Below are 72,089 nucleotides of genomic sequence, written 5' to 3' on the forward strand. Positions count from 1 at the left end.
AGAAAGGAGCAAACATTCAAGATGGTCATATAGTGGAGGTGGGGATTCTTGAAGAAACCCATAGCATAACTAATTATAAAACTCAAGAAGAGATTCAAGTACCTGGAAGAGAAAATGAAAATGATGAAAATAAAGAGATCTTGATAAGTTATGTCAATACAAGAAAAAGATGGAACCTAAAAAATATAGTTGTTAACAAAAAAATTGCTTATAATATTGCTATTGAAATAACAAAAGAAAATGACGGTCCTGAGCCTAAATTTATTGAGGAATGTAGAAAGGGAAAAAATGATCAAAATGGAAAGATGCAATTCAAGTAGAATTGAATTCACTTTCTAAACATGAGGTTTTTGAACTTATAGCCCAAACACCTAAAGATGTAAAGCTGGTAGGCCGTAAATGAGAATTTATGCGAAAACGAAACGAGAAAAACGAAGTTGTAAGATATAAATGACTTGTAGCACAAGGATTTTTTGAAATGCTCGACATTGATTACGAAGAGACATATTCTCTTGTGGTCAATGCAATCACGTTTAGATGTTTTTTTTTCTTTGACAGTACGTGAAAAACTTGACATGTATCTAATGGATGTTGTTACAACCTATTTTTATAACTCACTTAATAGTGACATTTATATAAAAAAAATCCTAAAAGGATATATTTCCTAGGAAAATTGCTCGATAAAAAATGATTCAATTTTCCCATATAAAGGCTTGGATCAGATTTTTGTGATAATTTTTTTTTATGTTGATGATCTAAATATTATTAAAACTTCTAAAGAGCTTCAAAAAATAGTAAATTGTTTAAACAAAAAATTTGAGATGAAATGTCTTGGAAAAGTAATTTTTTTGTCTTGGCCTGCAAATCGAGCATTTAAAAGATGGAACTAATGTCCATCAATCAACTTAAATGGAAAAGATCTTGAAGAAATTTTACATGGATAAAGTAAATCCATTGAGTATCTCGATGGTTGTACAATCGCTAGATGTGAAAAAAGATTAATTTCGTTCTTACGAGAATGATAAAGAGTTTTTTGATCCTAAAGTACCATATCTAAGTGCCATAGATGCATTGATGTATCTTGCAAACAACACAAGACTTGATATAGTTTTCGTTGTAAAGTTATTAGCAAGATTCAGTTCTTCTCCAACACATAGACATTGGAATGAAATTAAACATGTATTCAGATATCTTAGAAAGACTATTAATATGGGGTTATTTTATTCAAATGATTCAAAACCTCTATTATTCGGCTATGCTTATGCTGGATATTTATTGGATCGACATAAAGGTCGATCTCAAACAGGTTATTTATTTACATGTAGAGGTATTGTCATTAATTATGACATTCAACAAAGCAGACATTAGCTACCGCCTCTTCAAATCATGCAGAAATAATTGTAATGATAAGCCAAGCTGTAAGTGTGTTTGACTAAGGTTATTGACCTAACATATCTAAAAAATATATAATTTTGCCTTTACAGGAAGAAATGTCAACTATCATATACGAAGATAATGCATCATGTATAGCTCAATTGAAAGGTGATTACATCAAAGGTAATAGAAAGAAACATATTTCACCAGAATTATTCTTCACTCATAATCTTAAGAAGAAATGTAATATAGAAGTTCAAAAAATTCATTCTGGTTTGAAAGACTAGTATACAAATTTGTTCTAAAACGTGTTGTACTCTTTTCTTTTAACCAAGGTTTTGTCCCACTGGGTTTTCTTGGTAAATGTTTTTAATAAGGCAACTTATAATAGAAGGATGTGTACTTTTTTTCTTTCATTAGGTTTTTATCCCATAGGGTTTTTCCTAATAAGGTTTTAACGAGAAACATTTTCATTAATGGACATCCAAGGGAGAGTGTTATAAATCTATTGATAAATGGATGCCCATATAACTCCCAAGACCTCCAAATTCATTCTTTTTGTAACTCTTGTAACCCCTAAAGAATTTATAGGGCACCTTAATTATCTTTATTATATATTTGTAACTAGGGACAAAGCCAAGAGGGTTGGTAGGGACCCCGACCCCTCTAAAATGAAAATTTTTTCATTTAGGCCCTTTGAAATTTTTAAAATTTTAAATTAGTAAAAGTAAAATTAAACTTTGGCCCTCCCTTAAAAATGATAAAAAATTGATTTAATCTCTTAAAAACTATAAAGATAGATGCTATTAAAATGGTGAAATAGTATTTTTACTCTTGTAAAAATTACAATTTAATTTCAGCTCCCCTCTTAAAAAAATTTTCTAGCTTCGCCCCTGTTTGTAACCTATAGTGATTGGGGCCATATAAATAGAGGGCATGTACAAACTTATTGTATCTAAGAAAAAGTAGAGTTATCTTTTCACTTTTGTGTCTACTCTTTGTTTGATTAATACTATAATTCTCTTAGTTTTATAATATTTATACTAATTTAAGCTCATGTCTTTTAATTATTACAATTGCAATAGAACAAATCAATAAAACTAAAATGATAATTTTTAAAAATGCTTAAAATATATATATCATATTACCAACATTTTCTATAAAAATATAAAAAAATTGCATGGACCAATTATCAAATAATTTGTAGATAAATAAAATGAAAGATAGGGAGAGATGACTGTATATGGGTTTTGAATGGAGATATTGCTTGCAAGATTTTCATTTTCTATTTATTGATAGCAGTCCAAAATTAAGCTATGATGTTAAATCCACCTCAGTTTACGTAATATACAAACTATACATCATAATAATTACTAAAATAAAAGATAGCTTTGGGAAAATAGGATCAAAATTTAATCATTCATTGTTTTTAATTTTATACCCTTTTGGTTTTCACCAATAATTATGAATTATGTAAGATTCCTAAACAAATTCACAAACATGGGAAAAAGAAGAAGCTGTAAATAGATCTATCAAATATAGAAAATAAAATGAAGGATGAAATAAAATGAAGGCCGCCAATTAGGGTTTACCATCGAATTTGCTGAGACCCTATTTCCCCAAATCCCCATTTGGGGGTCTAAATCCACTTTTAGAGCAGGTAAGAGTTAGGCCTTCCCTTTCTTCTTTCCTCTTCCTCCTAAGAAACATTTATTAAAATAAAAAATAAAAAAAATCCAAATAGATATATATTTTAAATAAATTAAGATATAATTTAGATATTAGAAAACAAATTATATTCGAATTTTAAATTTATCGCGAGGTAAATTTTTTAAAACACCAATCACTACAATTCAATTTCATTTTTAATAAGAAAGCCTTCTTTTTTTTTTCTTTTTCTTCCATCATTTCTTTTCACCATTTCTCAACCAAAAAAAAACCTACCTTCAAAGTTACATAGTTAAATATTTTATTTTCTCCTTTGTTTTCCCTTCTCCTCTTCCTTTTTGTGAAGAAAAGAGAAGGGGAAAGAAAGGAACCAAAAAAAAAAAAAACCCTCCATTAAACCCTATAAGGGGTTAAAAAAAAAGAGTTCTGTTTTTTTTTTTTCAATTACAAAGACGACAAAACCAAAGGCTAAAACAATAACTATCATCAAGCAAGGCATATATAGAAGGAAAAAAAAAGAAGAAAAGAAGAAGCCAAGATTATATTACGTGTAGGTTAATTTAGTATATTATTTGTATAATAAGGTTTGAAAGAATAAGAAGAGACAAATTCAAGGAAGAAGACGATGATGGGAAACAACAACAACAACAACCACCACCAAGTAAGTATGCAGAAAGAGGAAGGTGTGATGCTGAAAAAGGGACCGTGGACGGCCGCAGAGGATGCGGTGTTGGCGGAGTACGTGAGGACTCATGGAGAAGGGAACTGGAATGCAGTGCAAAGGAACACAGGGTTGGCTCGTTGTGGGAAAAGTTGTAGGCTAAGATGGGCTAACCATTTAAGGCCTAACTTGAAGAAAGGAGCTTTTTCTCCTGAAGAAGAAAGGATTATTGTGGAGTTGCATGCTATCATGGGAAATAAATGGGCTCGTATGGCTGCTCGGGTAAACCATTTCCATTGTATCTGTTCGAATTTATCGTTGCATTTTGTTCATATATTTGTGTGGTGATTTTTTCTGAGAGTTTCATAAATTTTACAACTTTGTTCATAGTTTTACTTTATTGGAATATGATATGATGGGTGGTTGGTTCTTGGAATCGATGCATTGTTTTTAGCTATTTTCTTAGAATCTGACATTAGACATATATATATATAGCATCGCTTTGGAAACCCTGAATTTAAAGAAATTGATTCTAAATTCCTTTTTTTTTATCCGCCATTGATGATAGCTTCCAGGAAGAACGGACAATGAAATCAAGAACTATTGGAATACAAGGGTAAAAAGAAGGCAACGGCAAGGTCTCCCACTTTACCCTCCTGAAATCCAATCCTTGTATTCTCAGACTCAGCCTGTACTAACACCATCTTCAACCTCCTCTTTCTCCTTCCAACATTCCACCACCATGCTAACATCATCATCACCATCTACGCCGCCACGACTTCTTGCCTACGATCCACATTCAGCCGCAACGCCACCGCCTGTCCAAAGTCCAAGTCCAGCCTCAACGCCGCCCCCTCTTCCAAGCCCTTCCCATGTCTCTCCACTTCAATCTCCCCATAAGCCTTCATTTTCATCTATCCCTCTAGCCGATTCTTTCACATCCAACACTCCATCTTCCTCCCTCGACTTTTACTTCCCTAGACCTTTGCCTTCCTTGCAACAGCCCCTTCGTAACAAGCGACCAAGACACGACGAAAACAACACCAACAATGGGGGTTCGAGCTTTATGTTACCCTTTTCATCGTTGATGAAAACGGATCCTTTCAATCCCCACACCGTGACTAATAACTCGTTGAACCCTCAACATTACTCCAACTCATATTGTTTGGATCAAACCACATTTGACATGGCTTCATCTTCAAGGTTCCCCCAACCCCATTTCGATCCGGGACAGTTTATATCGACTCCCAGATTCGGTTATAATCAGTTGAAAACCGAGCTCCCTTCAAACCAAATTTTCACCCAAGTTGGTAATTCACAAGTTAGACTTGATCCTAAAGGGAATAACAATTACAGCAGTCATAATCAGATTCAGAATAGCAACCACCATAGCTCGAGCTTGAATATCAGTGGGAATGGCTTGATAGAGGATATGTTACAGGAGGTTCAGACGTTGAATGAGAAGAATGAAATTATGGCGAGTCAGAGTTGTTTAGTTAGATCAAGTTCAAGCTCCGAGGGTTTAGCTTCAGGTCAGTACCTCGTCTCAAATTTTGCTTTCAATACTTAATTTAAATCAATATCTGTAATGGTCATATCATATCAGTTGTATGCTTGAAGCACATATCCACCCATTTTTGTCCTCAAATCTCAATCATTATAGAATTAGATGTATATTTCCTTTTTCCTGGATTCCTACTAATGCCTGAAATTCCAGTGTAATGACAGTTTTATTTTTATTTACTTGTTTTGTTTTTCTATAAAAATGATTAGATATCAATTGGTACAAGTTAAAAACACATCTAGAAATGAAAACCAATTGTATACTCGGAGCATTTTCCTTAAGCCATCTCTGTATCATCATCATCATCAGTTTAACCTTTAATGCGATACACACTCTTTATAAATTCACTATGTTTTCATATTATTAAATCTTACGCGAAAGTACTGCAAATATTTGGGTCGAACTTAATTATCATCTATTGTATCTGGACTTTCCCTTTTTAAATCAATACTTACATATTTTTCAATATATGAAAAAAAAAAATATACCCATTAAAAATTTACATATATTTGACATTATATAGTGAAGATTTGCATTTTGGAACATTCTTTTCCTTTTTCAGTAAGCTGGAACCTGTAAATGGTGATGTTTCTCAATTATTGCACTTCCTAGAAAAACTCAAGTACATGTCTTCACTGCATTTTCCCCCCTGAATCCCTGATTGCTTATTTACTTTTTGAAGTTCAAATATGGTAAAAACTATGAGGAATTGAGTGCTATGCTGCTTTGAATTTTGTCATAGAAACTGAATCGAGACTAAATTCATTGATTTCTCTATTCATATTATTTGTTTCCTCTTGAAACGATTTTAGGGTTGGAAGCAAAAGAAGAATCAAAAGAACAAATTATGAACACAGCAAAACATGTAGATTACTCCAACGTAAATCCATCGTCCATGGCGATGGCTATCCCCGAATGGTACATCAACAACGGCGAAACTTCCATCGGCCAATCATCGACTGTAACATATGATAATTTAGCGCTTGAATTCGAATTGCATGATCAAATAGCTTCGTTATTGCCCATCGACACTGCACCCGACCACCACGGTCGATCTTCCAGCTCCTATACTTGGGATCATAGCTTTCCTGGAATTTGTTAAAAACTTCTAATGTTGGATTCAACATTTTTTTGGGGTTTTGCTTGTGATATTTGTTTGCCTAAAATAACTCAAAAATAATCATAAACTTAATTTATCAATTTACCAACTTTTATATTTTATTGTAGTTAAATAAGTGGCCATTCCATAAGATTAATTATTATGGTAGTAAAACCTATTCTAAAACTTTAATTTTGACTCCAAATTATTCTAAAATTTAAGACTTAATCTACATATTTTATTTTTGACATAATTTAGTACCTCTACTTTTACATTTGTTAGTCTCAATAGTTAATATTGTTAACTATTTCAATCAAAATGTTAGTGACAATTTAGAAAAATAATATTTCATCATGATGATTTGAATGGCGCTTTTAAGAAAATAAATCATAATCAATATTTTCAATATTATTTTTTGTTACATAATTACCCAATAAATAAATTTTTAATTTCAAAATGCCATACCAAATATCTTAATAAAAGAATTTTAATGGTAGTATCAATTGGACCTAAATTTTAAATCCAAAAAGTAAAAAGACTATATTCCTTAAAATAAAAGTAAGTGATTAAATTCTAAATATACAAAGTGTATAAAACTTAGAGCATATTTTCACTCTATAATTTAGTATAAATAAATAAATAATCTAACGTGAAGCGTAAGCCGAAAATCATACTAATTAATGATAAAAAAAGGATATGCTATTTGAATTAAAAGAGAACTATGAGGTAAAATGAAAATGGAAATCACTTTAAAAATCAGTGTTGTATTGCTATATGATTTTTTTTTTTTTTTGAATAATATGACTGGGCTTTTTTATTATTGAAAAACCAATACCCAAATTACCTTATGGGCTCAAGTCCGTATATCTATACAAAATAACAATAAACTAAATTGGGCATCCCTATTATTAAGCCCGTTCTTGGAAACAAATAATAAAATAAGCATTAAAAATAAACTAAGAAATAAAAAATAAAAAAGGAAATCCAAAAGATATACCCCTGTCAAATCTAACAGCCTGGCCATTTATTGCTTCCATCGTCTGTTCATGTCCATCAACCACACCTTTTCAGATAGCCTTTCCCAAAAAATTACAATGTATTTGCTATCCTTGACCACTCCCTTCTCTTTCCCCAGACAACTTCACTCCGGATTTCTTCTCCATCTTTCCTCTGGATCTGCTACTCTATGGACCGTCATTTCCCCCACCAGGTATGATTCTTCCTTTCTCTCTAAAGCTTCTTTTGCTAAGTTATGGGCTTGAGTATTCTTCATTCTGTGGATGAACTGGAAAGTGACATCTTGAACACTGGATTTTCTGATCTATATATCATGAATAATCGCTCTGAGAACCGACCTGTCCATTTCTGTCGATTGGCATTTTTTAATGACTGTTTTCGAATCCCCCTTTATTGTTGTTGTTGTTAACCCCATTTCTATTACTAATTTGATGGCATCTAAACCTGCGAGGGCTTCTGCTCGAATGGGGAAAGGATGTTATCATGTAAAACTGACTTTAAGGCTTTTAAATCACCCATCTGGTCTCGAACAACTATACCTGAGGTCAATCTAGCATTTCTTCTGTCAAAGGCTACGTCAAGCTGAACTGTAATACCCTCCGTCGCCTCTGTTTGACCATTGACTCTTTCGATGGTAAATGTGAGTTTTTTTCTCTTGGATCCCATTCAGTTCTGCTATGTAACTATTAACTTTCTGCGCCATATCCCTAACTGAGATGATCTTCCTTTCACGGGTGAATTGGTTTCGGGAGCTCCATATACACCATAACGCACAACAAAAGGACCGATATTGATCTTTTGTACTCCTTTCAAAAACCCAGGTTAGCCATTCCCAGAGACTTTGATTCATATGAACTATAGCCAAAGAGAGGTTGATGTGTTGCCATATTTCACTGGTTGCAGGACATAGTCTAAAGATATGGCTACTATCTTCTTATTCGAGTCTGCACCGAGGACACCGGATGTTGTCTGTCACTTTCTTGTATCTTAGATTTCCTAATGAAGGGATGTAGTTCTAGGAGATTCGCCATACTATTATTTTAAATTTTGCTGGTAGTTGTAAATCACATAGTTTTCTAAAGAAGTTTTTTGTTTCGAGCTGTATTAAATAACTATTAGGATCCAAGCTAGAATATTGTAATAGTTTATAGGCGCTTCTTACTGAAAACTCCCCTGAGGGTTCTTCTTTCCACACCTGGAAGTCTATATGTTCTGTCTCTGCTAAAGGGCTCTGTAAAATCTTTTGTGCTATATCCAGCTGAAAGGTATTGCTGATCAGATCTCATTTCCAAGTTCTGTTTGTGCTATTAATTAATTTCGAGACTAATATTACTTCACCGTTTACCTCTCTGTCTAGCCTACCAATTGCTTCACTCCCTAGAATCCAACAATCAGTCCATACGTCTATCTCAGTCCCTCATCCAACTCTCCAGCAAAGCCCGTTATGAATTAGCCCTCTTGCTGCCCAGATGCTCTTCCAGGTATATAAAGGTAACAAACCTAACTGTGCATTTAGAAAGTTTGATTATGGAAGATATTTGGCTCTAAGAAATCTGGCTAATAATGAATTTGGATTTTTAATAAGGCGCTATCCCTGCTTGGTTAATAAGGCAACATTAAATTGGAAAAAGTTTCAAAAACCTATACCTCCATCTTCTTTCAAGAAACACATGTTTTTCCAAGAACACCAATAAATTCCTTTCTTCTCGCGCCCCTTTTGCAACCTTCCATTTCATCACATAATGGTTTTGGTAATAAAAAAAGGCCATTGGGTATGTCGGTATCGCTTGTAAAACGGTTTTGATAAATACCTCCTTTCCACCTTGAGGCAATAATCTCATACTTTAATTGTCGATACGATGTTTTAGTCTGTCTTTCAAATCTTGAAAAGATTCTTTTTCCTTCTACCAACTAAGCTTGCAGCCCTAAATACCTTTTTAAATCATTTGAACTCTGGATTCCCAACTGAGTGACCACTATCTGTCTATCTTCCTCAGTTGTATTTCTGCTAAAAAAGACTACTGATTTATCAAAATTTACGCACTGACCTGAACTGTTTTTATACTCCCATAAAATCTGCTTGATTGCACAGACTCTCTTTCTTGTTGCTTCTTCAAACAATATGCAGCCATTAACAAATAATAAATGGAACACCCTAGGGCCACTTCTACTAGCTTTGATGCCTTTTAGAACTCCTTCTCTAGCTGCTATTCTAATTAGGCCTGATAGACTTTCCCCACATATCAGGAATAAAAGCGGGCTTAATGGGTCCCCTTACCTAAGTCCCTTGTTGGATAGAAAATTTCTCCTTTATTACCATTAACCATTGCTAAATAAGAAACAGTAGACATGCATTTCATAATAGACTCAATCCATTTTTGAGAAAATCCCATTCTACTCATGATTTCTTGAATAAAATTTCCTTCTACTCTATCATAAGCCTTACTCATATCTAACTTGACTGCCATATATCCCTTCTTCCCCACTTTTTTCTGTTTCAACGAGTATAGAGTTCCATAAGCCACTAGTACATTATCTGTTATGAGTCTTCCTAGCACAAATGCACTCCGTGCTTCATCAATACATTTATCAATAACTCCTCTAAATTTGTTTGCTATCGCTTTTGTTACTATTTTATAAATAACATTACATTGACTAATTGGCCGAAAGTGAGTCAAATTAGAAGGATTGGTAATCTTTGGGATAAGCACAATCTGAGTTGAGTTTATTGGACTAACCTCCATTTCTCCATTCAAAAGATGCAGAGAAAAGGAAACATCATTCCCAATGATATCCCAGCATCTTGGATAAAAAAGGGCTGGAAATTCATCTTCCCCTAATGCTTTTGTGGACCCCATTCGAACAAAGACCCCCAACTTTCCTCTCCATTATAAGGCGCTAGAAGCTTTCTGTTATCTTCATCGAAGATACAACGTTCAATACTCAAAAATAAATGCTCATTAAATGCAGTCCTCTCTGCTTTGAATAAATTCTCAAAATACACCCGTGCAATACCCTCTATTTCCCGAACATCTTCCGTTTCCTCTCCACTATCATTCTACAGCTTGCTAATCTAATTTTTCCTCCTCCTTTGTATTGCATGACTGTGAAAAAAAGTTGTGTTCCTATCGCCATATTGTAACCAGTTTAACCGAGCCCTTTGTTCCCAATAATATTCTTCTTTTTCGATCTCGAAGTCTAGCTGAATTTTTGTGTCAATCATCTTAGCCAAATTCCTATCATCCCTTTCAGCTTCTACTACTTCTGATAGTTTCGTTGTTAACACCTCCTTTTTCTAATTTCTATTCATTAGTCCCACCCATTTTTTTAGTCATTTTCTCAAGAAATTCAACTTTTGCAATAAATCTCCTACTGCCAGTCCTCATAGGTACTTGACTTTTTCATTAAAAGAATCTTCTAGAGTCCATGCTTCAAATTTAAAATTACCTCATTTTCTCTTATCCTCTTTTTTCTCTGTCACAACAAAGAGATGACAGTGATCTGAAAAAGAATTAATCAGATGTTGAACTTTTGCTTCAAAAAACAAAAGCATCCAACTTGCATTAGCATATCAAGTTGTTCTTGTATATTTGTCTCAGGTAGATTCCCTCACTCCCAAGTAAACCACCTGCCCGAAAACCCCACATCGTTTAATTGGCATTCCTCTAACATTTTTCAAAACAATTCCATCATTCTTTCATCTCTGGGTAAACCTCCCTTTTTTTCGAACCCATACATGATTTCATTAAAGTGTCTACATACAAACCAATGGGTATCCTCTTCTTGATTAAGATTTTTCAAAACAGCCCAAGAGTTTTCTCTATCTCGAGCATATGGGGTGCCATAAAAACCCATAAATCGCCATTTACCGTTAATTTCTGCATCTTCCACAAACACATCGATATGCCTTTTGGAAAAAATTTTGAGAGTAATCTCAATATCATTTTTCCATGCCATATACAATCCTCCTCTAGTTCTTTCCGAATCAACTTCAATACCCTTTGCAAAGCCACAACTCCTTCGAACTCTCTCCATCTGTATACTGCAAAGTTTAGTCTCTATAAAGAAAACTATTTAGGGATTAAAGATCTTCAGCGAGTGTTGAAGTCTCCTTATTGTTCGTGATCTCCCCAAACCACAGAACATTCCAGCTTAAGATTTTTATTACTCTCGGTTGGCTTGCCTCTTGTTAGCCGCCGATAATATAAGATTGTGTTCCTCCATTCTCCTATTTCTGGACGGTACCTTACTGATGTTATCATTTTCTGCAAAATCATCAATTTCAACTCTAGATTTTTTCTTCCCCTCCTCACTTATAAATGTTGTGTCCTCCAAATAATGGTCCATAGAATTATGAATTTAATCTGACAATACATCTGTCATCTTTTGATTAGAACCTGATGGTCCACTTTTTAAGTTGAAACCAAGAACTGGGTCCATTAATTTTACGCATATTCTTTTATTTTCCACCCTCCAATGCCCACTCCCTCTTCCTCTATTACTTTCCCCAACTCTTCCCACTTTCCCCTCTACATCCTCTCTTAGCTATTTACTGTTCATTGCAAACGGTCTTCGAGTCTGAGCTCGTAAAGACAAATCCCATCCTATTTCAGCTACGTCCACACCAAGTGTCATCTTTGCTTTGCAAAAGAAGTCGCTATGGCCCAATCTTCTATAGAAAAAAAAAATAACGATAATCGCTCATATTTAAAATTGACATATGACCTTTTCCCATAGAACGAAACCTGCTTCTTTTTTTTTAAAGGATGCCTTACATCAATATGGACTCTAATTCTCATGAAACTTCTATTCTCCTTACTTAGTTTAGATCCATCATATTTCAAAAAGTCCCCTAAAAAGTTCCTCGTTTGGACCGCCAAACTCTCAGAAAATAATCCAATAGGGACATCATGTATCTGTACCCAAAACGGAGTCTTAACTAAGGGTACTTGTAGTGGATCCTCTCCCCAATTCAATTTATAAAGAAGCAACAAGTGGTTATTAAAGGTCCAATGAGAGCCCTCAATAACCCTTTCCAGATCCATAATATAAAAAATTGAAACAAATACCTTTTCTCTCCCAGATCTCGAATCTGAACTCCTCAAATTGGATGCCACAGATTTGCCAAATACTCTTCATTGCTAAAAAGTGAATGATACTAGCAATTAAAAAACAACCTACAAGTTGAAAAAACTCCCCCATTCCTTCTCTGTTAAGATCTGGTTGTATTTGAATAACTTCATCTTCTTCATCATTAATTGAAAAGTTGAGCTAGTTCGTTTTCTATCTTTGCAAGTGTATATCTCAAACTATGCTTGCTGACTACAGTATGCAAAAGACCGGCACACAAGATGCTCCGACTACACAAATCAAATAAACCAAAATGAAACCAATAGAAACCCTAAAACTTCTTGCCAAAGGTAGCAGACAAAAGTGTGCCAGAGACGGCAGACTTTAATTTTTTTATTATTGCTATATGAATTTTAAATATATTAATAATATCTCAAATCTTAATACAATATATTTTATATATCTAATTAATTAATTAATCAGTTATTTTATAATTAAAGTTGAAGAAAGCTTTTTCCTTGTCAAATTTAGGTCGATGATATGGGCTCATGCTTACACTAAAGAGATACTTACTTCAAAAACAATTTGGTGGGATAACCCCTAAGCAATGTGTTGTTTCTTCATCTACCATCGACATTAGAGGTGTTCTTCTTTGGGCTCCTCCAAGGCCTGGCTTCGTTAAATTCAATGTTGATGGGATAGCTAAAGGTTGCCCGAGACTTACTAGGTGTGGCGGAGTGCTTCAAAATGAGATGGGTGAAACCTCAGCTCTTTTCTCGGGTCCTTGCCTGCCTCGAAGGCTATTACAATTAAAATTCTAGCTATTAAGACAACTTTGGACATCTTTGTCTTAACAAGATGGTAGCAAAAGGTAAATTTAATAGTTGAATCAGACTCAGAGACTGCTATCTCATGGATCCTCAATGAAAACAAAAGACTATGACATTTATGGGATATTTAAGGAGATTGATAAAATCAAATTGGAAATAGGCGATGTTGACTTTGTCCATGTTCAAAGAGAAGCCAATGGTATGATGTATGGTTTAGCGAAAGCAGGTTCATTGTTCTTGTTTGTTCAAGGCTTGGTGGTAATTCTATTGGTTCTCCGTCTTTTGCCTTTGTTTCATCTCTTTTGTTTTGCTTCTAGTTTATTGGCTTTCTGCTCAATGCCCTTGTTCTTACGAGGTGCCTTTTGTTTTCAAGTTGTTTGGCCTTTTTTCTTTAATAAATTTGATAATCGAGAAAAAAAATGATATTAGAACTTATGGGCGTCAAGTTCCATGTATTTTTTTTCTATTGTGCTTATAAATACCCTCTCTTTTGTTTTTTTAAAATAGCCAAAGATCGCAATCTATCATTATTAAGTTTTCAAGCCAAAAATCTTTCAAAATTCTTACTTTTTACCTTACAATTTTGACTTTTTTTAAACCTTATTATAGCTCTATTGAGGGAAGACAATCATAGTGTTAGAAGTTGTAGATATGGTAATTTTTAATTTATAATTTTAGTATTTATTTCTTCTTAATATTTAATTTTAGTGTTAATTTTTATATTGTTCAACATAAAATATTTATTTTGTTTTCATTTTATTTACTAGGCTGAGAATGCACTCTTCAAATTTGATGGAAGATATATATATATATATATATATATATATATATATATTATATCGAACGAGAAGCAACATCAATTGAGAGCATTGCTAGATGTAATTGGTTTTCTTAAGGTGATGGAAATAGCTCACTTTCATGTAGCTACCGCTGCACCATAGTGAAAAGGTTGGAGACTGGAAACCATTACTTTCCACTTTTCATGCGGTAAAGCCACAAACACCTTGGAATATATAGCCTTAATCATATACCTTCCCATTAAAGGAGCTGTTGAAACTGAGGGGTCTCAAATTGACCTTGAAGTGGAAGTGCCGAGGTTGATTGAGCATCATCTAGTTGATAAGAATGATATCAATAGGCCAAGTGAAGTTCATGTTGTTCCAATAGGGTCGGAAGCGTGTAAATTATTGTACTAAAAAATCACACAAAGTTCAATTCCCAGGGAAGAGAGGTGGATCACAAGGATCTCTTAAATACCAAGTCTTTCCTTAGTCAGAATATCCCTTTTATAGTAATTTAATAGCACAATAAATACTACTATTATACCCTCAAATATTGAAAGAAAAATAGGACAAGAAAGAACACAAGAGTTTTAACGAGGTTCGGTAAATTATACCTACGTTCTCGGGCACTAATACCAGATGATAACTTTACTATCTCCAAAATATTACAAACAAATAGAATTCCTTAAGAATTCTCAAATGGGAGAAGAGAGAAAACTAAGAGAGAAAGATTGGTTGGGATGAATTGAAATGAGAAATGAGAAGGCCTATTTATAGTTGAGGTTCAAGGACCAAACAATAAATAGCCCATTATCTCAAGGACCAAAAAAAAATTATCCCATGCCACTTTTTCAAAGTCAACTTTAGGGTGCTAAACTTGCACCACTTTGGATTGTTTGCCATTAAAATTGTCTACCATTAATCATAATGTTAACAGTTCATTTGGCTAAAAACATTGATCCAACATCCTCTGGTAAAAGATGTGATTGATGAAGTGTTTGAGCAATATATTAGAACGTACGTATCATATATCATGGTGGAATGCAGATATCAAAAGTAGTTTTTGTTATCGTCTGTATTTACCTTTGCTTAGATGGGGTCCTCGACTAACCCTCCTTTTGTTATAAATACTCCTCTAAGGTCAAGAAGAGTTCTAGAAAAAGGAACGAGATACTAGACTTCACTTTGCTCAAATCTCTCTTTACTATCTCCCTATCTCTCCAAAATAACAACTCTTCTCACCTCCCACAATATGGACCATCCCTACCTTACTAACTCTCTGCGCTCCCTACAATGTAAACCATCAATGTAAGTCACCTTCTATTTTTATGTTATAACAATATTTAATATTTTATTTTGTTATATTCAAGATCTCTAGTCGGATTTGATTCACTTACATGTACAATGAAAAACTCCCTTTCAATTTAAACTTGACTTCAGCGCCAATGATGACACAAATTTAATTTTTAATAAAAATGTGTTTCATTCAATTTCAACTACAACTCATCTATAAATCCATGTATAAGTCCTAAAGTATATATAAAGTAATGTCCTTTGCTAACTTTTTGACACATATCAAGGTGTGACAAGGTTTTATTCTATTTATTTTTATATTTTATTTTTTATTTTTTTTGTAGTTGCATTTTAAAGAGAACTAAGATGAATACCCCACTTCCTTAGATTTACTCTCTTTTTCCAATATTTTAGTAGTTAATATTTAATAATTTTAATTAAATTTTATTATAAAAGATAAAAATTAAATTTATTGTAATGATTTATTCATGTTTTATACATTATAAATTTATATTAGAATTTATCGTATCAATGATATGGGTGAAAAAATTATATTAAAATTATTTTTTATAAAAATTTTTCAGTAATAGAAATAATTTTATATATATTTTTATAAATCAAAAGTGTTCTCATTCTTTTTACGATTTGAGTAGAGTCTTATTCAAAATAATAAATTTATATTTTAATATTATTGAACACTGATTGATCATTATATTTGTAATTTGTAATTATTTTATTTAAAATGATATAAAAGTAAAAAAATAAACATATCATGATAATTTTTTTTGAAAGATAGAGTGACTCGTTAAAAATTCCCTCTTAACCCAGACCAACAGAGATGGCGAAAAAAAGAAAAAAGTGAATGGAAAAAATAAGAGACCCTTGCATCCAGCAACACGACAGCCGCACAAACCATAAATCATCTAGAGTCTAGCGCAAGACAAAACTAAGACAAATAGACAAATACAAACAAGCACCAGCTTTAGCTAGCGCGACACTAAAAGATAACTGATTTGAGCTTAAAGCTACTGCCAAAACACTAACTAAGTACACTGTTCCTGGAAAGAATCAATAAACCTCAAAGTTGCTATGATCAATCTGCAACCTATGCCAAATTGTTCAGCCACCCGAATTCACCATTTACTAACCCAACGGCATGTGATAGCACAAATTTGCTCTATAGAAGAACCTCTCCATAAAACACTACTCAAAGAGTAGCCATCGCAATAAGATTGACGATGCGATTAATGCCTACTTTGGCCAGCCGATCTGCAGCCGAGTTTGTTTTTTTGTTATATGCAGCCCTTCTTTAATTCACTTGTTCGCAACCATATTGACTTCTCTCATTACATAAGTCAGAGCCACAAACAGGGCTGTTGACACTAAATTTAGCATGCCCATTCAGTGGAGGTTTCCATCACTCTTGGTAGGCATTAACACAACCCTACAGCAGCAAACTAAACACATACATACAGTAAATGATTAAATCTGTTAACCCATGATTTTTCCAATTTATCTGCTTCAGTACTCGCCTCCCAAGGAATGCGATAGATCCTCCAATTCAGCCCTTTAGCTAAGGCTTGAACGTTAGAAATAATACTTGTCAGTCTGCGGGCATTGTAAAAATTCTTGAACTGACTATCGCATTCAACCATTAGAGCATGAGAGCCTTACCATTTTGAAAAATAGAACAAAACGCAAGCCTCCTTCACAGCCAACATGTCAGTTAAATGAGGGCTCGCCATACCAATGGATTTTGAGAAGGTAATAAAGGCTCGACCACCTTTATTTCGAAGAATACCCTCAATTCCTGCCTTATTAGAGACTCCAAACATGAGCATCCACATTGAATTTAACATGACCCAGTCGAGGGGAAATCTAACAAACGCCAGCTCTAGAAGCCTTCAATTTTCTTCCAACTCCACACTCATTAAGATTCCAGAAAATATCCTCAATAGTATAGTAAGAATCGAGCCATTTTGTGGGGAACCACCATGCCAATCTTAGCTTGATCACATCAATAAGTTGAACGAAATCAAGAGTTTTTTGTTGAAGTTGGCCTCCATGCAGCTCATGCAAATTCATGCACATAAGTCTTCCGGATGAAATACATGCAACTGAAGATATTAATGCTACTGTTTCCATCTTAGTTTCATTTAGTTACTTTTTAACAATGTCTTGTAATTTAATTCTTTTTGAATTATGTTTTGGATGACAATTGATGTAACTTGATGGTAATAGAGCTGGTTACCAACTTTGTTCAAGTGTACAAGTTAGTATCACCTAGTTCTAATGTATTAAGTGGAGTTAGGTAGTATTTAGGTGATGAATTTATTGATTTTGACCAGCCAATGTCTGGTACATGTAATGGCTTTAAGCCAAAGTTTCTTTTTGAATAAAATCATCAGATTTTCCTTCCGTATGCTCCATTTTTTCTTTGCTTTCTAAATTATGTTTCTATTCCTGCTTAAAGCTCAAAGCTTCAAAACAAGTATTTTTTTTTCTTTATTTTTCATCCAGATACATTACATTGCTGTTAAAGTCTAGATTGAAGTTCATACTTCATCCAGACAAAGTGTGTCTAACACCAACAATTGGTATCAAGAGCTCATTTCTTACTGGACCTATCCTTGCATACTTTCAAAACAATGGCTTCATCAGGCTTCTCACCAGCTGCACCTCCAGTCTTTAGTGGAGAAGGATACCACATTTGGGTGGTTAAGATGAGGACCTATCTCCAAGCATTTGATCTATGGGTGGTCAACTCAGATATTGAACCAGCACCATTGAGAGCAAATCCAATAGTTGCACAGGTCAGGCAACATGTTGATGAAAGGACTAAGAGACACAAAGCTATGTCTTGTATTCAGAACTGTGTCTCAGATATGATCTTCACAAGGATCATGGCATGTGAGACACCAAAGTAAGCCTGGGATAAATTGAAGGAGGAGTTCCAAGGTACTGAAAGAACAAGGCAACAACAGCTTCTAAACTTGAGAAATGACTTTGAGAACTTGAAGATGAAGGAAGAAAAAACTGTCAAGCAGTATTCAGACAGAATAATGGCTGTGGTTAGCAGCATAAGGCTTCTTGGAGAGTAGTTTAATGAAGCAAGAATAGTGGAGAAGGTGCTCTCTACCTTACCTGAAAGGTATGACAAAAAAATATCCTCTTTAGAGGACTCAAGAGACTTGACCAGCATTACTTTAACTGAGCTAATCAATGCTCTCTATGCACAAGAACAAAGAAGGGCCAGCAGACAGGAGGAGCACCAGGAGGTTGCCTTCTAAGCTAAAACAAATACTAGCTCAAGCACCACTGCCTATAAAGGAAAGAAGACTTGGAAGGATAAACCTAAGTCAGATGCTCCAAAAAAATGGGAAACACCTTGCAAGCATTGCAAGAGACCTGGTCATCCGGAAGCCAAATGCTGGTTTAGGCCAGATGTGCAGTGCCAACACTGCAAAAAGATTGGCCATGTTGAAAAAGTTTTCAAAGAGAAAATAAGACCAAGGCAAAATCAACAGCAGCCAAGGGCTGAAGCTCGAGTAGCTGAAGAAGGCAGTAATAATGAAGAGCAGGTCTTTGCAGTCTTCTGCTCAGCTGCTCTGAAGAAAGTCTCAAATGATTGGCTCCTAGACAGTGGCTGCACTAACCATATGTCATCAGATGCAGCAATTTTCAAGTCTTTAGACAGAAACTGTAAATCTAAAGTTAAAGTTGGCAATAACCACTTTATTAAGGCAGAAGGAAAGGGAGATGTGGTTATTTGCACTCCAACAGGTAACAAGATCATTTCAAATGTTTTGTTAGTTCTTGAAATTGACAGAAACCTGTTAAGTATAGCTCAGTTAATTGAAAAAGGCTATATTATGGTGTTCAAAGAAAATGAACGTTAGATCAGTGATTCAACTGGATCTATGCTCATGTCAGTAGCCATGACAGACAAGAGTTTTGTTGTAGACTGGAATAAAGGCCTTGATAGTGCCTATGTTGTTTCTTCAGAAGAATCCAAACTTTGGCATCAAATACTTGGTCATGCCAATTTCAGGTCCATGGCTCAGATGATCAAAGAAGGTTTGGCTGAAAATTTCACTGGTTTAGTGGAAAATGATGATGTGTGTGAAGTGTGTCAATTTGAAAAACAAGCTAGACATCCATTTCCTGCAAAATTAAGCTGGAGAGCTTCAGATAAGCTGCAGCTAGTACACACTAATGTCTGTGGCCCCATGAAGACTCAGTCATTGAATGGCAGCAGGTATTTCATTCTTTTTATTGATGATTTTTCAAGATACTGTTGGAGTTACTTCTTGAAGAACAAGTCAAAGGTAGCTTCTGTATTTTTAAAGTTTAAAGCTGCTGTAGAGACTGAAACAGGCTATAAGCTGAAGAGTTTGAGGTCAGAATATAGGACTGAGTATACTTCATCCGGGTTTAATACCTTTTTTGATGAAGCAGGCATTAAACACCAACTCACCAACACTTATACACCTCAACAAAATGGTGTAAGTGAAAGGAAGAATAGGAGTTTGATAGATATGGCCAGATGCTTACTGTTTGAGAAGAATTTGCCCAAGACCATGTGGGCTGAAGCAGTCAATACTGCTCTCTATATTCAAAATAGGCTACCAACTAAAGCAGTGGAGCACAAGATTCCATTTGAGGCCTGGTTTGGGTTCAAGCCTTCACTAGTTCACCTGAGAGTATTTGGTTGTTTGTGTTATGCTCAAGTACCAGCTGTTAAAAGAAGCAAGCTGGATAAAAAAGCTCAAGCAGGCATTCTGGTTGACTATAGCTCAGTCAAAAGGGGCTACAAGATCCTTGATCCTTCAACAAACAAAGTAATGGTGAGCAGAGATGTTGTGTTCAATGAGAAAGCATGCTAGAATTGGAACAAAAATGAGCCAGAAGCTATTTCTGAAGAATTTATGGCTGATCAGACTAAACCTGATCAAAATAGTCCAGGAATGGACATTGATGATGAACCAGTCAGGGGTACTAGACCTTTGGCTGAAATTTATGAAAGAACACTTGTGGCTATAGTTGAACCAAGTATTTTTGAAGAGGCTGAGGGACACCAAGGCTGGAAACAGGCTATGGCTAATGAAATTGCTATGATTGAGAAGAACCAGACTTGGGAGTTAGTTGCAAGACCAGCCAACAGAAAAGTCATTGGGGTAAAATGGGTCTATAGAGCCAAGCATATTACTGATAGGAGCCTAAACAAACTCAAATCAAGGTTGGTTGTAAAGGGATTTAGCCAGAAATATGGCCTGGACCATCTGAAAACCTTTGCACTAGTGGCCAGGCTAGACACCATCAGGCTGTTGGTTGCCTTGGTAGCTCAGATGAAGTAGAAAATCTACCAACTTGATGTAAAGTCAGCATTCCTCAATGGTTTTCTTGAAGAAGAAATCTATGTGGAGCTACTTCAAAGCTCAAAGTGACAGACAAGGAAGACATGGTCTACAGGCTCAAGAAAGTCTTGTATGGCTTAAAACAGGCACCAAGGACGTGGTATAGCAGAATTGACAACTACCTGCTCAGTTTGGGATTTCAAAGAAGCCTAAGTGAGCCAACATTGTATGTTAAGAAGAAAGGAGCTGAAACACAGCTCATTGTGTCTCTGTATGTTGATGATCTTTTGGTCACAGGAGGAGACCAAGCAATGTTGGCTGACTTCAATGCCAAGATGGAGCAAGAGTTTGAAATGTCTGATTTAGGAAGGATGACTTATTTCTTTGGCATGGAAATGACTCAAACTCAAGGAGGAATCTTTCTAAGTCAGAGAACGTTTGCCATGAAGATACTGAACAAGTTCTCAATGCAAAATTGTAAGGCTACAAGTACTCCAATTGCAATAGGAGAGAAACTATCGAGCTAAGGCAGTTCTAAGCAAGTAAGTGAATCTGCTTATAGAAGATTGGTTGGTTGTTTGTTATATTTAACTGCCACTAGGCCAGACATTATGTTTGCTGTCAGTTTGCTCTCAAGATTCATGCATTGTTGCAATGAGAAGCACTTTCAAGCTGCCAAACGAGTGGTTAGATACATCAAGGTACTTTAAGCCATGGAATGCTATTTAACAAGGCTGAAAGTCTGAAACTTGTTGGATACACAGACAGTGACTGGGGAGGTTCAATAGATGACATGAAGAGTACATCAGGGTATGTTTTCACCCTTGGCTCAGCTATCTTTTGCTGGAGTGCAAAGAAACAAAGTGTGGTTGTTCAGTCCTTGCTGAAGCTGAATATGTAGCAGCTGCTGGGGCTGTGAATCAAGCCATATGGCTAAGGGAGATCTTAGATAATCTCAACTTGCATCAAGAGGAAGCAACAGGGATTATGTGTGACAATCAATCCGTTGTTGCAATTGCAAAGAATCCTATCTTCCATGGAAGAACAAAACACTTCAACATAAAGTTTCATTTTGTTAGGGAGATGGAACAAGCTCAAGAAGTTGAGTTGATTCATTACAATTCTGAGGATCAAGTTGCTGACATTTTAACAAAACCTCTTAGTACATCAAGATTCATTAAACTGAGAGAGTTAATGGGAGTTTGCAGCATGGAAACCAAGGAGGAGTATTGAAGTTGGCCTCCATGTAGCTCATGCAAATTCATGCACATAAGTCTTCCGGATGAAATACGTGCCACTGAAGATGCTAATGCTATTGTTTCCATCTTAGTTTCATTTAGTTACTTTTTAACAATGTCTTGTAATTTAGTTCTTTTTGAATTATGTTTTGGATGATAATTGATGTAACTTGATGGTAATAGAGCTGGTTACCAGCTTTGTTCAAGTGTACAAGTTAGTATCACCTAGTTCCAATGTATTAAGTGGAGTTAGGTAGTGTTTAGGTGATGAATTTATTGATTTTGACCAGCCAATGTCTGGTATATGTAATGGCTTTAAGCCAAAGTTTCTTTTTGAATGAAATCATTAGATTTTCCTTCCATATGCTCCATTTTTTCTTTACTTTCTAAATTCTGCTTCTATTACTGCTTAAAGCTCAAAGCTTCAAAACAAGTATTTTTCTCTTCATTCTTCATCCGGATACATTACATTGCTGTTAAAGTCCAGATTGAAGTTCATACTTCATCCGGATAAAGTGTGTCTAATACCAAATTTTTCATTGAAAATGATATAATTACGATGCAGCCAAATTGACCAAAGGATGGCAAAAAATGTCATCTTCCATAGCTTATCACAACATGTTGAAGGGAGAGCCTACTACCATATCAAGAACGCAGCTAAAGGCTCCATTGAACAAACCCAACCAATGCTCCCTAGCTTGCAGAAAACTTGCCAAACTCGCCATGTAACCTCATAGCCAAAGAAAAAATGAATAGACTCGTAATTTTTAGTAAAAAAAAGTACACAATGTCAATTCCCACAATATGATGTTCCTCTTAGCCAATTCAACCATAGTCAGAATCTTGCATTTAATAGGTTACCAAGTGAAGATTTTGATTTTAGGTGGAGCCAAACTAACACACAAGAACTTGCTAGCATCCGATCTCTGAAAGGTGTTGCCATAAAGATTCGAACAAAAACACTACGGTGTGTAAATTCCAGTATTGGAACCTTTCTAAAGAATACAATATGAAAAGCCACTATTGATGTTGTGACTCTCAATAATTCCATTGATATAGTTCCTAGTCAAAGGGATTTCTTCTAAGTGCAACATTCCAACACTAGCAATTATTGTTGTAACAACCGAACTCGCTGATTTTCTCACACTTTTTAACTATAAGGGAAAAGATTCGAAGAAATTAGTCTCTAACTGAAAGGCCTTTTTTGAAGGTCATTTTTTAAAAGTCGATTTTTCAACACCATTGATTGTTTTTTATTGAAACTTTGTTCTTTTAAGGGGTGTTAGAGTATAAGAATAAGTTAGGTTGTTATCATTCTTTTATCATTCTATTATACAGTCTCGTATATTGTTAGTAGTATGGTTAGCAGTAGTTAGTCACTCTTACTCAAGTATATAAGTCCTATTCCTATACTGATCCAAACAAGAAAATAATACAGAAAATATTCAATCATTCATTCAATAATCCAAAGTTTCTCTTAGTATTCTGTTTTAGTATAGTTTCTAACATGGTATCAGTCACCTGATTTCCTAGAGGTTTTTCCCGCTGCCAGTTTATGGACAACTTTGCTGATTCTACAGCTACTGATCATGGCAGGCCTGCATTCTCCAACTCTCATTTGGTTCAGACATTTCCTCGTTATTATACGGTGAAGTTAGATTAATGCAATTTTGTGCAGTGGCAACAGCATATCAAGTTAATAATTGAAGGATATGAACTGATCAATTATTTAGAATGGACATTACTTGCTCTGCCTCGGTTTGTCTCTTCTCCAAATGGAGTTTTAACTTTGAATCTCGATGTCTCTCTGTTTGTTTAATAAGATAAGCTTCTTGCTTCTTGGTTACTTTTTACCTTGTTGTCTTGTTTTACAGTTGCGAAATCGGCGTGTGACATTTGGAGCATGGCCAATTACCTCTTCGCCACTGCCGCTGCCACTGGAGCAAAGTTATAAAAAATAAGGCATGAAATTCACTCCGTCAAGAAATGAGTAATGTCTGTCAAAGATTATATTGCTAAAATACAAAATACCTATGTGTTGCTCGAAGCGTCTAGATTTGTGGTATTAGGACAAAAAAAGTGGAAATCATTTTTTCCGAACTCTTATCGAATTTTGACGCGGTCCTAACCTTGGCCTTATTCTCGATTGAAACCATCCCCTTACAGAAACTTATCAATCTGCTTCTTAAGTTTGAAAGTCGTTAAGCTCGTGTGATGACCAAAGCATTGTTTCATACTCATCTGGTGGAGGCCATTCCAATGACACCAGTGGCGAACTCTGTGCGTGGTGGCCATCCACCTTCTACTGCTCGTAGATGAGGTTTCTGAACTCGGATCTAGTGCCAAATTTGAGGTCAATATGGCTATATGGCATAGCGATATTATTATAAATTTGACCGTGATTACGGTGGCTCCTCCTCTGCTCCTAGCATGGCACTAGTGCTGTCGGGACGTGCAGTCAAGTATCGCGTGAAGACAACTTTGACGAGCCTGGCTTATGTTTGTCAGGTCATGGTGGTCTAATCTCTTTTAATAGACTGGGCAGGACGTTGGTCCTTCGGCAGTGGCCCCAATAGCATTCTCATCTGGCTCTTCGTGGGGCAAGTTGCAAAACAACTTCTTTGAGCCTACTCAGCCACCTGGTAGGGTTTTTAACCCATTTACCTCTTATCATGCTGTTGGCGTAAGCCACTTGGTTGGGCCTACTACTGGATCAGGCCTGTCCTATGGTCCTTCTTCCTTGCCGCCAATCTTGGCTCAGCAATATGGGTCGAATGCTTTTGGTTATCTTGGTGCGTCTAAGCCACATACTTCAGGCCATGGTTTTGGGCCATATGGTAGACCGACTAGTGCGGCCCCTAATGCTAGCTAGAATAATGGGCTGAATGCCAAGCTTGTTGGGCTTGAAGCTACGGGTAATAATTTAGTACAAAATCATGGGTTCGGTGTGCCATGACGAACTAAGCTGCGGGCACATGTTCATGATTTCGATGCCTCGTCGTGCATTGGGTTACCACATATCCTTGATTTTAATGCATCATATTTTTTAACCACCTCTAGGTCTAATGCCAATACAACTCAATATGAATCTAACTTTGATAGTGAAAATGCTTATATTCCTATGCCAGTAAGGACCATATCTTGGTGTCCTGATTCAGGGGCTACACATCATGTCTGTTACGAAGCCACCACTTTGCATGATTTCACACCGTATTCAGGTACATCTTCTCTTCTCAGGGGTGATGGGACTTCTACAAAAATTTTGTGTATTGGGAATTCTATTTTACCTACTACAAGTAAAATGCTTCAAAGTTTTGTGTGTTCCAAATATATAGAAGAATTTGTTGTCGGTCCCTCAGTTTGTTAAGGACAATAACGTGTTTTTTGAATTTCATCCATCTTATTGTGTTGTTAAGGACATCCCGACTCAAGAAATTTTTCTGGGAGGCCACACTCGCGACGAGCTCTATTACTTTTCACCGGTTACTCTTGATTCATTTGTCGATGATCTTTCTGTTCACAACACTAGACTACAGACGTGCAATGATGATGATGATGTTTTTACGTTATGGCACTACAGACTTAGTCATCCGTCTACTTCAATTTTTAAAATTGTTCTTCACAAGTGTAAAATTGTTTTCAATAAGATGTGCCTTGATAATGTTTGTATTGCATGTCAAAAGGGAAAATCACATAAACTGTGAAAATTACATAAACTGTCTTTTTTAAGTTCTAGTCTGAATATAAGAATTTTTTTGATTTGGTTGTCTCTAACTTATGGGGACCGACGTCAATTGTATGTGGTAATAATTTGTATTATGTTTCATTTATCGACATGTGTAGTTATTTTACTTGAGTTTATCTCATTTAACATAACTCTTAGGTAGTTAAGTGTTTTCTTCAGTTTCAGAAGATGGTCAAAATCAATTTGGGAAAGATATTAAAAGTTTTCAAAGTGATTGAAGTGGTGAGTATCGTGTATTCACATCGATTTTGGTTGATCTTGGGATACTTAATTGTCTATCTTGTCTACATACGTCTAAGTAGAACGGAGTTGTTGAGCGAAAACATAGACACATTGTTGAGATTGGTCTTACTCTATTAGCCTAAGCTAACCTACCCATGGATTACTAGGGTCATGCCTTTTATAGTGTTGTTCATATCATAAATCGTCTACCTACTCCAGTCTTGAAAGGGCAGTCTCCATATCAAATTCTTCATGGTCGTGAGCCTACATATAATCATTTAAGTGTGTTTGGCAACTGTTGTTTCCCGTATCTGCGACCATTTACGCATTACAAGTTGGATTTTTGTTCTCAGCCGTGTACATTCTTGGGATATAGTTCTCAACATAAAGGTTATAATTGTCTCATACTAGTAGAAAAGGTAATTGTTTCTTGTCGTGTTATTTTTTTATGAACGATTATTCTTGCTTTCTTCGCCTACCATGAACATCGTTCAGCCTATTCAATATGTCTCCATGTATGTTCCTATTATTCAATCTACTACTTTATGTCCTACTGTGACAATCGAGAGACCCATTGTTGTTTCATCATCTCCTTCCCATTATAGTTATACACAGTCTACACTAGGTGGTTCATCGTCCAAATTAGGATTTGCTCGTGAGGAGTCCAAACCCTCGATTTTCACTGATGCTGATGGTTCATCTACTCTGGGCCTGATTCCTTTAGCTTCTCCATCTGTTCCTTTGGGGAATTCTTAAACTATGGTTACTATATCTAAGACTGGGAGTTTTAAACCCAAGGCTCTATCTGTTAAAGCTGTTGACTATGAACCACGCACAGTTGAGGAAGTACTTGCTAATCCAGAATAGAAACTAGTTGTCCAAACTGAGTTTGATGCTCTAATGGCTAACTCCACTTGGGAACTTGCTCTTCTACCTTATGGACGGAAGGTGATAGGTTGTAAGTGGCTTTTCAAAATAAGTAAAAAAATCCTAATGAGACTATTATTCAGCAAAAGGCTCGATTAGTGGCAAAAGAGTGTTCACAGGTTCCCAAGTGTAATTTCAAGAAAATGTTTAGCCCAGTGGTCAAACCTGCGACTATTTGAACAATATTGATGGTAGTTGTTTCTCGTGGTTGGCAACTTCGTAAAGTCAATGTCAACAATTTCTTTTTAAATTGTGATCTCACCGATGAAGTATTCATGCAACAACCTCCAAGTTATGTTCAGTCTGGTCCTGCTGGTGAGCATTTGGTATGTCTTCTGACAAAGGCATTATATGGGTTGCGTTAAGCTCCACGTGCCTGGTTTGATAAATTGAAACGGTTTCTTGTTTCTACCGAATTTCTCATGTCTAAATCTGATGTGTCTCTATTTGTTCGAGTAACGACTGAGTTTGTCATCTATGTTCTGGGCTATGTGGATGATATTATTGTTATAGGAAGTACGATTGACAGTATAAATGGTTTTATTCAACTGTTAAATAATGAATTTTCCCTAAAGGACATGAGAGAGCTTCACTACTTCTTAGGTATTAAAGTCACTCGGTCTGCCATTGGAAGTTTACACTTATGCCAACATAAGTATATTAGATATCTACTTGACAAAAGCTCTTTAACTAATGCAAAAAGTGTCAACACACCAATGATCAATTTGCCCGCGTTGTCTAAAGATGAGAGCGATCGTCTTGTTGATCCTACGGAATATTGAAGTCTTGTTGACACACTTCAATATACGGTCCTAACCCGACCTGATATTGCTTATGCTGTGAATTGTGTTTGTCAGTTTATGCATGAGCCTACTTTAACTCATTTGGTAGACTTGAAAAGAATTTTACGATATTTACATGGACTGTTGATCATGGGCTAATTTTTCGTCCATCTGGAAGACTATCTTTCGTTGGTTATGCTAATGTCAACTGAGGGTTAGATTATAATGATCGTCGGTCTACGATAGGATATTGTATGTATTTTGGTGATATGCCCATATCGTGGTGTTCAAAGAAGAAACAAGTTGTTTCTCATTCGACAGTAGAGGTTGAATATCAAAGTTTGGTTGCTGCTACTAGTGATATTACATGGTTAGTCTCTCTGCTAACAGAGTTAGAAATTTCTTCTTCCGATTCACCTGCTGTTTGGTGTGACAATTCTAGTGTGGTAGTAGTTGCTGCCAATTCGGTATTACACTCCAAATTCAAACATGTTGAACTTGATCTATTTTTGGTACAGAAAAAAGTGACTGAAGGCTCGCTCGTAGTTGGTGAGGTACCAGTCTGCGACTAGGTTGCTGACATTTTCACGAAGCCTTTGTCAGTCTCCTTATTTACTCATTTTCGTAGTTTTCTTCTGGTCTTACCTATTGAGAAGCTAGGTGAATGTTAAAGTATAAGAATGAGTTAGGTTGTTATCATTATGTTATCATTATGTTATACAGTCTGGTATATTGTTAGTAGTATGGTTAGCAACAGTTAGTCACTCTTACTCAAGTATATAAGCCCTATTCCTATACTGATCCAAACAAGCAAATAATACAGAAAATATTCAATCTTTCATTCAATATTCCAAAGTTTCTCTTAATATTCAGTTTTAGTATAGTTACTAACAACGGGGACAGTCTTTCTGACATTATCTTTTTAATTGATTAGAATCTTGAATTTGTTAAGATTTATGTACTTGGATTCTGATTCGAAGGAAGAAGACAGCTCCCCTCCTGTTCATATCTGGCGATAATCACTTCTCTCTATAACCATTTTAACATCAAGGCCATATTTTTTATATTAAAACTCACAAGGCCAACCCCACCGAACTCCCTAGGACCCCAGTTCCAACTATTTTGAAACACAATTACAGGGTTGTGATCTGAAAATTTTTTTAAGACGAATCAGGGTACATTTCCAACAAAATCGGCGAGAGCAAAACCCTATCCAACCTGCTCTGAGCAGCAATGCACCTGTTATTACTCCACGTAAATTTGCCTCCCTTGAGTGGTAAGTAACTAGTATGAGCGATTCAATGAAATTTGAGAAAACCTCTATAGCCATCAGATTCTGAGACACCTAATTCTTTCTTCTTGCGTTCTAACGACATTGAAATCTCCAACTAAACACCATGAAACCTGCCATTCCTTTAATTTAGCCTCCAATTCGCTAAAAAAATGAGCCCTCTCTTCATCATTGTTTGAAGCATAAGCATTAGCAAAACCGCATTTGAGCTTTAATTCATTAATACAACCAACCAAAAAAATAAATCTCGAAGCAATCAATTTTTCCTCTAAAGAAAAGAACATCTTCGTTTCAAATTGATAATAATGATGAAAAATAAAAGTTGCTGCTAAGTTTTTATTCTATAAAGAAAAGTATTAGTAATAGAGACATATAAGAATTGAACTGATTTCTACATCTTATTAGTCACTAATCAATGCCTTTAAATAGGCACAATTCCAACGGCTAATAGCTAGGAAATAGGAATCCCACTACAACAGAATACCGAAATTAGAGGAGCAATAATAGTAAGATATTGATAAATTATTAACAGGTTATTTGCACAAGACATGATCTTTTTAACCAACTACTTGACTCAATAAAACTGCACACACACACGTACAGCTTTAACAAACTCTCCATTAAACCAAAAACTTTCAAATATTTGGTTTAAAAATTATAGCTTCAAACTAATGGATCTTCCAAAGTACAGACATCAAGCAACCTTCTTAACTTTTGAAATGCAACTCTCTTTAAAGATTTAGTGAAAATATCAACAACTTGGTCTTCACTCCTACAATAAATCAAATCAATGATGTCATTATTTGTAAGATCCCTCAAATAATGGTACTTCATATCTATATGCTTGCTTCATCCATGTAACACCGGATTCTTTGAAAGTTTGATTCTTGAATTATTGTCATAGAAAATTGTTGTTGCTCCTTGCTGTAATAAGTGTAGTTCGTCAACCATTTTCCTCAACCAAACAGCTTGACAAGCAGAAGCTGTTGCAGACATAAATTCAACTTCAGTTGTAGATAAAGTAACAATTGGTTACTTTTTTGAAGACCATGAAATAGCCCCTAAGCCCAACATAAATGCATAACCTGAAGTGCTCTTTCTATAATCTTGATCACTAGTATAGTCACTGTCTGTAAAGCCAAACAAATATGATTTTTCACCCTTTTTTTAGAACAGACCATAAATAGCAGTACCTTTCAAATACCGAAGTATTCTTTTTGCAGCTAAAAGATGAATTTCCTTTGGGCACTCCATGAACCTACTAATAAGACTTACAACATGCATAATGTCTGGTCTTGTTGCAGTTAAATACATCAAGCTTCCCACCATTTGCTTGTAGACGGTGCTATCAACCTTCCTCATTTTAGGATCTCGAATAAGCTTTATGCCCACTTCAGTAGGTGTGCAAACGAAGCTGCAATTCTTTATTTGAAACCTATCTAAAATTTCTTGTACATATTTCTTTTGAGAAATAAAAATTCCAGCAGCAGGTTGCACTACTTTAATGCCTAAAAAATAATAAAGCATGCTAAGATCAATCATATCAAATTCAATCATCATAAACTTCTTGAATTTGTTAAACATGGCAACATCACTCCTAGTAAAAATAAGATCATTGACATATAAAAAAACAATAATCATTTTACCTCCATCACTAACCTTGGTAAAAAGTGTATGCTCACATGAACACTTTAGAAAGCCTTCTTTTAGAAAGTAAGCTTCAATGCGACTATACCAAACCCTTGGGGCTTGCTTCAACCCGTACAAAGCCTTCTTTAACTTATACACCTTGTGCTCATTTCCATGCTTTACATATCCAAGAGGTTACTCAACAAGCACTTGTTCTTTCAAATCAACATGTAAAAACACTGATTTCACATCTAATTGGAAAATAGGCCATGAATTTTAAGCTGCAAAAGCAATCACCAACCTGATTGTATCATGACGAGCAACAGGGGTAAACACCTCTTTGTAATCAACACCAAATTCTTGCTTATAGCCTTTAGCTACTAAGCACGCCTTGAATTTGTCAACCTTTCCATTTTCCTTCAGTTTTGTCTTGTAAACCCACTTCACACCAATTGTTTTGTACCCCTTGGGAAGATCAATCAACTCCCAAGTGTTGTTGTGTTCAATGGCTATCATTTCTTCATTCATTTATTTTCTTCATTTGGACTCTTTTACGTCTTCTCCAAATGCTATTGGATCACAATCTAAAAATTGAGCAAAATGTGTAACTTCCTCTTCATTAATTCCCTCTACCACAAAATTCACCATCCATGCAAGTCTCCTCCTGTTACGTTGAAGAAGCACATTAGCTGGTTCAGTGACTTGTTGCTCACTTTGCACTTACACTATTGGCTGCTGCCTTCCATCTTCCTTATCACCATCAAAATCAGTTTGTATTTGTTGTTCAGCTTTGCCTGCGTCCCAAATACAAAAATGATCCTCAACGAACACCACATCACAGCTGATAACAATCTTCTTGGTGATAGGATTATACAATTTATACGCTTTTGATTGCTCACTAACACTAAGAAAAATGCATTTTTCTCCTTTATCATTAAGTTTTTGCCTATTTTGATCTGGAATATGGGCATAGGCAACACACCCAAAGATTCTGAAATAATCTACAGTCGATCTGTGATCACTCCAAGCTTCTTATAGTGTGATATTTTAAATAGCTACGATGAGGCTTCTGTTCAAGATATGGATGCTCCAATTGACTGTTTCAGGCCAGAAAGCTTTTAGAACTCCACTCATTGTCAAAAGACTTCGTACCATGTTTAAAATTGTATGATTCTTCCTTTCGCAGATGCCATTTTGTTGAAGTGTGTATGCTGTTGTTAGTTACTTTTTAATTCCTTTCTTATTACAAAAAGAAACAAATTCTTCTGAATTGTATTCTCTACCACGATCATTATGCAGCACCTTGATTAGAGTCTCTGTTTCTTTTTCAACTAGAGCTTTGAAACTCTTAAAGGCTGTGAGAGCTTCAGATTTTTCATGCAAATAATAAACCCAAGTTTTTCTACTAAAATCACTAATGAACGATATAAAATATCGTTTACCTCCATTTGAAATAGGAGTGATCGGTCCACATAAGTCTGAATACACAAGTTCCAACGCCTTCTTCGCTCTCTATGATTTTCCTTTTTGAAATAGTTTTTGATGTTGTTTACTGATGACACATTCTTCACATACTTGAGAAGGAGTTTGGATGTGTGGGAGGCCTGTCACCATATTCTTTTACTGCAATGTCTTTAAACCTCTAAAATTTAAATGCCCATACTGAAAGTGTCAAAGCCAACTTTCATCTTCCAACCTTGCAGAAAAGCATGAGCTGGTAACGGTGTGGAGGTACAATGGAAACATTCTATTAGGTGTCATATCAACTTGAGCAATTAATCCCAATTTTTCATCTTGTATTATGCAAACTCCATCTTTAATGGAAATCTCATATCCATTTTTCTTGTAGTTGGCTAATTCTCAACAAATTTGTTTTCAAATCTAGAACAAAGAGGACATTAGTTATAGTATGAACAATATTGCTTTTCGTTTGAATTGTTACCTCTCATTTCCCTATTACATAGACTTTTGAATCATCACCAAACTTCTTATTGTCACAAATAGACTCATTTAACACCGAAAACGTAGACTTGTTACCACTCATATGATTGCTACAGCCTGTGTCCAGGTATCATAAATTCTTCTGCATTTCTTCTTTGACATGACAAGCCATCAGCAAAGACACTTCTTCATTTTCTGCTAAGTTAGTTCTGTCTCCATTTTCATTATTCAAATTAACTCGACATTTTAATTGATAATGGTTATACTTGTGAAACAGAAAACACCCAACATCAGATTTGTCTGCTGACTTTGTTCTGAAAGATGTAGAGTGTTGGCCTCCTCTTCCTCTTCCTCTCCTTTGGGAATAAGACTCGTGCTGGTGGTGGTAACCACGATCATTGTTTACTCTTACCTCCACCACTTCCTCTACCTTTTCCTCTACCACGACCTCCTCTAATTATGAAATGATTATTTGGAGAAGCCTTCAATGGATGCTCCTCCTTTCTTGTTGGAAAATTTTCTGCTCATGTATCAACAAAGAACTTTGCAGCTCATCAATTGAAAGTTCTTCAATGATATGAGCTTCCTCAATGGAACAAACTACAAAATTGAATTTTGTAGTAATGGAGCGAATTATTTTCTCAATCACAGCAACATCATCTGTTTTGTCACCATGAATTCGCATTTTGTTAACAATGGCCATTGTACGTGAAAAATAACCGGTTACTGACTCACCCGATTTCATTCGTAGTGTTTCAAACTCTGAACGAAGTGCTTGAAGCTGCTGCCTCTTTGTTCTCGTAGAACTCTGATATTTTTTCTTTATGGAATCCCAAATATGCTTAGATATGTCTTTACAAAGGATGGTTTCCAAGATTGAACGGTCAATTGCTTGGAAAAGATAATTTTTTGCTTTTAAATCTTTCAAGCGCAGCCCTTTTATTTCATTCTTCTGAGCCTCTGTCAATGTTGTGTCATTTGTTGGTTCCTTAATTCCCTCAGAAACAACTTGCTAATACTCCTTGGACCTCAAAAAGTTCTCCATCAACATACTCCAATGATCGTAGTGTCCATCAGAGCGAGGAATGAATGGTTGAACAAAGTTGACGGTGGCCATCACTTTGCTTGCTATTGCTACTGAAAAAATCTAAGGCTTCAACCTGGCTTGGATACCAAGGTTGAAAAATAAAAGCTACTGTTAAGTTTTTATTCTATAAAGAAAAGTATTAGCGATACAGACAGATAATAATTGAACTGATTTCTACATCTTATTAGTCGCTAATCAATGCCTTTAAATAGGCAAAATTCCAACAACTAATAGCTAGGAAATAGGAATCCTACTACAACATAATACCAAAATTAGAGGAGCAATAATAGTAAAATATTGATAAATTATTAACAGATTATTTGCACAAGACATGATCTTTTTAACCAACTACTTGACTGAATCAAACTCCACAAATGCACGTACAACTTTAACAAATAAACCCCCAGCAGAGTCGATTGAAGCCGAAAACACCCACCTACCGCCCATTACCCCCAAACTCTCTTGACAGTAACATTTTTGACAACTTCTAGTTTGGTTTCTTGAAAGAAGACAAGTTTCGGTTTCCATTTCATTACAAATTTCCTAGCAGCTTTCCTTCCCCCCTCCCCCCGATACCCCTGATATTCCGCGAGATAAGGTTAAAAGACATATTGCAAAGAAAACACACCTGAGCTAAGAGAAATTTAGACTTATCTAGGGGCTTTCTCCCTGAAGCATGTTTCCTAGCCATTTTAAATTGGGTTTGCTCCTGACCCGATGGAACAGGGCTTGTTTCTTAGGTGGACCCGAGCGGATCAGAGGAAGATCCACCAGTGGCTTACCTTGGGCCGCGGTTTGCTCCAATCTCACCTCATGAGAAGACCCTTTAGCATGACCAGTGTTATTTAAGCCCACTCAAAGGATACTTAGCTGTGGGGTCCAAAGGTAAACCTCCAGCCTCATCCACCTTTGATTCTAACACGCTAAGGTTTGCCTCAACATCGAAGTGCTGCTCATTAATACTACTGTCTGCAAAACCGTTACCACTACATGCATCACTACCAGTAGGCACGTGTTCCAACAAGAAGGTTGGCTCAGCATCTCCATTGGGTTCCGAGCATTAATTATCAACCTCCAAAGGCCGCAACCTTGAGATTTCAGCCAGTCTGTTCGTATTCTGATGATCACCATCGCTCCTCTGACCGCCAATGCTTTCCCCGTCTACCCACTCCATTTCTGGATCAGATTTCTCAGCCGAAACAAACATCTTATAGCTTTTACCTTTAAATGTGACGCTGGATGGGATTCTATCTCTACTAGCTACTTTAATAAAATATAATTAAATCTTAACAAATATAAGAATCCACGCTCTACTTGAACAAAAAATACATTCGAAAAAAAAAAAACACAAAACATATCAAATATGTATTTCTGTTTTCACAGTGGATGTGGGATTGTTTGCGCTTTTTTTTTCTTTTACAAAAACTGTGACATCTTCTATGTTCACTGTGGCATATCAATAATATCTAGAGTCGATTTTGACAATAAATTTCATGATTAGCATAAATTTTAACGTACGAGATTCACACTTCATTTTTGAAAACATATGTGACAAAAATGCATGTTAAGTTCATCGACTGTGTCGTTTTAAAAGCTTAGAATGAAAGTGACAGAAAGTAATTTGAAGGAATAAACGAAACCCTTATTCATTGAATGAGTTTGCTGTATTTATTTTGCTAACAGGAAAGCCTAAAACTGACAAATTCAGAAAACAACATCATCAATTAGGCCATGGTCCCAATTTTGGAACTTATGGCAAAGACATGTCCAATCTTTTGTTTGATATGCACATATTACGACACTTGTTTGAAATTGATTGACAAGGTGGTTCAAGTTTCTGGCTCATGTGACAGCTTCATTACATTAACTCTCAACACTGCAACATTAATTGTAAAATTAGGCTATGGGTTACATATGGTTTGGATTCATGACATTCACAGCTGTGTATAATAAACACGATCAATATGATACGCACTTTTATTAATACACGTACGTGTACATGGATTACCATTATATATCTTCAACTCTTAACTAATATGGCAATCATCATTGATTGATTCAATTATTTAAAAACGTAAAAGTGAATCTATATACTGAAATAAACTAGCATGAAAACTGAAAGAGGAAACTCTTTCAATTATCATTTATGAATGATCACCATGTGATAACATTATTCAAGGAAACCTGTTTTTGTTAAAACAGCGTTTCTCACTTTCTTCAAATCCCTCCCTTTTAGTTTTCTACCAACACCTTCAAAAACTGAGAATGACGAAATCTGATTCCTTGCAAGCCTCCTTGCAAGAATTTCATGTGGTGGAAGCATGGAATTGTATTTATCATCATCGTCATCATCGTCATCATCATCATGCCATGAACCATTCCTCATCTTTGTAGAAACCTTTGACCAATCAGGGATGTTTTCTGGGGCTGATTGCTGCTTAACATCATTAGCCTCATGACTGTAACTAGAACAACAACTGCCAATGTTACTGCTGTTATTAATTGCAGACAAAGTTCTTGGGATCATTCTTGCAGCACTTGGAACATGTCCTCTATCAGGAATGGAAGATTCACTGGAATGTCCAACCCTGTAAGTTGAATCCTTACTTTCCTTAAGAACTGCCCAAACATCTTCTTCCTCAAAATCCCCATCTCTCAAGGATGGAAAACTATATCTATCTTCCATTCCCAAATTTCTACAAAAACACCATCTGCTCCACTTTAACATCCAAAATTTCCCTACTTTGAATAAAATTTTACACAAATAGATAAAAGGGTACTTCGACAAAACACCAAAGCATAAAAAAATAAAACAAAAGATTTATCTACCTTTTCTTGGATTAAGAACCTTCCAAAAGGCAAAACTTTCCCACAGATTCTGAAGAGGTTATATCTGCATCATGACAAAGAAAAAATAAGTTAAAACATTCATTTCTTAACTTTTTTTTTTCAACAAAATCATGCAAAAAAGGAAGCTGATTTCTTCATCAGAATCAAAGTAGCTTCTGAATTCAGTTTTTTTCTTAAAGAATCTTACCTATAGAAAATTTGATACAAAAGCTTCAGAGATGGCAGGTTTTGCAAAGGGACTGAAATAGGATACAAAGGAAAGCCAAAAGGCAGTGAAAACAAAGAACTAACGAAAAGGACACAACTTATATTATATTCTCCTTCACAAATGTACCTCCTTCTCTGTGCCTACTTCCTCAATACTCACTTTGACAGAAAATTAAAGAAAATTAATGGAAACAGAGTGTTGATCTGTTTTGGTGCAATTTGCTGACTTTCCTATACTCTTACATGGCCAGACTCTTGCAGGGTGAATCATATATATACATATATTATATATTCGTCTATCTTATCTTTGTATAAAATGTTTTCTTAGTCTGCATGGTGGATATTAAAATTTGAATTAAAATATCAAAACTATTTATTCTATATTTAAATATGTCTCGGTGTGTGGAAGAAAATATTTTTATATAAATAAAATATATTTTTAAATTTATTCAACAATAATTATAGGTAGAGTGATAAAAAGCTTCTATATAAACTTTACTAAACATGTCCTCCATTTTTGAATTTATGGGTTTTAGATTTATTTTTATATTTAAAGATTATATAAAAGTATGAAAAAAAAAATATTATCATAATAATATTAGGTGTCATTAAAAAAAGGTATATTAGTCTTTTCCCAACTGCATTCATACTCGGTTAGTCTATGACATTAATTTAATCAGGATTTTATGATAAGTATAGATAAAAAAAGTTTTCAACATTAACTTGTAAATAAAAAAAATATATATTCTCAATACATATCTATATTTCTTATACCCAATCATCTCTTTTGATCAACCTTCACCAGATAAAGCGCCTGACTAAGAAGGGCTAGTCAGACTAATGCTCTCACATGCTCGTCATGTGGGTTACATCAAGGTTCCCCCAAGAGCTACTCTCATCACATTTAATAAAGTCTCTCATTGCTCTATCGTTGGATCTAAAAAAGTTAAGTCAGGCCATACTATATTATATCCAAATAGAGCACTCCACGAATTTAGCATAGTAGGACATTTGTCCAGAGGGACTCTACCAAGCCCCTCCTCTACATAGGCTCCCACTTTCCCCAAAGAAGGTTAATACTCTTTACCTATTCTGAAACTCGACCTAAATATTATTAGAATCCCCAACTCCCCTAACTAACAACTCATCACCCACATGTGAACTTCTCACAACATTCTCTACTAAATTGTGTATTAACAATCGACATCATTTATGGGAAGGGAACAAAAACTAATGTTTCTACCCAATGAGAACATTTACATATGCAAAACCAAGAGAATGAAATCAACTATTAACAATAATATGATCCATCTGTATCATTCAATGTAGCTTACCAACTTCTATCCAATGAGAACATTTAAATATGCAAAACCTAGAGAATGAAATCAACTATTAACAATAATATGATCCATCTGTATCATTCAATGTAGCTTACCAACACCAATCGACAAGGATACCAAACTAGACCACCATAACCCCAACATGGTTATTACAATAAGTACTCCTACAAAAACCTTTACCATGTGTAACACCCCATACTCGACAGGACCGCTAGGTTTCAGTTATAAGGTGTAACATTCGTTACCGGAGCAACTACAATCAAATTAAATACAGAACCACATCATCAAACATACAATCCATAAGAATCATAAGTAAACAATACAAATTAATAATAATTATTGGGTATTATACAAGCTTTGGAAAGCTTAAAATTAACTCGAGATCAAAATAGGATTGAATCGTAAAAATTTTTTTTAAAAAAAAATTTAGGGTTCACGTTGTGATGTCGCCAAACAGTTTGTTACGTAATGACATCAGGCCACTTAACGTTGCGACACCACATACTATTTTGGCCTCATTGACACCACATACTCTCAATATGCAAATGTTCCATTTCAACAAAACTAATCCCAAATGCAATTCAATCTAACTTAAGCATTCACACCAATATCATTAGGATCATTAACATATATACCATTATACCATTTCAACTAAGATTATTAACCATTTGCAACTACTAATAAGGAAAGTCAATACATACATCAACAATTGAAATCAAAATAGTATATAATATAACCAAAGCAAATATATATCATTCTTAAAATATCAAACCAACATGACTTAACCTATTAGATACATGCCAACTACTAACAAACATTGCTGAGTTAGGGATCATTGATTGAATGTTGAAGTTGATACTCAAGAATTTCGAATAGAACCTAACCTGCACATGGAAAACAAACCGCACGCTGAGCAAATCACTCAGTAATAATTTCTCCAATTCAAATAAATATGAACAAATTCATGCAAATGCATATGTTCAATTTGTAGTCTAACTTATGCCAACACATAAAAAATACTTTCACTTTCATATATCTATGCTTATATTCATAATAGCACACCAAATCTTTATACATACATATTAACTTCTCATATAACATTCATTTGATTAGCATTTAGTTCATTTCTACATTTATTCATGTATAATGATACTTCTTCCTTCACTAATATCACAATTAAGTTTATAAGTCCCATCTCACTTTAAAATTGCAATTATTTCCAAGCCTGATAGCTCTTTCATACATAATTGGCCACAAGAGCTCGTTTTCAATTCAAATCAAATAGTGTCACAATATTGTCATCCACATGTATGTAATATCAACAAAGTTAAAAAAAGTCAACTTTTCCATTCATTGTGAGGTGATTTGACAAAAAAAATTATAAATTTAAGAGCTAAAAAGGTGAAAAATTAATTGAAAGGCTAAAATGGTTTCTTTATAAAGTTGGAGGGCTACATAAGTTATTATGCTTTTTTTTTTGTTATTGATATGATAGCTTAGTTGCTCCTTGGTGGGATCTTATTTCATGAATGTCCCGCAATGTCCCCCCCTTTTTTTTTTATTGATTGATTAATTATTTTCCCTTTTATTTTTCGTATGTGTCTCGCAATATATACACGCACGTAGCTTTTGTCCCACCAAAATTGGGTTGAAATGGTTCACCAATTGGATCAAACATGCAAAAGTTAAAAAATTGTAATAGATTAAAGGTGGATGAATAAACTTTATTTAATGCTTCAATTAATTGTTGATAGAAATTGTGTTTTGGAGGTTTGAATTTAATAAATTAACATATTTGTATTTCAATTTTTAAATTATAATTTCTTAATCAGTGTTAACCTCTTCAAAAATAATTTAAATTAAATTTTAGTAAAATTAATTTTTATTAAATTTTTACAAATATATTTAAGACACTTAAAAATTTTAATATTAATATTAAAATTAAAAAAGTTTCTAAAACTTTTCAAATTGAATTAGATAAAAATCCATTGGAAATGTGTTTAAAAAGTATAGTAAAAGACAAATTAAGTGATAGTTCATTTGTATTCCTAAAACATATAATTTAGGTTAAATTCTTCTAGTAGTTCTATATTAATTGGATTTTGAAATTTTAATTCGATCCAATGTAACGATTAAATCTATTTGTTTAAATTATGTCATTAGTCCTATATTATGCGTAAAGTTATAAATTAGGTCCACGTTCACCAATTGAATAATTCTTAATTGTTATATTATTTTAATTTCAAAATTTCAAGCTTAATGTAAATAACAATCGTTAAATCTATTAATTAATTTTTGTTAATAATATGTGAAAATAATAAAATAGGCATAGTATTACACATGTGATAAAATTTTCAAATTATAAAAATACAGGAACTAAAAATGATTAAATTAAAATATAAGGTCTGATAGCAGAATTTAACCTATAATTTATTATTTCTTAAAAAGCTACAAAGTGAAGTTTTAAAACTAGTTCATTGGCTTAAGAAATGATTGGAAAAGAGATAATTCTAAAAGAAACAAGAAATTGTGAAATTGAAAAGGAAATTATAATTGGCAATCCAACACAAACTGAGCCATCAGACAAAGAATTTGGCGAAATCCCAAATTGCTAAATGATAAAACACAAATGGAAATGGTGAAAGAAATCTGAAGGAACCAATGACGATTTTTTCAAACTTTTTCTTCAAGAATAAGAAATAAAATATTCTTTGGCTTTTGCCACGTTTATGTCAATGTTTTCTTTGATAAGATCCGGCAGATGATAGATTCATTGTTTGGAGGAATTAAAGGGAGGATTATGGCGGCCATAAAAGGTTAAAAATCTGATCTTCAATCATGGGTCATATTTGCAAAGCCGACACCCAAGTTTATTGGGAAGTCTAGAAATTAGAAAATATTTTTAATTAAAGCTCAACTCCATATCATTTTAAACAAGAAATGAAAGAGTCCACCCCTCTTGCCATGGCTCAAATGACCACATTGATACCAAAACTCAGGCACTCGTATTAGACATTTGCTTCCATTCAATCCAACTTTGACACCTACAATCTCAACCCTGAACTCTATTCCGTTGTGGGTCAAAGTCCAACACTCCAACATTGGCAAAAAGACTTCAAATGCTGTGAGGAGACTTGTATCCCGAACTTCCACTTTGAAAAGGCGAGCTCCTCAAAAGTAGCACCAACTGGCCCTTATTTCAAGTGTAAATGCTTATCCATGCTCTTTGAACCGCTGGATATTGTAATTTGAAATTTTTAGATTATGTTTGCTTATTTTCTTATATGTGTGGGTATATTATTAGTTGGTTTAGATAAGGATTTGGATATTGTAAATTATATGTGTGATCCTATCTTATTTTATAGATATGAATAAGATTTGTGTTACTCGTATCCACGTGTTATTGATTGGTGTGATTTTATAAATAGGTGGAGTGTGTTGTAATTAAAAGGGCAAATTGAAAACTAAACAATGGTAATTCTAAAGATTTTTTGGGAGAAAAATAGAAATGTCTCCTACATTACCCATAATATGTGGAAGTATCGACATAATTTCATAAAGTCATTCGGCCAGAATGCTACATAAAGAACATAAGCCAGGTGACGGAACTGGAAGACTTAAGATGTAGAAGATCATAACATAAGTGGTTCGACAGATTTAGATTCCTATATATTCACTCATATGGTACTTCATTGTACAATATATATAAGAATTATACGAATCTATCTGTATAGATATCATCATCTACATCCAAAAAGCCAAACTAAAAAAAGGAATTCATAGTAAAAGTGAGTTTCAAAATTCCTCTCCCTAAAATTGTTTCTCTCTTCCTTTACCAAAATCTTAGTGAGAAGAGATGACTTCCTTGTCTTACAAAAGACAACTATGAAATTTGATGTATATGTATAAAAGTTCTACTTGGCTCACAAGGTGTTTAAGAGATAATACAAAACCGTTATGAAGCTTCCTAAAATAAGGCATCACTATCGCAACATGAAAAGGATGCTTTGGCAAAAACAAGGAAGAAGGATTAACAAGTCCTCACTCTTATCTATCAATATTTGGATGAATCGGTGTTGGTAAAAAGTTGCTAATGCTACCACTACAAAAGAAGCTTGGGAGATTTTGCAAAGTTCTCTCCAAAATGTTTACAAAGTGAAGAAGGTTTGACTCCAAGTATTATGAGGTGAATTTGAAACTTTGTGAATGAAAGGATTCAAGTTAATTTTAGATATTATTCAATGGTGTCGGCTATTGTAAATCAAATAAGAGATATGGAGAAACTTTAGAAGATATTTTTGTGATCGAAAAGTATACTGTCAGTGGAGTTTATTACAGGGTTGACAAGTGTTATGTACGTATAGGAAAATATTAAATAAATTAAAAATTTTACCACATATGTATGTGTGTCCAACTCAATCAATAACTTTATTAAAATATACAAATAAGAAAGTGTAAGTAATAAAATTAAAATCTATAAAAATATTAAAATGAAGCGTTGGTTAAATAATAAATTTAAGGTCTTACTAATAGAATTGGCATAAATTTAAATTTCACCATAAATATATTTTAACATAACTTATTTTAAATAATATATATTTGTAATTACACTAATTAGATTAACGTTTTAATAGAATTGGCATAAATTTAAATTTCACCATAAATATATTTTTAACATAACTTATTTTAAATAATATATATTTGTAATTACACTAATTAGATTAATGTTTGATTAACTCGTGATATTAATTATTTAAATAATAATATAAATATATAAAGAAATGTATTAAAATATAATAAAAAATATTTTTACTTTCTTCTTTTTCCTCTCTCTAAAATGGTGCATTATACACCCGAACTTTTTTAATTTTTCTTTATCTCTATCTTCTCTTGTTCTTTATCTACAATCTTTTTCTCCTCTTTTTAGTTTTTCTTTTTTCCTGAAAAAAATCCCATTATATTTAAATTAAGACCATAAATTTTTTCTTTGGTTTTCCACAGTCTTCTCAAATGATGGATCAGCTTCCATTAGATTCCAGGCTGGGGTTATTTATTTCTCCAATACATTACGCTTTCATTAATCTAAATCTGGAAATCTACGGTTCACCAATCAATCTCTACGTACATATCCTTAACCACTGTACGCCGCGGGCTTTAACCGTCTTTCACCTTCCTATATAAATACCATCTTCCTTTCTCTTCTTTCCTCATCCTATCAATTCCAACAACTCTCCTAGTTCTCTCTCAAGGTTCGGTTTCTAATCCAATACTCTTTTTTCTTGTTTTTGTCTCTGGGAATTCTTTTAGCATGTCTTGTCTTGTTATCTAAGGATTGGATTAATGGTTTCTTCTGGATGTTTTTGTCTTTGCTTTGTTCATTGCAAAACTTGGTGTTATTCTCTTTTGCAAGATGAACCACTTTATGCCGTTGTTTAGATCTGTGTTTGTATCTAAGTTGGTTGGTTCTTAACAAGTTGTATAATACTTGCTGATGTTCTAACAATTTAAGGTACTTTGATGCAGACCACTCGCTCGAGGAACAAGACAAGCAAGTCCAGATCGATCAAAGTTCTTATTTAACGAAGTACATGGTTGAGTTAGGCATTCAAATCCCAACTACTTTTGATCCTTTTGCGGAGGCCGAGGAATTCGGAAGAACAGGAACCAAAGACTATGTTCATATCCGAATCCAACAGAGGAATGGCAGGAAAAGCTTGACAACTGTTGAAGGTCTGAAACAAGAACTGAGTTCCGATAAGATCCTTAAGTCTCTTAAAAAGGAGTTCTGCTGTAACGGGAATGTTGTGCACGACAAAGAGCTGGGCAAAATCATTCAATTACAAGGTGATCAGCGGAAGAAAGTAGCACACTTCCTTGTTAATGCTGGAATAGTGAAGAAAGAGCAAATCAAGATTCATGGTTTTTGAGTGGTTTTAGGGATGTCATGTCTTTTGATTTTAATACCTCTGGTGTGTGGGAAGAACCCTAATGGAATATGATGTTGGAGTTTCAGTTTCATTTATAATAAATAATGGTCATTTATTTGCTTTCAATCTTTGCCTTACACAAATATCCTTATTTTCTTTTCATATCTAAATTTCCATAACCGGAGATATGTTGAATATGGACAGTAGAGAAAGATAGTCGGAGTTTAATAGTATGCATATAAAACAAGTGTACTGTATGTGAACTACCAGGTATCCTATGAGGTTTTTAGTTTAAAACAAGTGTACTGTATGTGAACTGCCAGGTATCCTATGAGGTTTTTAGTTCAACGCTCTGGCGAAAACCCGAACTGAAGAAACAAGGAAAAATATATATAAGCAAAACAATCTCCCCTCTCAAAATCCGATTGAATATCTATATGCAATATATTACACTCAAAATGAAGAAAAAAGAACCCCCCTCCCCCCCCCTCAAAAAAAAAAAAAAAAGAAAAAACCACACTTATGTGGTGGAAATCTCCAAATCTCTTAAAAGCCAACTGTTGTTTTTTGCTGCAATTCTAGTCTTGAAAATCTAAAATAGCTGCCCATGCTGGGTTCCACTTCTCATCATATCACGGAACTCCTCGTAGTTGATTTTACCATCCTGTAAAGAAGGAATGAGAATCGATGAACCGTGCTGAAAATTGAAATAAACTTTTGAGTGATAGAAATGGAGTTTACATTATCGGTGTCGACTTCAGATATGATTTCCTTGATTGTGTCATCGTCACCCATTCCATATTCTTTCATGGCAGCTTCGAGTTCATCTCTTGTGATATGCCTGCAAAACGTTTCACAAACAAGTTATTGACATATCCATATCTCCCATGTAATTGATGTAGTGTGCCCCAACTACAACTGATTCAGAGCAATCGAATCCTATGTCACTCAGGCTTGGGTATGTGTGTTGGATATCAATACGTGTTCAACATTCTTTGAAGTTCTTTCACGTGTTTAGAAGCATTTGGAGGGTCACATCCTCATCCCTATGTCATGTCCATGAAAAAATAGAAGTCAGATGATGAATTTTATACAGAGTACGGATATCTCACCCACTATTGTCCTTATCAAAATGTTGAAAAGCTTTATACAAATCTTCATCTCTTTCAAGCCTATGTCTGTGCATTGTAGCTGTGATAAATTCGATATAGTCAATGGTACCATTTCCATCCACATCAGCCTGCAAAATAAAACCGAGGTTAGTAGGTCTATATTGTTAGAGCTCTTCATTTTTCTTGAAATACCCTTGCCTAACGTATATCAGGGCATACATATGAAGAGATGACCCTTCAAGGATCCTTCAAATACAGGGGAAAATGTACAAAATATTTAATATTCCCCTATCCAACAGTCACACGTAGTCCAAGTAAAACATAGTTTGTGTATGATATAGATTAAAACAAGGATCCAGATGTTATAGATTTAAATGATAACTTACAGCTTCCATCAGCTGCTGAACTTCAGTCTCTGTGAGCTTAGATCCCAGTCGAGCTAATCCAGTCTTAAGTTCATCATACGTGATTGTGCCACTGTTGTCAGTATCGATGTTTGCAAACATCTGCTTCAGGCCTTGGATTTCTTCTGTGGAAAGATTTTCTGCAATGACCTATAATCCACCGGGCTTGTTATCAGATAGCAACTAAATTAGGTTGTTCGAGTCAGGTCACACATTAGCATTAGAATAACAGGGGATTGCAAAAATGCCTTGCTAATTTGCTCTCATATATCAAAACAGCTCATATCTCGACTAATGATTCACATGCCTCTCTCTCTCTCTCTCTCTCTCAATTTTCCTACCAAGTTCCAAAAGAAAGAAATGATACCGTATAAATCAATATAAACTTACCTTTAAGGCAAGTTGCTTAAGTTTGTTCATTCTTCTGAATTGCTTCATTCTAGAAAGGACCGCACTGTCTAGTGGCTTGTCCGATGCATTTCCACCTTCTCTTATCCACGGATGCTCTGCATAAACCACAGAATTTCAATCTCTGACTTGAGCTTGAGATGAACTATATTAACTCATAAGTTTGACGTGCATATATGGTGTAATTTTGCACTGTTGTAACCGAGATTAACTACTTCAATAAATGCCCAACAAAAAAATAAAGGCTGCTGAAAATAACTACCTAGGACTTGAGTAGAAGTAATCCGCTTTTTCGGGTCCTGTGTTAACATCCTGCAGACTAGGTCCTTGGCACTGTCCGAAATAGATGGCCATGGCTGACTTTCAAAGTCAATTTCTCCTTCCAAAATAGCATCAAATATTCCCTTCTCAGTTTCTGCAAGGAAAAACATTCATCAAAATTATTTACCAACAATGAAATAGCAGTTTTGAAATTCAAAGGCAGTTTATAAAATGACAGCTTAGGATTCCCACGAGTAACCTTAAGTTTTACCTGCCCAAAATGGAGGCACACCACTGAGTAAGATATACAGTATAACTCCTGCACTCCAAATATCGATCTCCTTCCCATATTTACGCAGTAAAACCTCAGGAGCAACATAGAAAGCACTCCCAACTATGTCCTGATAAACCTTACCTGCCAAACGCGTCAAAAACAATCAGGAAAGAAGGATAGTAGTTATATCACAGCATGATAGAACATGAAATTCTTTTCTTTCCCCTCATTCTACATAGAGTTCACCTTCAAGCATAATACATGTTACTGTGAATAAGCATGTGAATACAGGCATCCTATTGTAATTGTGTTTTTACATGCAAGTTTATACTCAATAAAAGATAAATGTTGTGCAACCTTCACATGGTTATTGAGGTCAAATTCCACCATCAAGTAAATGAAACTTATTCTTCCAATTCAGTTTACAGGATATAGAGAGAACTAGTTTCAAACAATATTTCTGAAATTTGCCCTTCCTCTGTGCATCTTTGAAACTTTTTCAACGCAAAATAAGTATGAAGATTACAGCATAAATATAGAGGCAACCACAATGAAAATGCTGGAAGCTAAAAAAAGTCGCAGTTACTGTCAAGTTTCGGTTTTTATTTAGTAACAAATGAAGCTCCAAAGAGAAAAGGTTGATATTTTAAGATGCTATAGTCAAAATATCATATAGGTAACCAAATAAATTGTGAATAAAATAAAGCAAATGACATCTTAACAATGACATTCGAATATAATTTAGCTTAACGGACTTTATTCTTCTTTCAATAGTCACAATATTATTTAGGGGTTAGGTAAAAACTTAGAATCTTCCACAAGAAGACTTAGGAGTTAAGACTTCAGACTAATATGTCCAAAACAAACTAACTGTATATAACTTTAATGGTTAAGGCTCCATGTCATTGATGCAGTGCGTCCCAAATATGACTAATTCAAAGCAATCACATCTTATACATATTTCGCATACGACATCTTACTATGGACTACTAGCCTAAAAAGCTGAGGCAGTTACCAGCATGTTTCTGGCCAGCAGTTTAAAGCAAAACTCAACACAACAAGACAAGACAAGATCAAATATGACGGTCATTCTAACATGACAAAATACAATGTCTGCCAAGCTCTGGCTATGGGAAATTGCATTGAAAAAGGACATCAGTTAAGACAGACTAAAGATCCACAAGCAGAACAACTAAAACACGAAGAATCTGCATCAAACTCATGCAAATTAAAATAATTAATTCGATGCGAAAATGATCAAAATATAAAAGATTGACAATAATTTACCCTCTTCAATGAACACTGACAACCCGAAATCGGTGGCCTTCAAAAGGGCATTCTCACCCTTACTAGACAACAAGAAGTTCTCAGGCTTAAGGTCCCTATGCATCACACCCATAAAATGGCAAGCATGGACAACATTAACAATAGCCCTACATATAGAAGCCGCTGCCCTTTCACTATAGTGCCCCTTAGCAATAATCCTATCAAACAATTCACCACCAGCACATAATTCCATCACAAGGTGAACAGATTGCTTATCCTCATAAGCACCCTTAAACTCAACAATATTCGGTTGTCCACTCAAATGTTGCATAATTTGTATCTCCCTTTTCATATCTTCCTTATCATTCTTTCTCACTAGCTTCCTCTTGGATATAGTCTTGCAAGCATATTGTTTACCAGTTGAATTCTCGGTACAATGATAAGTTACACCAAACTGACCTTTTCCCAGTTCTTTACCAATTGTGTAATGCATCCTTATGTCTTCAAATGGTTTGCCTAGGATTGTGTCAATATTAGGGGCAGGCTTGGGACTTGGTGCTGGAACAGCAGGCTTCCATGGTGTTTGAGTCCCTGGCTTTTGAGGGATGTGGTAGACCCGGGGTTGAATTGGTGCAGGCCTAACAGTGTCCTGGTATCTTTGTTGATGAACAGCAGCTGTAGTTGTTGCTCCTGATCTATAGCCATTATGTTGGGGCATTGGATCTTTGTTTTTTGTGAGGCAACCACCCATATCTGGTTTTACTTGAAACTGCCAAAGTTAACCAAGATTGAAAAAAAAGGGACTGAATTTGGATTGAAAATAAAAAAGGACCTAGATGAAGAAACTGGATCAAAATTCAGTTGATCCACTTTGAAAGAAAAAGAACCAGATTCAAAAAGAAAAAGAAAAAACAAAAACTTAAATAAATAAATAAAAGGTTAATGTTTTCGCACTAACAAAAGAAGAAAAACCAAAAACCAAGATGAGACTGAGAATATGCTGAGGGATGTAATGAAAAAAGAATACAACTTTAGGCTTGTGATTACAAAGTGAGGGTTTTTAAGGGTAAAAGCAGATCAAATCAAATCTGAAGTTTCTAGCTGTAACGCGATGACTATTGTGACAAAACAAAAAAGGAAGGCTTGCCTTGCCTTGCCTTGCTTGCAGGGTTGGTCAACCATGGAGTTCTGTTTGAAACAATTGAAATTTTTTTATACGACGCAATTTGCACATTGTTGCCGTAAACTAGAACCTATACTCCTTAAATTTTATTTAAAATTATGTTTTTAACCCTCAATTTTTAAAAATTATATGATAGTCACTAATGTTATTAAATTATTAAATTTTGATCACTTTTCCAATAACTTTCTACAGTGACATGTTAATTCAAAGAGGTAATAATTAATTTGATCATAATTGAAATATTATTTCAATAATTTTAAAATTATTCTTAACAATAATTCTAAAATTTATAAAAATAATTAAAATTTTCTAAAAATCAATTAAGTTCTTCGAACATTTTGTACTTAATTGAGCTCTAAATTAACAAAGCTAATCCTTATGGCTAATGTTAATCATTAGTATTTAATGATAACGCTGACGCAACTAGTAATAGACACCATATCAATACTGAATATTTTAAAAATAAGTACACAATAAATCTAAACAAATAATTGTCCAAGTTGATTGAAATATGAACTTCCATTTATCTGGATATATTCTAAAATTATAAAAATAAAAAAATTTATTAAATTTTATAATATTTATTAGAAATTAATTAAAAAATAATTTTTACAAAATTTATTAATTTTACATTTTAAATATAAAAAATCAACAACTTATATTATAAAATTAAGATTAACAATTTTTGTTATATTTTTCAATTTACATAAGTTATATTAGTCAAATAATTTAATAAAAGGAGAAATATAATTTTTATAAAAGATAATTTATTTTTATAAAATTTTATGTTTTTAAGTTAATTTCTAATAATTTTTATAAATTTTAATTATTTTTATATTTTTATAATTTTAGAATGAATTAAACAACTAATTCATTGTATAATTATTTAAAAAATTATTTTTTATTTTTATTAACATAACAATGATGTGATATTTTTACACACCATCAACAATGATGTGGCACTACCACATCAACATCAATGTTGACGTGGTCATTAACAAATGCTTATTTAATCAATTTTATACGATTTAATTAGGTAAAAAAAAGTTGGAAAGCTTATTTTACCAAAAAGCCTTTAAAAAATAAAAATGGTGTTGATTGGTTTTGAAGGAGATAGTTTGATATTAATCCATTTTTATTTATAACCTCGTAATGATTATACTGAAAATATTTATATTCCATAAAATAAACATTTAATCTATCAAATTAACCAAACAATATAATATCAAACATTTCACCCCGTAATATTACATATTCATAATTCTATTACAAAAACATAAACTTACATTTTTTAAAAAATTAAACCTCCTTTAAAATCTGTTTGGTGCACAAGTCAACATTTATGGTAACCTAAAAAACCTTCTAAAAGGGCTTACCATCTTTTAACAGATGCATCAATCAATCAGGCAAATTATTTACTTCGATTAAAATTTTTATTAAATCTTTTATTATTTTCAAAATTTTCATTTCTTGTTTTTAAAATTTTAGAGCTTTTATTATTTTTCATATTGTTTGGAATTTTTATAATTATTTTATTATATTTTAAAATTTCTTTTCAAGATCCTTTTGATCGTTCTTTTAGATTTTTTTTGCTTAAATGTCAAAAAATCTAAATATTATAGAAAAATTAATAAAATAATAAATAAAAGTAGATGAAAATACAAGAGAATTTTTTCATTTTTATTTCATTCGTAAGGATTCTATTTATAATTTATAAGTAATTAACATTCAATGCAATACCATAAATAAAGCTTACTTAAGTGCTTCATTAACGCATATATTAAACATTGCATAATGAATGGGAGGTTTTACCTCATAAATGGAGGGGGGTTAAAATATGGACATTCACATTTATTTATAACACTCCCCCTTAGATGTCCATTAAAGAAAACAGTGCTCATTAAAACCTTTATTAGGAAAAACCCTATGGGATAAAAACTTAATGAAGGAAAAAGAGTACACAATCTCCTATTACAAGTTACCTCGTTAAAAACCTTTACCAGGAAAATCCAGTGGGACAAAACCTTAGTTAAAGGAAAAGAGTACAACGTGTTTTAGATTCCCCCTAATGACGACATCATATTATATCTTTGAGTCAACGCATTCCAATATTGTTTCGTAGTCTTTCAAATGTTGAAGTTCTCAATGCCTTGGTAAAAAGATCTGCTAAATTATCATTAGAACGAATTTTTTGAACTTCTATGTTACCTTTCTTCTCAAGATCATGAGTGAAGAATAATTTTGGTGAAATATGTTTCGTTCTGTCACCTTTGATATAACCCCTTTAATTGAGCTATACATGTTGTATTATCTTCGTATAAGATAGTTGGCATATTTTCCTGTAAAGGCAAATTACATATCTTCTGGATATGTTGGGTTAATAACCTTAGCCAAACACACTCTCGGCTTGCCTCATGCATTGCAATTATTTCAGCATGATTTGAAAAGGCAGCAGCTAATGTTTGCTTTGTCGAACGCCGTGATATGGCAGTACCTCCACATGTAACTAAATATCCCATTTAAGATTGACCTTTATGTGGATCCGATAAATATCTAGCATCAGCATAACCAACTAATAGGGGCTTTGAATCATTTGAATAAAATAACCCCATATCAATGGTCCCTCTAAGATATCTAAATCCATGTTTAATTTCATTTCAATGTCTACATGTTGGAGAAGAACTAAATCTTGTTAACAAGTTTACAGCAAAAGCTATATCAGGTCTTGTGTTGTTTGCAGGATTAAGAAACTCTTCATCATTCTCACAAGGATAAAATTAATCTTTATTCACATCTAACGATCGTACAACCATCGGGGTACTCAATGGATGTAATTTATCCATATAAAATTTATTTAAGATCTTTTTCGTATAAGTTGACTGATGGACATGAATTCTATCTTTTAAATGCTCGATCTGCAGGCAAAGACAAAATTTTGTTTTTCCAAGATCTTTTATCTCAAATTCTTTCTTTAAATAACTTATTGCATTTTGAAGCTCTTCAGGAGTTCCAATAATGTTTAGATCATCAACATAAATAGCAATTATCATAAAGTTTGATTCAGACCTTTTTATAAAAACACATGGGCAGATTAGATTGTTTTTATAACCTTCTTTTAACAAATATTAACTAAGACGATTGGACCACATATGTCCAGATTGTTTTAATCCATATAAAGTTTTCTTTAATTTGATTGAGCAATGTTCACGAAAAACTCTATATCCTTCAGGGATTTTAAATCTTTCTGGGATTTTCATATAAATTTCACTATCAAGTGTTCCATACAAATAGGCTGTAACAACATCTATTAGACACATGTTAAGTTTTTCACATACTGCTAGACTAATAAGGTATCTAAACGTGATTGCATCCACCACAGGAGAATATGTCTCTCCATAATCAATGCCGAGTCTTTGCAAAAATCCTTGTGCTACAATTCGTGATTTATATGTTACGACTTCATTTTTCTCATTTCGTTTTTATACAAATATCCATTTATATCCTATCGGCTTTACATATTTAGGGGTTTGGACTATATGTACAAAAACCTCACGTTTAGAAAGTGAATTTTATTCTACTTGAATTGCGTTTTTTCCATTTTGGCCAATCTCTTCTATTTCTACATTCCTCAATAGATTTAGGCTCAAGATTCTCATTTTTTTTTGCTATTTCAATAGCAACATTATAAGCAAAATTGTTGCCGGCAACTATATTTTTTTGGTTCCATCTTTTTTCTTGAAGTAACATAACTTATTGAGATTTCTTCGTTATCACCATTTTCAGGTAGCTGAACCTCTTCTGGGGTTTTTTTGATTAGTTATATCTTTAGCCTCTTCTAGGCACTTGCCTCCACAATATTACCATCTTGAATAATTGCTTCTTCCCTTTTACGAGGATTTTTATCTTTGGAACCGGTTGGCCTTCCACGCTTCAGGTGTGGATTACTTTCTTTTGCACTAACAATTTGCCTTATTGGGATATCAATTTGTATTAGAGCATTTTTCAGCTGGTATGTGAGATTTTGTAATTCTCTTTAGGTCAGTAAATGAACCTAGCAGTTGATTGGCAATGTTTTGCAAATGTATAATCCTTTGAACTTCTTGTTCACATTGACTTGTACGAGGATCTAATTGAGATAATGATGATCCATTCCATGTAATTTCTTTTACCAGTTTTTTTTTTCTTCCCCTAATGTTGGGAATGTTTTTTCATCAAAATGACAATCAATAAATCGTGCAGTAAATAAATTTCCAGTTAGTGGTTCAACATATTTAATTATAGAAGGAGATTCATAACCAACATATATTCCCAACCTCCTTTGAGAACCCATCTTTGTGCGTTGTGGTGGAGCAATTGGAACATATACTGCACATCCAAAAATTCTAAGATGGGAAATATTTGGCTCCTAACCAAAAGCCAATTGTAATGGGGAGTACTTATTATAACTTGTTGGCCTTAAGTGCACAAGTGCTGCTGCATGCAAAATAGCATATCCCCAAGCTGTAATAAGGAGTTTTGTTCTCGTGAGCAATGGTTGAGCTATTAGTTGGAGGCATTTGATAAATGATTTAGCTAAATCGTTTTGTGTATAAACATGAGCTACAGGATGTTCAACTTTTATCCCAATTGACATACAATAATCATTAAAAGCTTGGGATGTAAAATCACTAGCATTATCAAGACGAATAGTTTTGATTGCATAATCTGGAAATTGTGCTCTTAATCGAATTATTTGAGCAAGTAGTCTCGTAAACGCCAGGTTGCGAGTCGATAATAAACACACATGTGATGTAACAGACCGGTTTAGACCCTATTCAGAACAGTGGTTTCGGGACCACAAATTCAAGTAAAAAATATTTTAATATTATTTTTGGTGTCTATAGCATGTTAACTTACATGTGTGAAATTTTCGTGATTTAATATTATTGTTTGAGTGTTTGATTTAATAAAAGGACTTAATCGCATAAATTGGCTAGCTATTTGTTAAAGTGTTAAATTGCTATGTTCTTTATAATGTGGGGTCCTTTTTATAAATGTCATTAAATTCGAATGTATATATTTTATAAGTGCCGAATTGAATTATTACAAATGTATGTGTATATGTTAAATTGAATTAAGCATGGGAGCATTACATACGAGCTTGAATAGATCGAATTACGACGTCTAAAAGTCTCGTACGAACCTTAGGAATAGTTAGGATACATATGTCATGACATAGGATTCCGATATGTAATTTTGTGTAAGACCACGTCTGGTACGTTGGCATCGATTTATGATTTACATGTAAGACCCTGTCTAGGATAGTGGCATCGATTGTTGATTACATGTAAGACCACGTTTGGGACATTGGCATTGTATGAGATTTTTGAGTTATTCGAGTATCATTATCGATTCCAAATGGTTCAACGGGCAATATCGAGTTAAGATCGAATGTGAAAACAAGCTAAATGGTTCAGGTACGTGTGAAGTTAAATAAATATGAAAGTAAAGTAAGTTTAGTAATTGAAATGATGAAATAAACTATGCATGATATGAAAATTGACTCATATGTACATGTGATTGTTCATATTCGGCCAAGTGATAATATAATGCTAATGTTCATGTGTTGATATATGCATTTGCAAGTATGATAAATGTATATGTGGTTAAGGTTTGCATGATTTGACCTAGTTTAATTGAATTATGTATGTCATTGAAATGATTTAATTACTTATGACTTACTAAGCTATTTAAGCTTACTGTGTGTTGGTCGTTCATTGTTTTATAGATTTTGGAAAGCTAGTTACGAGCTCGGGGATCGTCAAGGAAGTTCGTCACACTATTGATCATTATTTCGGTATTTTATAAGTTTGAAACTTTGAACATATGGCATGTATATGCTTGTTATATTATGTTTGATTTTGAGTTGTATATATTAGGCCATGTGAAAATGGCTTAATCTTTATGCTTAAGTTCGGTTATATATGTTCATGGTTAATATGTTTGATGTGTTTGGTTTTTGGTGATTCGGTAATGAGTAATGTAAGGCATGATGCATATTAGGCCATGAGATTAGCTTAATTTAGAATATGTGTTTTTCTTTGATGTGTTTGATGTGATGTTTGGACTTATAATTCGGTTTGGTAATGAGATAACGAATGAATGTATATTCGGTATTTGGTATGTATTAAATTGGTTAAGTAATGTATATGTCATTGTTGGTATTTGGCTATTAGGTTCGGTTAGTGAAGGTAAGAAATGAATATACTACTTGACTGTTTTGGTTAAGAGTTTTAGTATAATTTCAAATGGTAATTGAGGATTATAATTTAGGTATGCTTTAGTTAGCTTATAATGAAATATTTAAAAGTGTAAAATATTACGTTTATATTCGGCTAAAGATAAGTAATTGAATATATTTATAAACAATGCATATGACATGTTTGCATATGATTCGGTTTGTAATGGCAAGGAAAATATTTGTGTCATGAATGATTGGTTGATTATTTGAACTATTATAATGTACGTGTATAGGTATATATTCGGTTATGGAATAAGATAATTTGGTTTGATTACATGAATGATTTTATTATAGGAGTTTTAATGCCATAATATTTAAACAATAAGTTCAACTAATAGAACTATAATGTACTTGTAAAGTGATATGTTTGATTTAGGAGTTTGAATATGGCTCAATTGATAAGTACATATGTGTAAAAAAAAATTTGTAATGAGAAAATGGGTATATTTGTTCATATTGACTATTGCTAATATTACATATGTGTGTGGATATTAAGTTGTGTAATATGGCTCATTTGGTTTTAAAATGTGCATGTGTATTGATTTCGAAGTGGTATGTCTGATATTTAAGTATTGAAATAAATATCTTGTCACATGCTCAGTATATGTTAATTAACTACACATGTTTGATTATTTTTAAGTATCAAATGATAAAATTTGTAATAGTATTAAAGTTTCTAAATTTTTTTGAATGAGATAAGTGTTTTAAATGTGGATGAATTTCGAAGTATGGAATGTAATGAATGTCTGTTTGAGTTGTGATATGATTGATAATGCCTCGTAACCCTATTATGGCGATAGATACGAGTTAGGGTGATACATTTGATTGGTATCAGAGCTACGATTTAATCGATTCTAGGACTAACATAGCGCATATGAGTCTAGCTATACATGCCATATTGATATACTGCGATAGTGTGATGATTCTTGACAATTAAATTGTGTTTTCGTGTAATAAATGAATCCCGATCGAGTCGTAACAAAATGACGTGGAAAGTAATGCACCCGCTCCCGTTCAATGGGGCAGTACAATCTGATTCTAGACCTATTACGGGTAGCCACGAGGGAGAGGCTAAACAAGCCGTCTTCCAGATGATGAACGAATGGTTCATATAATATATTCATACAAATCCGACTGCTCAACAACTTCCAACCCTGCCTAATCCTCCTCAGATACCTGTAATACCTCAAGTTATTGATTCGATGAGATTAAATAAGCCCTCAGTTGATAAAATCAGAAAACACGAGACTAAAGAATTCAAAGACACTGTTGATGACGATGCTAAAGAATTTAAAGACACTGTTGATGACGATGCTGAGCGAGCTGAATTCTGGCTTGATAATACTATCCGTGTGTTTGATGAGCTATTATGTACCCCTGGTGAGTGTATTAAATGTGTTGTATCTTTGCTTCGAGATTTTGCGTATCACTGGTGGAAACATTAGTATCGGTGGTTCCAAAAGAACGGGTTACCTGGGAGTTCTTTCAGACTGAATTCCGTAAGAAATACATCAGTCAGTGATTCATTGATCAAAAACGTAAAAAATTCCTCGAGTTGAAATAGGGTCGTATGATTGTAACCAAATATAAATGGGAATTTGTGAGACTCAGCAGATATGCCTGGGAATGTGTTTTGACTGAAGCTATAATGTGTAAAAGATTTGAAGATGGACTGAATAAAGACATTAAACTACTAGTTGGGATTCTCAAAATAAAAGAGTTCGTTGTACTTGTGGAGTGAGCATGCAAAGCCGAAGAGCTCGGGAAAAAGAAAAGAAAAGCCAATTTAGAAGCTAGAGATTTACGAAAGAGATCATCGAGTAAGTCATTTCAGTCGGCATAAAAAAAATTTCGGGATGATTTCAGCCTTTCAAAGGCTACTGTGGGTAATTCTAGATGGAATCGAGACATACCACCCGTGAGCTTGAGAGCTACTTCAGTAGCTACTGTTGGTAGCATCCGATCGAACCAACCTAAGTGCAAACATTTCGGTAAATGACATCCCGACAATTGTATATTGAATGATCGGGCTTGTTTTAAATGTGGATCGATGGATCACTTCATTTGTGAATGCCTTGAGTTAGCTGAGCAAAACATAGTGCAGAATACGAGACCAAGTAACATGTCAGCTCGAGGCAAACCACCTAGGAACACGGGTAATGTGAGTGGCAGCCAGAGGGGAACTAAAAACATGGCTGTTAGATCTGAGGCTCGCGCACCTACCAGAGCTTATGCTATCCGTACTCGTGAAGAAGTTTTATCTCCAGATGTAATTACCGGTACTTTCACTCTCTATGATACTAGTGTTGTTGCATTGATTGATCCTGAATCGACTCATTATTAAGTATATGAGACTTTAGTATCCAGTAAGACTATGCCTGTAGAGTTTACTAAGTTTGTGATTAGAGTATCAAACCCTTTAGGCTGGTTTGTCTTGATTGATAAAGTATGTAAGAATTATCCGTTGATGATTCGAGATTTATGTTTTCTGGCTGATTTGATGTTGTTGACATTCGATGAATTTGATATAATTCTGGGCCTGGATTGGCTAACGTTGCATGATGCTATTGTGAACTGCAAAAGGAAGATTGTTGATTTATGATGCCAAAATGATGAAATAATTTGGATTGAGTCTAATGATCTGAATGATTTACCGGAAGTGATTTCTTCGATGTTAGCTCAGAAATATGTGAGAAAGAGTTGTGAAGCTTACTTTGCCTATGTACTCGATTTTAAAGTGACCGAAAAGAAGATTGAATCAATACCAGTTGTGTGCGAGTATTCGGATGTGTTTCCTGAAGAATTATTGGGTTTGCCACCGATCTGAGAGGTAGAGTTTGACATTGAATTAGTACCAGGGACAACTCCAATTTCGATAGCTCCGTATAGAATAGCACCGACCGAATCAAAAGAGTTGAAAACCCAGTTGCAAGAATTGACAGATAGAGGTTTCGCACGACCGATTTTTTCTCCTTTGGGTGCACCGGTTTTGTTTGTGGTATTGGTGGTATTGGTGGAGGTAGAGATTTAGGAGGAGAAGGAATTATAGTAAGAACTGTAACAGTGGTGGTCATATCACCAAATGTTGCAATGCGATCCTTTCTTTTCTTTTGACGAAGTTCCCTAACAGGGTTACCTTCATCTTTGTTACTTAGAACAATACTGGCAACTCTAATAGTAGTCTTCTATTTCTTTCGAATACTTGTGTTTCCTTCCCCAACAAAAGCACCAGAGGGACTTCTTCGCATATTTTGCTTAAAAGATCAAACGTCCATGTATTCATCGATTTCCCTAGATAAACTTGTCGGTTCCTCTAAACTCTCTTCAACAATGCGAGCTGTGCCTGCATCACTAACAAGTCTATTATCATCACCAACATCAATCATAAGAAGGTTCGCGCTACCTTCTTGATCTATTGCAAGTTTAGAGGACCATGGACGAAGCTTTGATTTACAAAAAGTATAAAAATACTGTGAAAGCTCCTCCTTTTTCCCTAACAAAATAAGTCATAACTCATTAGTGGCCCCATGTAGCCATGCAAAATAAGTCGGCAAAACTAACACGGTGTTTGAACCATTATTATCATCAACTGGCCTTTACCCATTAAGGCTTAAATTTGCGAGGCAATAGTGAAAACATTTCTAACAGTTAATATCTCCTCCAACTTCAATTTACGACCTCAGCAAAGCCTATAGAATTGAGCCAACCCACTTTCGATATAATGACTTGTCTACACAAGCACAAACTTTTGCTAGGTGTGGACTATTCAATGGGAAAATCAAAACCAGCTTCAAATTTATTCTTTACCCGTATGTATTTACAATGATTCAATCAAAGATTCAAATACCAATTGGAAACAATCGATTCCAGCCTATCGTGAGGAGTAAAAGAAAACAAACCTAACGAACCCTCACGATTGTAGCCCTTGAGTTGATACAGGTTCTGGAAAATAGAAATCAAAAGTGCCTCTTCTTAACAACTAAATTCAATAAAGTAGACCATCATGACCCATCATGAGAAGTCGAATACCCTGAATGATATGACATGTTCTCAACTTCATGGTGTTATGGAGGCTCACTCCTTGAACCACCACGGTTACCCTTAATGATATAACCACTTCCTCTCACCCTAACCATTATACCCCAATAAACCTAGAAACCCAGAAAAACCATAAAAACAATTTTCTATTCAAACAATGCCTTAAGTCATCCCTAAGCATTCCACAAAATACAATTTCTTTCATGCCTTTAATTACACAAATGAATGATAATCGATTTAAACATCATCTATCTAAAGACATCTATACTACTTATCTATTATATGGCACAGAATCAAACATATTTACAAAGGTAGTTTCTTCTTAGTCTATTATGCAATTTAACTAAGTAAACTAATTAATCTACCTTTAAAATAAGCAAATTATCTCCTATCAATCAAATTTTGCATGCTTAAAAAAATCAACACATAATTTACTATTCACAACTAATATTCTCAGTATTGACATTATCCAAGCACCATGTAATTCAAACAAAAATAATTTTTTACGGGTATATAAAAAAATAACAACCAAAACAAAGTAAACCAACAAAAAAACAAACAAACTAACTAAAAATCTATGTACTCCCCTCACTCTTAGAACATACATTGTCCTTAATGTGAAATAAATAAAGCATGCGTAAGAAAACATCCTTGAATAAGGTCAAATCCTTTCTATCATTCAGCATCGAGATCACGTGTGCTGTAAATGGACAGAAAATTACCTAATAAGACTTAACACCAAAATAAAATAAGACATAAAGAATGCAAAAAAAGAAGAAGGAATAAAGTAACAAAATAAAAATAAGTTCTTTTAAAAAAATAAACAAATAAAAAAAATAAATAAGACTTCCCCAAAGGTAATTAAAGTAACCATTACAGAACTCGTCCGCACTGTCGTAGTTGTCCTTGTCCAAGATCATTTTCTCCTTCCTTTTGCTTGTGGAAATGGGCTATTCTGGTGGAATCACAGGATCAACATTGGTGGGAGCATTCCATGATAGAGCTGGTTGCGGCCATGGGGACATATCTGAACTATGCATGTTGGCATAGTGAGACACTATTGATTCGAGAGTCGCTATACACTACATCAGATACTTGATGTACACTTGCATGTTTGGGTTCCTAATTATTGGAGCTGATGATGTTTCTTTCCTCCGTTGTACCCTCGATGGCATAGGTTTCAGCTCCTTCATGGGTTCTGAAAGTTCGTGGTCTCGAGTATAATCTTTGTGAGTCACCACACTCTTGTTATGCCCTTTGGTGGATAAGTCGATTCATCCAAGTTTATTCCACACCCGCTTTTCTAAAAATTTTCATAATTAGAAGAGGATGCAGAATTCCCCTTGTAAGCCCCTCGACGCATCGCCTCATATTATGATAAATACGGCGCCCACATTTATCTGTTTTCCTTAAAAAAATGGCATACAAAAGTAAAGCACAATCAATGGTAACTTTTATGACGTATTGAGTAGGGAACAATTTAGCACAAATAAAATACATCAACATTTTAGCTATCGGGAACATTATTTATTGTTTCAAATGAATTGGTTCTTTAGTCATTGACTTCTGAACCCAACTACCTCGACCTTCAATTAAAAATTTAATAATTGTATCATAATTTGCCTCTTTTTCATTCAAACTATCATAAAAATCATACTCATATTGAGGTGTCATATGGAAAGCCTTAATTTCCATAGGAGATAAGCCCGCGAGAACATCTCTTACAAAAACCTTTTGGCCTTGCGCTTTAGGATAATTCGCATAAAATTCCTAAACAATTGAAATCATAACAAGTCAGGTAGGTTGTCAACAAAATGTTGTCCAATTTAATCTCTCGACTGTTGTAATGATTCGGTCCTAAAATAGTTGCCTAGAAAAATCAAATCCACGCTCCTAAATTAGTGGTTTGTCCATTTAACGGAAGCGCTCGATGACTTTTTGAGAGATAAATCATCTCTTCAAAAGATTTGGAACATCGTGTCTACTTTTGCGAAGTCATATTTGCTAAATTATCAATCAACGAATATCGAACAATCAATTTTAGCACACACACCACCAACAAGACTCAATATTCTAGTTCTATAAATATACTAGTAATAATATATGTTATGATTCAACAACTTAGATATTTAGAGTTAGAATGATATCACCAGAATTTCTGTTGAGTTGATGGTTGCTTTGGTTTGTTCTTTAATTAGCAACGAATTCACCCAAAATAATTTATTTGCTGCACTAGAGAGGAAGATTAGAAATAACAGATGAAACATTATCTTTCAATTGAACAACATTCTCCGCTATCCTTATACTACGAATCACGTCGAATCTGGGCTTGAGCAATACGAATAAAAAAAGAAGAAGAAGAAGAAGAAATTTACTTACTTTCAGTAGGAAAGTAAGTCATCTCCAGAAACTAGTAAAACTCGTAATTCACAAAATAGAAATTATTCCTAGTAAGTTCTTTCAATAAACTGATAGAATAATGATGTATGAATGTTGTGTGAAGTATGTTTTTAGGTCACCTAGTGCTCCTTATTTATACGAAGAAGTACAAGAGTTCCAGTTGAATAAATCTTTGATAAATAATATTATTTAAATAGAAAATACAATCTTACTCCAACTAGAATAGGGGACACATCATTCTATTTGCTACTAGGGTTGTTGCCCCTCATACTATTATAAGGGTTGATTGGATCTCTCATGTATTAGGTCAAATTATATATACTTTTTGGACTTTTGACTCATCACTTTATGATTTACTCTAACTCAATATTTATTTTTCTTTCTCAAAATAAGTATTTTTAATCAATTAATTTAATTAATTAACTAAATTAAATTTTCAATTAAATTATTTTCTCAACCCAATTATAATTTCGTTAAAGTTATAACAACTTTGTCATAATAGAATCTATGAGGAAATATATTTAATTTCCTTAGGGATAATGACAAGATTTACCCCTATACTTTAATAAAATTGTCAATGTAGTTGATTTGCCGTAAATTGATGCAACAAATTAAGCCCTTTTTTTAACATTTAATAAGCTTCTGCTCAAGCATTTTATGGCTTTATTTCATACTTTTTAGTAATTATTATATTTTACTTTAGATTTTAGTTTTTTATGCATTTTTTTAGTATGTTTTTAAACTAAAATGGAAAATTCATGCCTTTTGGAATTTAACAATTAACTTAAGCTTGTGAAAGAGGTGATAAAGGTAAAAATATGAAGAGATCTTGCCACGGTGTCCCAGGTCGTGACACCAAATCCTTGGTGTTGCGACATCGAAGCTCACAAGGACTTAACTTTAACAATTTGGCATTGCAGATAGACTGTATGTAGAGTCACAACATCAATCTGTACGGGTCACAGCATCGAACTTTACGGTCACAATATTAAGCCTTCAAGATCGCGAAATTGTAGGCAGTAATTAGGTTTGAGGAGTTCAAGTAATCCAAAGGTGCAACTTGCGACATCGAGGACTACGGTCGATACACTAGAGCTGTAAATTATCCTTGGAGAAAATTGTTTGGGATGTTGCTACTTTGAATATAACACCACGATTTCCAATTGTCGATTGAGGCATTACATGTAACGTCCCGAAATAGGGCCTAAACGGAACAGTGGCTGCGAAACCACATATCCGAGGTAGAAAAAATTATTTTATTATCATTTTAAGGTCTATGGCATGATTTCATGATTGTGTGAAAATTTTGATTAAAAATTTTATCGATAGAGGGTCCAATTTGATATTTAAGACTATATTGCAAAAGTTGTAAAATGTGTGTTCTAGTTCACAAAGGTATTAAGTACTTGTGAGTAATGGGTTTTTAAAGTGGAGGTCCTTGGATAGTAATTAGACCATTATACTAGTTTGGACAAAAATACCTAAAGGAAAATAAAACACCATAGTTTTTAATTAAGGGCATTTTGGTCATTTAGTTATTAAAATGAATTAAAAACTAAATTAAAAGCCAATTTTTGTCCATCTTCTTCATTAGGCCAAAATTTCAAGGTTTCTCCATAGCTAGGGTTTGTTCCAAGCTTCCAAGCTCCATATTAAGTGATTCCAAGCCCCATTTTTAATGTTTTTTACGTTTTTGGAGTCCAGGTAACTTGATTAAGCTTATTCTAGGAATAATTCAACCTAGGGTTCATATTTGGAAAAATACCCATAGGTGAAATTTATGTATTTTGGTGTTTTATGATAGAATATTAGGTTTTAAATTATGTTAGACAACTTGTGCTACTCGGTTTTAAGTGAAAACGAGTAAAAGGGATTAATCGATAAAAATACCTAATAGTCATAAGTACATGTTAAAGTGAGAATTTGATGTTGTCATAGAAGGGAAAAATGATCAACATGTCATAAAACATAAGAAAATAGGATGAATTTTAAATTCTGAGCCTTGGGGAAAAGTGTAAATATGTAAAAGTTTAGAGGCAAAAATATAATTTTACCAAAGTTTGGGTCAAGGACTGTTTTAATAAATGTGAGTATTAAATAAGCTAATTTTTTTTATTATAGATCAAGAAGAACAAAATCCAGAGTTAGACTGGGGAAAGAAAAATATAGTGGACTAAATCGATATAGTTGATCGTATTTTGTTTCGAAGTAAGTTTGCGGTAAATAAATGCAATATTCTATTATTTTATGTTAATTTTGTTAATTTCCAGCATGTGTATATTTATTTTATGAAATTATTCAAAGAAGACTCAAGCATGAATTGACGAGATAATTTCAAAAGTCCGGTTGAACCTTAGGAATGTGTAGGATACAAATGTCATGACATTAAGGTTTAAGGATACCATGTAAGACCATGCCAAGGCATGGAAATTGGTAAGGTTTCTAAGGCAAGGAAATCATGCAAGACCATGTCAAGACATGGCATTGATAAGTTACTATAAGGCAAAGGTCTCATGTAAGACCATGCCAAGGCATGGCATTGGTGAGTTCATAAGGCAAGGATACTATGTAAGACCATGTCGAGACATGGCAATGGTAAGTTTCAAAAGGTTACCACGTAAGACCATGACAAGTCATGGCAATGGTAAGGTACCCGCATATCCTTAGTATTCCAAGTGGTTCAACGAGAAAATTTAAAGAGAATATCAAGGTAAGGTAAGGTAAGACGAGTTATACTAAAAAGGTAAGACAAGTTCATGCTAGAAGAGCAAAGGTAAGTACATAATGTTCATGTATGCTTGATAAAGAAAAAGGTAAGTAAAATGTATTAATAAATTTGATTAAGTAAGTAAGTGTTTAAGTAAGTGAGTAAGTGAAGAAATTTAAAATATGTCTATGACAATTAATGAAGTTGCATTAAGTAGTATCATGCCAAGTAGTAAGATAATTCTTATGAATGTTGTTATTTATTTGCATGCAAACTTACTAAGCTTAATGCTTACCCCCTTTATTTTCCTTCTTTTTATAGTTTTGCCAAGCTAACTTGGGGATCGTAAAGTACGTCGGAGGTCCAGGCACACTATCACGAGGATTATTTTGGTATAGCTAGTCGTTTCATTTTGAGTATGGCATGTATAGCATCGTAGCCATTTTGTGCGTATGATCTTATGATACGACTGGTGAATGGTATGTAAATGTTTGATAATGATTAGCTGTTGGAATGGCAAATCAAGGACATGTTTGGTGTTATGTATGCCTAAATGCCAGTTATTCCATGGAAATCATGAAAAAGGTGAAATTAGCTTTAAAACAGTATCGGACAGCAATAATAACGTGAATTTGAAAAATCACTAAAAATAGTAGAAATGGATTTAGATAGTGAATGAGATATAGAATTAAATCTTGATGAGTCTATTTTCATATGGATGGAACAAAATAGGTATATGAGTTATATTTTATGAGATATTTAAATTTTTGTGAAATAGAGCCAGAGCGATTTCTGGATCCCCTATTCTGACTTTGTAAATTCACCAAAAATTGTACAAAGATAATTAGAAGTTATGCTTTACATGTACAGATTCCTTATTGAGTCTAGTTTTATAAGAAACAAAGGGCATAATAATTGAAAGTCTGTACAGAGATATATTTAATTCGAAATACACATGGGTTAGAGTAGTCAAACCCTAAAATAGGGGATATTTTAACTAATAAACTGTACTAGTTGGCCCAACTAAAAATTCTAGAAAATAATTAGTTGGTAGATATATGAGTCTAGTTTCAGGAAAAATTTACAGAATTGGATTTCGAGTTTCGTAACTCGATATATGAATTTTTAAGCGATTGTGATGCAGTTAGCCAGCTTGTCTGGAAGTTCTAAAATAAATTGTTTGAGCTGTTTAATTAATGAATTAAGTCCGTTAACACCTTGTGCTCGACTCTGGCGACAGTCTCGGGTTCAGGGCGTTACATTTATTGGTATCAGAGCAAAGTTTAGTCAATTCTCAGAATATTTAGTATAAGTAAGAATCTAGCTATACATGCCATACTTATATGTTGATAGTGTGACGACTCCTGACGATTTTAAAATGTTTTCTTTTATAGTTTTGGATCCCGAAAAAGCTGGTGCAGATGATGTAGAGAGTAACGTGCCCACTCCTGCAGAAGGGACGGTGCCACCAAATAGTAGTGAAAGGCCCGTTACAGTTAGTCAGAGAGAAGGGGCTCAAGAAGCCTTCTTCCAAGCTATGAATGAATGGTTTGTCGAGTTCGTTCGAACGAATCCAGCTGTTAGACCTCCACCCCCTCATGATCATCAGACCACCCATGTAGCTCCCCCAATCACTAGTACAGTTATAAGAGAAAAACCACCAGTTGATAAAATCAGAAAACAATGAGCCGAAGAGTTTCGAGCTACAAAAGATGATGGCGTAGAAAAGGCAGAATTTTGGCTCGAGAATACTATTAGAGTCTTTGATGAGTTGTCCTGCACACTTGAGGAATGTATGAAATGTGTTGTATCACTCCTTAGAGATTCAGCCTACCATTGGTGGAAGACACTTATATCAGTTGTATCGAAAGAGAGAGTCACTTGGGACTTCTTTCAGGAGGAATTCCGTAAAAAGAACATCAGTCAGAGGTTTGTTGACCAGAAAAGAAAAGAGTTTCTAGAGTTGAAACAGGGCAATATGATAGTGACTGAATATGAGCGTGAGTTTGTTAGACTCAGTAATTATGCTTGAGAGTGTGTGTCTACAGAGGCTATTATGTGCAAAAGATTTGAGGATGGGCTTAATGATGATATCCGATTGTCTGTTGGTGTCCTAGAAATAAAAGAGTTTATTATCCTAGTTGAGAGAGCCTGTAAGGCAGAGGAGCTATTAAAAAGAAAGGGCAAAGTTGAGATTGAGACGCAAGACACGAAGAAAAGACTAATGAGCAAGTCATTTCAGTCTACATCCAAGAGGCCTAGAGAGTTCTCCATTAGATCTAATTTTTCAGCTAAATATTCTAGCCGAAACAGAGGCAGAAGATTTATGAGTCCGAAAGCTCAGACCACTTCGATTGCAAGTGTTAGCAGTGTTTAGCCTGATAGACCAGAGTGTCCCTGATGTGGTCGACATCACTCAAGTCAATGTCGAGCAACTGAGACAGGTTGTTTCCGATGTGGTGCACCAGACCATTTTATTTGGGAGTGTCCCGAGATGATAAAAAGGGAAGCAATACTGAGTGTAAGATCAGGAAAAGCTCCTGTCAGAGGTAGACCACTGAGAAATCTGAGAGCTGGGGCAAATAATAGAAGTGCATCTAGAGATTTAGCAGTGAGGCCAGATGTTAGAGCACCTGCGAGGACTTATGCTATCCGTGCTCACGAAGAAGCATCCTCCCCTGATATGATTACGGGTACATTTTCTCTCCATGATACTAGAGTTATTGCTTTGATTGATCCGGGTTCAACCCATTCATATGTTTGCATGAAATTGATGCATAGTATGAGTATGCTTATAGAATCTACAGAATTTGTGATTAAAGTATCGAATCCATTAGGCAAGCATGTATTAGTAGATAAAGTATGTAAAAATTGCCCTTTGATGATTAGAGGCTACTGTTTTCCGACCGATCTCATACTATTGCCATTTGATGAGTTTGATGTGATTCTTGGTATGGATTGGTTGACTACACATGATGTGATAGTGAATTGTGGAAATAAATTCATTGAGTTGAAGTGTGAAAATTGTGAAATTCTTCGGGTTAATTCAGAAGAGTCAGATAGTTCATTTGCCATAATTTCTGTTATGTCTACTCAGAAATGTTTGAGAAAAGGGTATGAAGCTTATCTTGCTTTTGTGTTGAACACTAAAGATCCAGAATTGAAAATTGAATCAGTGCCTGTGGTATGTGAGTTTCCCGATGTGTTTCAGGAAGAACTACCAGGTTTGCCTCCTGTTAGAGAAGTTGAGTTTGGTATTGATTTGATTCCAAGTACCACGCCCATTTCTATTGCTCCTTCTAGAATGGCCCCATTGGAATTGAAAGAATTGAAAGCTAAGTTGCAGGAATTAACAAATAAAGGCTTTGTAAGACCCAGTAGTTCACCATGGGGTGCACTAGTGCTATTTGTGAAAAAAATAGACGGATCGATGAGATTGTGCATAGATTATCGGCAACTTAACAAGGTAACAGTAAAGAACAAGTATCCATTGCCTAGAATTGATGATCTGTTTGATCAATTGAAGGGAGCCACTGTGTTCTCCAAGATAGATTTGAGATCCAGATACTATCAGTTGCAAGTTAAAGAGTCAGATGTCCTGAAAACTACTTTCCGGACTAGGTGTTGTCATTATGAGTTCCTTGTGATGCCATTTGGCTTAACTAATGCTCCTGCCATTTTCATGGACTTAATGAACTGAATTTTCAGACCGTACTTGGATAAGTTTGTAGTTGTGTTCATTGATGATATCTTGATTTATTCTCATGATGAGACTGAGCATGCAGAGCATTTGAGAACGATTTCTGATTCGAGAGATAATCGGTTGTATGCCAAGTTCAAGCAAAAGTGAGTTCGGTTACGAAGTTGGTTTTCTTGGACATATTGTCTCGGTGAAGGTATCAAGGTTGATCCGAGCAAGATTTCACCATTGTTGATTGGAAGCCTCCTAGAAATGTATCGGAAGTTAGAAGTTTTCTTGGTCTTGCTGGATATTATAGGCGATTTGTAGAGGATTTTCCATGATAGCTACCCGTGACAAGATTCTTTGTTAAAGGATGTGAAGTTTGAATGGTGAGAAGTGTCAATAGAGTTTTGACAAGTTAAAAGCATTGTTGACTAAAGCTCTGTTTAGTACAACCGAACCGTAAGGAGTTTGTGATTTACAGTGATGCGTCCATGAATGGACTTGGTTGTGTACTTATGCAGGAAGGGAAGGTAATTGCTTATGCCTCTAGACAGTTAAAGCCATATGAGAAGAACTATCCGACACATGATTTTGAGCTAGCTGCTATTGTTTTTGCACTGAAGATTTGGAGACATCATTTGTACGGTGAGAAGTGCCACATATTCACTGATCACAAAAGTTTGAAATATTTGATGACTCAAAAAGATTTGAATTTGAGGCAAAGAAGATGGTTAGAGTTAATTAAAGATTATGAGCTAGTGATCGATTATCACCCAGGTAAGGCAAACGTTGTTGCTGATGCTTTGAGTAGGAAATCTTTGTTTGCATTAAGAGCTTTGAACACTAGTCTAGCCTTATCAGATGATGGTTTTATCTTAGCTTAGTTGAGAGCTAAACCAATGTTTCTTGAAGAAATTTGTGAAGCTCAGAAAAATGATAGTGAGTTATTAGCCAAAAGAGATCAGTGTGAGTCGGATATAGAGTCAGATTTTCAAATCAGTTCTGACGGTTGTTTGATGTTCAGGGACAAGGTATGCGTACCGAAGAATGATGAGCTTATTCGAAAGATCTTACAGGAAGCACATAGTAGTTCTTTGTCTATTCATCCAGGTAGCATAAAGATGTATAATGATTTGAAGAAAATGTACTGGTGGGTAGGAATGAAAAGGGACAGTTCAGAGTTTGTTTTTAGATGCTTGATCTGTCAGCAGGTAAAGGCCGAACATCAGGTACCTTCAGGTTTATTGCAGCCTGTGCTAGTCCTTGAGTGGAAATGGGATCGAGTTACTATAGATTTTGTGACAAGATTACCGTTGACACTGAGAAAGAAAGATGCAGTATGGGTTGTGATTGATAAGTTAACGAAGTCGGCTCATTTTATCTCAGTTCGTATGGATTATTCACTTGACAAGTTGGCTGAGTTGTATATTTCAGAGATAGTCAGACTACACGGGGTACCATTATCGATCATTTTAAACAGAGATCCAAGATTTACTTCACGGTTTTGGAAGAAATTACAGGAGGCTTTGGGCACAAAGTTTAGTTTTAGTACAGCTTTCCATCCTCAAATCGACGGTCAGTCAGAGAGAGTTATTCAGGTACTTGAAGATATGCTTAGATGCTGTGTACTAGAATTTCAATGCAGTTGGGAAAAATATTTACCATTAGTAGAGTTTGCCTACAATAATAGTTATCAGTCGAGTTTGAAGATGGCACCTTATGAAGCTTTATATGGACGTAAATGTCGCACACCATTGTATTGGATAGAGCTTAAGGAAAATCAGATTTACGGGGTTGATCTAGTTAAGGAAACGGAAGAGAAAGTAAAAATCATCAGAGATTGCTTGAAAGCAGCTTCAGATAGACAAAAGTCATATGCAGATTTGAAGAGAAAAGAGATTGAGTATCAAGTTGGTGACAAAGTGTTTTTGAAAGTATCCCCGTGGAAGAAAGTTCTCAGATTTGGCAAGAAAGGCAAACTAAGTCCACGTTTTATTGGACCATTTGAAATGATTGAGAGAGTCGGACCATTAGCATATCGGTTAGCTTTGCCGATTAAGTTAGAGAAGATTCATAATGTATTTCATGTGTCTATCCTACGCCGTTGTCGTTCAGATCCGTCACATGTGATTTCTCAGACAGAGGTTGAGATTCAGCTAGACATGACTTATGGTGAAGAACCGGTAAAGATTCTAGCTTAAGAGGTAAAGCAATTAAGGAACAAAAGTATTGCACTTGTGAAAGTACTATGGAATAGACATGGGGTAGACGAGGCTACATGGGAGCTCGAAGAGGCTATGCGAAAACAGTACCCAAATCTCTTCACAGGTAAGACTTTCGGGGACAAAAATCCCTAAAGGGGGGAGAAACATAACATCCCGAAATAGGGCCTAAACAGAATAATGGTTGCAAAACCACAAATCTGAGGTATAAAAATTTATTTTATTATCATTTTAAGGTCTATGGCATGATTGCATGATTGTGTGAAAATTTCGTTTAGAAATTTTATCGATAGAGGGTCCAATTTGATATTTAAGACTATATTGCAAATGTTGTAAAATGTGTGTTCTAGTTCACAAAGGTAGTAAGTACTTGTGAGTAATGGGTTTTTAAAGTGGAGGTCCTTGGATAGTAATTAGACCATTATACTGGTTTGGACAAAAATACCTAAAGGAAAATAAAACACCATAGTTTTTAATGAAGGGCATTTTGGTCATTTAGTTATTAAAATGAATTAAAAGCCAATTTTTGTCCATCTTCTTCATTAGGCCGAAATTTCAAGGTTTCTCCATAGCTAGGGTTTTTTCCAAGCTTCCAAGCTCCATAGTAAGTGATTCCAAGCCCCATTTTTAATGTTCTTTATGTTTTTGGAGTCCCGGAAACTTAATTAAGCTTATTCTAGCAATAATTCAACCTAGGGTTACCCATAGGTGAAATTTGTGTATTTTGGTGTTTTATGATAGAATATTAGGTTTTAAATTATGTTAGACAACTTGTGCTACTCGGTTTTAAGTGAAAACGAGTAAAAGAGCTTAATCGGTAAAAATACCTAATAGTCATAAGTACATGTTAGAGTGAGAATTTGATGTCGTCATAGAAGGGAAAAATGATTAGCATGTCATAAAACATAAGAAAATAGGATGAAGTTTAAATTCCAAGCCTTGGGGAAAAAAGTGTAAATATGTAAAAGTTTAGGGGCAAAAATATAATTTTGCCAAAGTTTGGGTCAAGGACTATTTTAATAAATGTGAGTATTAAATAAGCTAATTTTTTTTTATAGATCAAGAAGAACAAAATCCAGAGTTAGACCGGGGAAAGAAAAAGATAGTGGACTAAATTGATATAGTTGATCGTATTTTGTTTCGAAGTAAGTTTGCGGTAAATAAATGCAATATTCTATTATTTTATGTTAATTTTGTTAATTTCCAGCATGTGTATATTTATTTTATGAAATTATTCAAAGAAGACTCAAGCATGAATTGACGGGGAAGTAATTTCAAAAAGTCCCGGTTGAACCTTAGGAATGTGTAGGATACAAATGTCATGACATTAGGGTTTAAGGATACCATGTAAGACCATGCCAAGGCATGGAAATTGGTAAGGTTTCTAAGGCAAGGAAATCATGCAAGACCATGTCAAGACATGGCATTGATAAGTTACTATAAGGCAAAGGTCCCATGTAAGACCATGCCAAGGCATGGCATTGGTGAGTTCATAAGGCAAGGATACCATGTAAGACCATGTCGAGACATGGCAATGGTAAGTTTCAAAAGGTTACCACGTAAGACCATGACAAGTCATGGCAATGGTAAGGTACCCGCATATCCTTAGTATTCCAAGTGGTTCAACGGGAAAATTTAAAGAGAATATCAAGGTAAGGTAAGGTAAGACGAGCTATACTAAAAAGGTAAGACAAGTTCATGCTAGAAGAGCAAAGGTAAGTACATAATGTTCATGTATGCTTGATAAGGAAAAAGGTAAGTAAAATGTATTAATAAATTTGATTAAGTAAGTAAGTGTTTAAGTAAGTGAGTAAGTGAAGAAGTTTAAAATATGTCTATGACAATTAATGAAGTTGCATTAAGTAGTATCATGCCAAGTAGTAAGATAATTCTTATGAATGTTGTTATTTATTTGCATGCAAACTTACTAAGCTTAATGCTTACCCCC

The 72,089-nt window shown here is 34.4% G+C and overlaps 5 protein-coding genes and 1 long non-coding RNA gene across 13 annotated transcripts; 4 read left to right on the plus strand and 2 right to left on the minus strand.

Annotated features, from left to right (window-relative positions):
* Positions 1 to 3,025: 3,025 nt before the first annotated feature.
* On the plus strand, positions 3,026 to 6,475 carry LOC108463478 (transcription factor MYB120-like). The gene is made up of 3 exons (XM_017763410.2): positions 3,026 to 3,985; positions 4,272 to 5,235; positions 6,080 to 6,475. The coding sequence occupies exons 1-3, from the start codon at positions 3,668 to 3,670 to the stop codon at positions 6,367 to 6,369; spliced, it is 1,572 nt and encodes a 523-aa protein (XP_017618899.1). The 5' UTR covers positions 3,026 to 3,667; the 3' UTR covers positions 6,370 to 6,475.
* Positions 6,476 to 7,348: 873 nt separating this feature from the next.
* Positions 7,349 to 13,714, plus strand: LOC108463926 (uncharacterized). 3 transcript variants are annotated; one of them, XR_008277331.1, is made up of 6 exons: positions 7,364 to 7,576; positions 7,835 to 8,023; positions 8,136 to 8,204; positions 8,287 to 8,648; positions 8,741 to 8,874; positions 12,985 to 13,714. It is a non-coding gene; the product is annotated as an uncharacterized LOC108463926 (long non-coding RNA). The 3 variants fall into 3 exon arrangements; XR_001868203.2 differs by having other exon boundaries at positions 7,349 to 8,023; XR_001868201.2 differs by having other exon boundaries at positions 7,366 to 8,204.
* A 4,292-nt stretch (positions 13,715 to 18,006) lies between these two features.
* Positions 18,007 to 19,257, plus strand: LOC108462512 (uncharacterized). The gene is made up of 3 exons (XM_017762453.1): positions 18,007 to 18,171; positions 18,304 to 18,455; positions 18,666 to 19,257. Exons 1-3 carry the CDS (start codon positions 18,007 to 18,009, stop codon positions 19,255 to 19,257), a joined length of 909 nt encoding a protein of 302 aa, XP_017617942.1.
* Positions 19,258 to 35,522: 16,265 nt separating this feature from the next.
* Positions 35,523 to 36,994, minus strand: LOC108463295 (uncharacterized). 4 transcript variants are annotated; one of them, XM_017763244.2, is made up of 3 exons: positions 36,615 to 36,994; positions 36,407 to 36,470; positions 35,523 to 36,273 (listed from the first exon to the last, which is right to left on the minus strand). In XM_017763244.2, exon 3 carries the CDS (start codon positions 36,261 to 36,263, stop codon positions 35,748 to 35,750), a length of 516 nt encoding a protein of 171 aa, XP_017618733.1. In that variant the 5' UTR covers positions 36,264 to 36,273; positions 36,407 to 36,470; positions 36,615 to 36,994; the 3' UTR covers positions 35,523 to 35,747. The 4 variants fall into 4 exon arrangements, with proteins under 4 accessions (XP_017618733.1, XP_017618734.1, XP_017618732.1 ...); XM_017763245.2 differs by having other exon boundaries at positions 35,523 to 36,288; XM_017763243.2 differs by having other exon boundaries at positions 35,523 to 36,316.
* Positions 36,995 to 43,063: 6,069 nt separating this feature from the next.
* Positions 43,064 to 44,027, plus strand: LOC108464042 (protein translation factor SUI1 homolog). Of its 2 annotated transcripts, none has more exons than XM_017764113.2 (2): positions 43,064 to 43,223; positions 43,498 to 44,027. In XM_017764113.2, the coding sequence occupies exon 2, from the start codon at positions 43,563 to 43,565 to the stop codon at positions 43,899 to 43,901; it is 339 nt and encodes a 112-aa protein (XP_017619602.1). In that variant the 5' UTR covers positions 43,064 to 43,223; positions 43,498 to 43,562; the 3' UTR covers positions 43,902 to 44,027. The 2 variants fall into 2 exon arrangements, with proteins under 2 accessions (XP_017619602.1, XP_052879900.1); XM_053023940.1 differs by having other exon boundaries at positions 43,111 to 43,223; positions 43,484 to 44,027.
* LOC108464041 (calcium-dependent protein kinase 33) lies at positions 43,705 to 48,869 on the minus strand. Of its 2 annotated transcripts, none has more exons than XM_053023938.1 (9): positions 48,779 to 48,869; positions 47,648 to 48,395; positions 46,358 to 46,501; positions 46,088 to 46,240; positions 45,808 to 45,923; positions 45,400 to 45,567; positions 45,014 to 45,141; positions 44,643 to 44,742; positions 43,705 to 44,565 (listed from the first exon to the last, which is right to left on the minus strand). In XM_053023938.1, exons 1-9 carry the CDS (start codon positions 48,806 to 48,808, stop codon positions 44,494 to 44,496), a joined length of 1,659 nt encoding a protein of 552 aa, XP_052879898.1. In that variant the 5' UTR covers positions 48,809 to 48,869; the 3' UTR covers positions 43,705 to 44,493. The 2 variants fall into 2 exon arrangements, with proteins under 2 accessions (XP_052879898.1, XP_052879899.1); XM_053023939.1 differs by having other exon boundaries at positions 48,774 to 48,869.
* Between the last annotated feature and the right edge of the window lie 23,220 nt (positions 48,870 to 72,089).

The sequence above is a fragment of the Gossypium arboreum genome, chromosome 13 (assembly GCF_025698485.1).
Source record: "Gossypium arboreum isolate Shixiya-1 chromosome 13, ASM2569848v2, whole genome shotgun sequence".
NCBI classification, from domain to species: domain Eukaryota; kingdom Viridiplantae; phylum Streptophyta; class Magnoliopsida; order Malvales; family Malvaceae; genus Gossypium; species Gossypium arboreum.

Bases quoted from the DNA above. Each gene is read 5' to 3' on its own strand.
- LOC108462512 (XM_017762453.1), top strand. From the start codon at position 18,007: ATGGCTTCATCAGGCTTCTCACCAGCTGCACCTCCAGTCTTTAGTGGA. The intron at 18,172-18,303 runs GTCAGGCAACAT...GATAAATTGAAG, and splicing joins CAAATCCAATAGTTGCACAG to GAGGAGTTCCAAGGTACTGA. The intron at 18,456-18,665 runs GTAGTTTAATGA...AACAAATACTAG, and splicing joins AGCATAAGGCTTCTTGGAGA to CTCAAGCACCACTGCCTATA.
- LOC108463295 (XM_017763243.2), bottom strand. From the start codon at position 36,305: ATGTTAAAGTGGAGCAGATGGTGTTTTTGTAGAAATTTGGGAATGGAA.
- LOC108464042 (XM_017764113.2), top strand. From the start codon at position 43,563: ATGGTTGAGTTAGGCATTCAAATCCCAACTACTTTTGATCCTTTTGCG.
- LOC108464041 (XM_053023938.1), bottom strand. From the start codon at position 48,808: ATGGTTGACCAACCCTGCAAGCAAGGCAAG. The intron at 45,142-45,399 runs GTAAGTTATCAT...TTTATTTTGCAG, and splicing joins TTCAGCAGCTGATGGAAGCT to GCTGATGTGGATGGAAATGG. The intron at 44,743-45,013 runs GTGAGATATCCG...AACGTTTTGCAG, and splicing joins TTTGATAAGGACAATAGTGG to GCATATCACAAGAGATGAAC.
- LOC108463478 (XM_017763410.2), top strand. From the start codon at position 3,668: ATGATGGGAAACAACAACAACAACAACCACCACCAAGTAAGTATGCAG. The intron at 3,986-4,271 runs GTAAACCATTTC...CATTGATGATAG, and splicing joins GGGCTCGTATGGCTGCTCGG to CTTCCAGGAAGAACGGACAA. The intron at 5,236-6,079 runs GTCAGTACCTCG...AAACGATTTTAG, and splicing joins CTCCGAGGGTTTAGCTTCAG to GGTTGGAAGCAAAAGAAGAA.